The 72,089-nt window shown below is 41.1% G+C and overlaps 1 protein-coding gene across 2 annotated transcripts; it reads left to right on the top strand.

The window, feature by feature from the left end:
- The first annotated feature begins 17,393 nt into the window (after positions 1-17,393).
- Positions 17,394-65,721, top strand: OCRL (OCRL inositol polyphosphate-5-phosphatase). 2 transcript variants are annotated; one of them, XM_040265189.1, is made up of 23 exons: positions 17,394-17,493; positions 21,855-21,934; positions 24,667-24,705; positions 32,849-32,959; positions 33,420-33,509; positions 34,213-34,333; positions 34,422-34,583; positions 35,852-35,953; positions 36,468-36,582; positions 37,665-37,781; positions 37,888-38,075; positions 40,045-40,156; positions 41,684-41,793; positions 43,964-44,099; positions 48,757-48,867; positions 49,477-49,642; positions 49,911-50,146; positions 57,571-57,594; positions 60,354-60,470; positions 61,379-61,463; positions 62,063-62,190; positions 62,954-63,065; positions 63,271-65,721. In XM_040265189.1, the coding sequence occupies exons 1-23, from the start codon at positions 17,426-17,428 to the stop codon at positions 63,393-63,395; spliced, it is 2,655 nt and encodes an 884-aa protein (XP_040121123.1). In that variant the 5' UTR covers positions 17,394-17,425; the 3' UTR covers positions 63,396-65,721. The 2 variants fall into 2 exon arrangements, with proteins under 2 accessions (XP_040121123.1, XP_040121124.1); XM_040265190.1 differs by lacking the exon at positions 57,571-57,594.
- Positions 65,722-72,089: the final 6,368 nt, after the last annotated feature.

The raw sequence follows: 72,089 nt of genomic DNA, 5'->3' as shown, positions 1-72,089 counted from the left end.
CAAATCTGCCTAAAATTCATTATCTGTAGACTTTGTTCTCGAGTCACCTTGTTTCTGATCCTACTCAGCACCTTGTCCTATCTGTTTCTACTTTCTCCTATTATGTCTTTTCATTTGAAATGGTCTTGAATTGTTCTTCCCTGTGGAGGCTGTAGAGCAAGGAAAGTTTTTATAGAGAACCGTGGAGTCATCTTTGAGAACTTCAAAATGAATCCTAGTCCATAGGACAGGACAATATGTCCTTTTTGGCCAACTGTGAACATTGTAGAAGTTATCCAATAGTCATTTTCACATAACCAAAGCGTGTCCAGTGGTGCTTCTAAATATTTTCATAAAGTTCATAAAGGCAAGGTCAAGGGCTTGGTGTTCCTTCTCTATCCTATATCTGAAATTCATCACTGAAACCCCAGTATGCCAAGAACCACATTGTGATCACATTGCTCAGTGTTCTTCAGAAGCTGGAACAAACACTTCTGGTAACAGTATCTTGCTTACCACTCTAGTGATCATTCTGTTCTTATCAGCAAGCTACTTCACGATTCTTATCAAAGACATTTAAGCTAGTGACATTTTTTAAAATATGCAGTTTCTGTGGTAAATTAAGGAAAAGGTAAAATAGTAAAATAGCTAGTATGTCTATTGTATACTCTTGTATCAGGCACTGTGTTAGGCTCTTTATGTGTGATATTGCTAATCCTCCTGGTAATTTATGAAATAAGTATTTTATCCGTTTTACATATCAGAAAACAAAGAGTTAGGCTAAACAACTCCTCTAAGGTCCCCCAGATAGTGAGTGACAGAAACCAGATTCAAAGCCAGACTGTCTGGCTCCAAACCTCATTTTTTCACTTCACCTTTACTAAGGTCTCTGTTTTTCACAAGGCTTCTTCGTTGACAGTAGAAATTATGTTGAGAAATAACTGAAAAATATTTCTGCCAATTGTCTCCATGGTGTGCACTCTCTGTTTATTAGAAGAAACTGTCACTTTTAAGGCTTTGGTATTATATCAACCCAGATAATTTCTTTAGCTACACATAGAAGTTGTTTTAAGATGGAAGTTAAAGAATAATTTCAGATTCTTCTTGTATCCAAATTAAATTCTTGGAACAGTAATGGACTCAGGACAGTTGGAATTCAGAGACAGGGGGACATCTAACAACTTAGATGTCTGAGAAGAAGAGTTTGGCAAAATATCATATAGTATATTCATAAGTGGAATACTAAATGGTTATTTTGAATGATTATGTAAATATATATCTGATGACATGGGAATATGCTTCTAATGTATTGCTGAGTGAAAAAAGGCGAGCAAGAAAACAAAGTGACCCATTTTTGCAAAAAGAGAAAGAAATTATTTACATAAATAGATTTGCACAAAAGAAAGGTCTGAAAGGTACCACGCTAAATGTTAATAGTAGTTACAGCAAGATGGTGGGATTAAGTGTGACTTTTTCTTATTTTTGCTTTTCTAATCTAATTTTCCTCCATGAAGGTATTCATACTTATATAATAAATAACATCATATGTATAAATCGCTTTACTGTACACCTGAAACTAACACAATATTGTAAATCAACTATACTTCAGGAAAAAAATACTGAAAATAAAAAAAACCATTTTTCTCAGGTGAATCAAAAAATATTGCTGAAACCTGGGCAAGTTGAAATTATCCCTAATAGAAGGAGTAGGAAGTAGTAGACAGGGTAAATAAAAAAACAGAACAATTTCACACTGAAGAGACAATGCAGTTATTTCATGTGTAATATAACAAAAGAAATAATTACTATGCCATTTACAGTAATGCTACCTGGTTAAAGAACTAGTTTTTGTTGACAATATTTTAAGTTGCATATAAAAGAATTGTTTTACTTCTAAAATTTATCACACAAAACCTAGCTCAGGAAAAATATAGCCAGATTTTTTAAATAGTGAAAGAATTTTTTTACTTCTAAAAGTTATCACGCAAAACCTAGCTCAGGAAAAAATATAGCCAGATTTTTTAAATACTTCCCAACCTGAAATTCTACACACCCATGTATGCCCTAAAACATGAAACACAGGCTAAGTAATCTGAATTGGGTTTGCTAAAAAACAAATGGTGAATACTAGAGGCAGAATAGCACAGTTATTACCAGCTTGGTCTCTATAGTCGAAAAGACTTGTAGTTCGAATTCTACCAAATAATAATAACCTCTCTAAGCCTCCAATTTGCAGCTGTAAAATGGATTTGATAAAAGTCTACTTGAAATGAAGTGGAGGGAAGGGGGCCCAGGGGCTGGCTCCCCAGTGGTTTCCCCGCTCCGCACATACCCTTCAGGTGTTATGTTGCCCTCTGTGATTTCTCCCACTTTTCCTCTTCTAATTTTGTCCTTAGTGTCTATTTTGGACAGATTTTATATGCATAATAATGTATTTATAGAACACTTTTCAAGGCTCTTTTTACAGCTTACCCACTTTGTGTGGAACAGTATGTCAAGGATTATGATGACTGGCATAGAAAATGGATTATGTCCTTTCCCAGAGCCTAGACCAGTGGTCTCAAAATTTCACATGCCAGCATTACTTGGAGGGCTTGTTGAACACAGATGGCTGGACCCACTCCCAGACTTTCAGAATTGATAAGCTTGGGGTGTGGCTAGGAATTTGCCTTTCTGGCAAGTTCCCAGGTGATACTGATGCTGCTGGTCCAGGGACCACACTTTAGAGCCAGCGACCTAGAACAGAACTCAGCAAACTCTTTCTGTGAAGGACTAGATTACAAATATTTCAGGCTTTCTGGGACAAAAGGTCTTTGTTGTAAGCACTAAACTCTGGGGTATAGCATGAAAGCAGATACAGACAACAGGATAATCGTGAGGGTCCAAAAAATCTTTACTTACGGACACTGAAATTTGAATTTCATGTGATGACATATTATTCCTTTTTATACTTTCTCAACAATTAAAAAACATAAAAACAATTCTTAGGTCAAGTAAGTTAAAGTCGTTCATTTGTGACCCCATGGACTATACAGCCCATGGAATTCTCCAGGCCAGAATACTGGAGTTACAGTCTAGAAGTTACATATTCTATCATATTGTTACAATATGGTATGTTACATATCCCCTTTCCCTTCTCCAGGGGATCTTCCCAACCCAGGGATCGAACCCAAGTCTCCCACATTGCAGGTGGATTCTTTACCAACCAGCCACCAGGGAAGCCCAAGTATACTGGAGTGGGTAGCCTATCTTCTCCAGAGGATCTTCCCAACCCAGGAATCAAACTGGAGTCTCCTGCATTGCAAACGGATTCTTTACCAGGGGAGCTACCTGTCCTTAGGTCGAGGGTCATATAAAATGGGCATCTGGCTGTGTTTTCTGACCCCTACCTGAAAAAGACTCATTGTCTAAGGAAGATAAAGCAAACACAAGCGGACAAGTGGGGAAAAGAGGCATAACAAAGCAATAAACATGTAAGTAGGTGTTTAACCTTGATAGTAACCAGGGAAATGCAGATTAAAACAGCAATGAGATACTACTATACATCCAATAGAATGGCTAAAAATTTTTAAAGATTAACAATACCAAGAGTTGGTGAGAAGCAATGGGAACCCTCATGTAGTATGGGTTGAGTGTGTACTTTGTGCAACCACTTTGGAAACCAGTTTGGCATTATTTACCAGCTCTGAACGTACATGTACCCTTGCATGATAGAGAAAGAGATGTGCCACCCAGATCCTCCTCCAAGGAAGGACATTCTGTGCAGATATTAGGAATGCCATCAACAGATGGCCTCCAGCTGCCAACTCCTTGAACGTCTACTTTAGCTGCAGAGAGTTGCTTTGCCCCAGGGTCATGCTCTTCCTAAGATGGATGAACAAGGTCAGAGTGTCAATGAGCCAGGCCAGATGCAGAGCACACTGATGGGCACTACTTGTTCCACAGCTCCACACCAGGTTGGCTCAAGCTTTGTCAGACTTGTGTCACAGGTCACGTTCCCCCTCGGCCCAATGCTCCTTCCTCTGCCTTCCTTTCACAGGTGCTGGTCCTAATAAACATCTTGCATTCAACACCCCATCTCAGCTTTTCCTTCTGGATAGCCCAACCTATGACACCTTGGACCTAGAAATTCCACTATGATAATATATCCTAGAAAATATCGTTCTTATGTAGTCATCAAAATCTGTGTACAGGAATATTCATAGCAACTTTTGTTTATGAGAGCCAAATATTGGAGACCATGCAATGCCCATCAACAGGGGAATGGATGTGATGTATTCATTGATGGAATATTATACTAATGAAAATGGCAGCTATATACATCTACATGCATGACACAATATTGAGTGAAATAAGCAAGTTATAAAAGCAGGCATACTGTATGATGCCATGCATATAAAGTTCAAAAATAAGTGAAAGTATTTATGGTTACATTCATAATTGACAACTATAAAGAAAAGCAAATAAAATGGTTAGCATGAAAATAAAGATAGTAGTAATATCCAGGAATGATCTTCAAAATTTTTAATGATTGTTATGATTCAAATCCTATTGGATAGATGCTTTTATATCTCATGAGAGTATGCAGGCTCAGTGCTAACACTGGTTTAATTCTAGGTGGAGAAAGAAGGGGTGGTCAGAGAGAGAGGCACTTGGTTTGGAGGTGCCTTCCAAAATGCTAGCAGTGCTTGGTTTCTTGACCTGGCTAGAGGTTACATGGGCATTCACTTGGTAGTAATTTATTAAATTGTATACACACATTAAAAGCAGAAAAAATAGACATACTTTTATAGGAAAGTATGAATGCTTTATAAACGTTTACTTTTAAAAGTATAATATGGATGATTTGCATTGATGTATGGAAGAAACCAACACAATATTATTTAAACAATTTTTTAATAAAAAAATAAAACAAACCCCCTGTAAAGCACTGAGGAGAGGGTGCGGGGAGTTAAGATAAGAATCATGAGAGCTCATGCTTTGTTACTTCATTGTGTGCACAAAGCAGACCTTGAGAAATTCCAATATAGTCAATAAGAGGTACACAGAGAGAAACATTGTTGTTCAGAAGAAGCAATATTCTTTTCCAGCTGAGAAGTAACAGGAGGAAAGCCTCAAAGAAGGACTATTTGAGGTGAGCATTGAAGAGTAGTGACAATTCCAGTAGGTACAGCTGCAAGGGAGGTTGGGGGGAAGGGCAGCTTTCATGAGATGCAAGATGTGATTAAGAAATTAGACTGATGAGAGCAGCATTTCCCAACTTGTTTTGATGTTTAATATTCTTAGATGTTACAAAATGTAAAAAATTCTAAGTTACACATTATTTTTTGCAAGAGATACCTATATTGAATAACTACTGTGCTAGGTGCTAGATATACAGCCAAAGGAAGACAGACACAGTCATGGAGTTTACACTGACTATATCAGGAATTAATTTCTTTCTACAGGCACTATTCTTCCTGAGAGCAGAAAACGATCTAGACTTATCCGTGTAAATTCAGTGTTGTGTGTGTGTGTGTTTCTCTGTGTGTGTGTGTCTCTCCATGTTTGAACTCAGTCAGATTTAAGTGTAGCCTCCCTCCCTCCTTCAGGAACTTCAGGTTGATTTTGAACTCTAGCTTTTATGTAAGACTAAAATAGCAGTGGTGAGGAGGCACGTCCACTTCTTGGGCTCTTGATATATTCTGCACTGGCCTTCCTTGAGATGTACAGTCACCCTGTCATCCATTCCTTCTGCCATCTCTGAAGGTGGCCAACTCCCCATCAGGCTTCTAATGACCCCGATCCCTACAACCACCCAACACTGCTTCCCCTGGTCATAACCACAAGACTCCAGCTTCTGTTTTCTTTTCCTACTCACCTTCTTCTCAGTTCTGGGGCTCTCATCTTAGGATGGAAGGATGGATGGAGTGAGTAACATAACACGTCTTTCCCAGCAAGGATTCTTTCCAAATTTTTATGTCTTATATCCTGGACTAAGACATAAAACAATCTAAAAACCAAGAGTATGTTCTGTCCTTCTTTTGTGACATCTGCCTTGGAATGGAAACCATCCTCATGTGTCACTTCCTGCCTAAAAAGGTCACAGGGTTGGGACTTCCCTGGTGGCCTAGTAGCTAAGACTTTATGCTCCCAATGCAACAGGCCCAGGTTCGATCCCTGATCAGGAAACTAGATCTCATGTGCCACAATGAAGTTTGAAGATCCTGTGTGCTGCAACTAAGACCCAGTGCACCCTAATAAATAAATAGTGTTTTTTAATTTAAAAAAAGGTCACAGGGTTGAGGTTAGGAGAGGGCGTGGGTAATCTTTAGAGATCATCCTATTGGATCCATCATAGTGTAGATTAAATGCCACAAATAGAAAAAAACCACTTTCAAAACCTGATTGGAATCCTTGAATTTTGTGCTTTAAAAAAATATCAGCTTACTTATTGCTTTTAGTAATTTTTGTGTTTAATCTTTAAATGATGACATTGGAAAGATGGTTCTACTTGGCAGATGTAGATATTTTTATTTCTGATAAGCAAAAAACTGAGTTGAATTCAGCCATAACTCTATTTTTTCTTTTAGGGTTTTCAAATTACTAGAGAAATCTTTAGGTGCCATGTAAGAATTTTGATCAGATAAATGGAGCCTATGAGTCTGATGAGTATCACCTTGAGAATTTGTAGAATTTTAATCATTTACACAGTCTGTATTTCAACATCAGCATCCTTTTGATTTGTTGCAGGTATGTGTTAGACAGCTTATAGCCAGTAAAAAAATAATAATAATTTAAGACTCTAAAAAGGTCAAGACCAAGATGGCAAGTTAGAAGTATTCAGCTGGATGATCAAAGGAGCACCTGAAGCATGAACACACCCATCTGACTGCCACTAACCACTGCACTTGTTCAGTTCCTAAGGGAAATACTGGGTAGAGCACAACATTTGTGAAAAGTGGACTTGGGAGGTAACTCTGGAAAGATGTGTTCAGGATAGAATCCTTTCTGATAATTTTTAACTCCAATTTCTGAGAGAAAGGAGGCTGGGCGATGTCAGACCTGGCTATGGGATTTGTGAAGCAGAAAGGAGATTCTAGTCAAGCAAAGTGAAATAGGGGAAGAGGGTGAAGGGAATTAAGAAACTAAGGCATGGGAAATCCCTGGTTGCCTAGTGGTTAGGATTCCAGGCTTTCACTGCCATGGCCTGGGTTAAATCCAATGCACTGAGAACTGCATGCACAGTCCGGGAACTGAGATGCATGATTAAAAAAAAAAGAGAGAGAAAGAAAAAAAAAAGAAGAAACTAAACAGGGCAGGAAGTGAAGTGAAGTGAAGTGAAAGTGGCTCAGTCGTGTCCGACTCTTTGCGACCCCATGGACTATATAGTCCATGGAATTCTCCAGACCAGAATACTGGAGTGGGTAGCCTTTCCAAAATCACTGCAGATGGTGATTGCAGCCATGAAATTAAAAGACACTTACTCCTTGGAAGGAAAGTTATGACCAACCTAGACAGCATATTAAAAAGCAGAGACATTACTTTGCCAACAAAGGTCTGTCTAGTCAAGACTATGGTTTTTCCAGTGGTCATGTATGGATGTGAGAGTTGGATTATAAAGAAAGCTGAGCACCAAAGAATTGATGCTTTTGAACTGTGGTGTTGGAGAAGACTTTTGAGAGTCCCTCGGACTGCAAGAAGATCCAACCAGACCATCCTAAAGGAGATCAGTCCTGAGTGTTCTTTGGAGGGACTGATGCTGAAGCTGAAACTCCAATACTTTGGCTACATGTCACGAAGAACTGACTGATTGGAAAAGACCCTGATGCTGGGAAAGATTGAAAGCGGGAGGCTAAGGGGATGACTGAGGGTGAGATGGTTGGATGGCATCACTGACTCAATGGAGATGAGTTTCAGTAAACTCTGGGAGTTGGTGATGGACAGAGAGGCCTGGCGTGCTGCAGTCCTTGAGGTCGCAAAGATTCAGACACGACTGAGCGACTGAACTGAACTGAGCTGAGCTTTTCCCTTCTCCAGGGGATCTTCCCAACCCAGGGATTGAACCCAGGTCTCCCACATTGCAGGCATATTCTTTACCAGCTGAGCCACAAGGGAAGCCCAAACAGGGCAGGAATAGAGTAGCAAAGGGAAGGTGAGCTGTAGAGAGTTGGAGGAGGCTTTTCAGGGCCTCGTGTATCAAAGGAGACTAGCTGTGCCTATTCCCTTCACATGAGTCTTTCTCACCCCAAATTCTATAAGGAATGGAAAGTGTAAATGGAGATACATAAGTAAAAATGAGCTCTTTGTTATGCTGCTCTGCATGGAGCGCAATATCTATGTTGGATTTGTGTATTTGAAAATCGAGGCTTTTCAAGTAGTGATGATTAAAAAATCAATGAATCATTTATGCCTCTGCTCAGTCTGTCTTCCAGCTTCTGGCTGCTGACTCACCTACGAGAATCTTCTTCCCCAGCCTCATCTATGTTAGGCAGGCTTGTTTTTGCCTTTGCAGGCCCTACACACTCTCTAGTGAAGGCTTCAGCCAGCATCATATTAAACATATTAAAATGCGTCCCCATCCTGCATTAAAAATTTATATTTTTGCTATAAATTTTTGAAAGGGCTTTTGTAATTTTGCTCTTGAAATTATGTGTCTGTGCATAACTAATTTAATTTATAATGGCTGTGATTTCTCCATAATCATTGTGCATACTTGGAAATTCTTGGGAAGTCAGAAGATCTAACCTAAAAATTGTTTTCAAAGACAATACACTTTTTTAATAAATGTAAAATTAAATAATTAATGAACTTGATAGAATGTTATATTTTGTGTCCTTTTAATTGAAATTATTTTTGAGTTTTTTTAAAGTATTTTACAATCTATTTTAAAGATCTCACTTTTTTATTTTGAGAAAGCCCGGAATTCCTAAGCACTTAGTTATAGTTGTTTGATGGATAAAGGCAGGGACTGAACACACATTTATTCATGTGTATGTGTGTTGGGATGGTTATGGTGACGGTGAATGTAAGACTTGAAGCCAGAGTTTCATTTCTTTGAATTTTGTTCAATGACCATTTGATTCTTTGCATTGGATGCCTCTTGTATGTAAATACAAGTATAGGACATAAGACCTTTATTCAGTTAGGCAAAATGCCATCTGATGATAGATGAGAATGATCAGAGCCATACATATTAAGGAATGTACTACAGAATTGACAAAACTTGAATTGTTAGCTATCAGAGATGAAGGAGATGCAGGGTTCAGGGATAAATCTGGTTTCAAACTTGGTGACTAGATAAATAGTAGTATCATTAACAACCATAAGTAAGTCAGAGGGCAGTTATGGATAATATAATGACTTTAGGCATCTTACAGAAACGCTTAACACATACAGAAGCCCATAACTAAGCGGGGTACTTGAAGTTATCCTTAAAAAAAGATGTACAATACTTTGCTGCAGTAGTAGGCCTAGGGAAATGATTAAAAAAAAAAAAAAAGAGTCCAGCTTGCCTTCATCCCCCTCTGCTGGCCCTAGGCTGAGTAGATACAAATTTTTACCCAACTTTGAATACATCCTAAACACCACTTCAGACTCCCTCACCCCATGACCTCTGCCTACTATACTAATCCCCAAGCCTAATGCACCATCTTGGGATATTTTCCCTACTCCTGCTTTCCATCTGCCAAGCATTGTAAGAGACAGTTAAAGACTCAAGCTGCTTTGGACCACTATGGTAGTCCATGCCATCTGCCTCCAACTGGGCTCTTTCTATCGCTCTAAAACCTTCATTAACTTTTCTGGATTCACTATCACTCTCTACCACTAACTGTTCCCTCCTCTACCTTGGTCATATTCCTAAACCCTCTACTCTCAACTTCAATTTCTTCAGAAATTCCATCAGATGAAACGCGATCATTCAGGTAGAGCAGTTATCACAGTGCCTGACACATATAAGTTTCTAAATAAAACGCTTATTGTTATGACTGTGAACATCGAATGAATGCTGTAATGTGTTGGATTAAAAGCTCAGACTTTGGAGTCAGACAAACCTAAGTTTGAATCCTGATTCTGCCATCAGCTAGCTAATGAGCAAGTTGCTAAACCTCTCTGACTTTCAGTTTTCTCATCTTGAAGATGGAAACAATATTTAGTATTAGTATTATCCAAAGTAGTATAATGTAATATTATACTGTAGTATAAAATATTATGCAAAGTAATATAATATTATACTATAGTATAATAAAATACTATACAAAATTGCATAATATATAATATAATATTTTACAAAGTAGCATAATATTACTACTTTAAAGGGATTTCCTGAGAATTAAATGAAAGTATGTATGTGAAGCCATGTAAAGAATGCCTGTCATAGGAATTCAGTGTTAAGCCACCAGGATTATTATTTTGTTATTTCTATGAAAACATCCACTTATTACTTTAAAAAAAATCATCATCTCCCTTGTAAGAAACCACAGTTTTTAGTGTCATCACCTCAGTATATTTCCATTTCTTCACAACCTCTTATTCTTGTTTGTTTGTTTGTTTGTTTGCCACCTCTAGGCTTGTGGGATCCTAGTTACCTTACCGGTGACTGAACTTGTGTCCCCTTCTTCGATGACTCCTCCTTTGCTTTAAGGAGGCTTCACATTTTGGCAAGAATTTTTGTTCAACCCTTCAAACTAATTATACTAAAATTATATTTCATTCCTTTTTATTTCCAAACTCCCTCAATACATAGTCTCTTGCCTCCATTTTCTCTGAAGACAGTCTCTCCTCAATTTCCTATAAACTTGTTGCTACCCTCTCGTGCGTGCTGCATGCTCAGTTGCTTCAGTCATGTCTGACTCTTGGCAACACCATAGACTGTAGCCTGCCGGGCTCCTCTGTCCATGGGATTCTTCAGGCAAGAATACTGGAGTGGTTTGCCATTTCCTTCTCCAGGGGATCTTCCCGACCCAGGGATCAAACCCGAGCGTCCTGTGGCTCCTGCATTGAAGGCAGCTTCTTTATCTCTTAGCCACCAGGGAAGCCTGCTACCCTCTTATTGACCACTTATTGAAACTACTTATTTCATGGTCTCCAGTGAACTCCTTGACATATCCAAAGAGACTCTCAATTCTCATTTTCTTGGTCCTGTTTTCAGTGTTTGACAATGATAACCCTAAACTCCATATTATTTCTTTATTTTTCCTCTTCATTGATTGCATACATTTTCAAATGTAGAAAAGTACATGGAATAACATAACCAATATATGTATCCTCCATTTAGTTCTATGGGCTTCCCTGGTGGCTCAGAGGTTAAAGCGTCTGCCTGCAATGCGGGAGACCTGGGTTCAATCCCTGAGTCGGGAAGATCCCCTGGAGAAGGAAATGGCAACCCACTCCAGTATGGATGGAGGAGCCTGGTGGGCTACAGTCCATGGGTCGCAAAGAGTCGGACATGACTGAGCGACTTCACCTCGCCTCACCTCCATTTAGTTCTATCAAATCTGGCCAGATCAACTTTCAGATTGTGTTTGAAAAAATAAATATTTCAGATTATAGTTGATATTTCTTTTATGCCCTTCCTCAGTCTCAACCCTCTCCCTTTCTTGAATTTAACAATGATCATGCTCTTTCATGTTTATATCTTATTACTATTACATGTATGTAGCCATAAGCAATATATAATCTTTTCAAGCTTTATATAAATGGTATACTGTACATGTTTTGTAATTTTTCTTTATGCTCAACATCATATTTTTGAAATTTAACTCTGTTTATACATGTTGCTTGAGTTATTCATTTTAATTCCAAAATAATATTCAGTTTCATGAATACCAAGGTTCATTTTTTCATTCAACTCCTGATGGACATTTAGTTTATCTCCTTTTTTTTGAGATTACCAATCATGCTGCAATGGGCATTCTTTTACATGTATCCTTATGCCCAAAGGTTAGAATTTTGCCCAGGTCTATAGCTAGAAATAGAATTTCTGGGTTGAAGGATATTATACAATGTCAAATGGCTCTTCATAGCAGTTCTATCAACCTACACTCCTTATAGCAGTGATCAGAGTTCTATCTGTTCTACATTCTCAACAACACTTGGTGTTGTCTGAATTTTTACATTTTTGTCAAACCAATGATTGTGTAATAGTATCTCATAGCTTGAAATTAAAAAAAAAAACTTATTGGGGTATAATTGATTTACAATATTGTGTTACTTTCAGGTGTACAGTGAAGTGAATCTCTTATACAAATACATATATCCACTCTTTTTTAGATTCTTTTCCAATATAAGCCATTACAGAATATTGAGTAGAGTTCCCTGTGCTATACAGTAGGTCCTTATTAGTTATCTGTGTTATCTATAGTAGTGTGTATGTATCAATCCCAATCTTCCGATTTATCCTTACTGGCCCCCCTGTAACAATAAGTTTACTTTCTATATCTGTAACTCTATTTTGGTTTCGTAGGTAACTTCATTTGTAGCTTTCTTCTGGATTCTACATATAAGTGATATCATGCGATACTTGCCTTTCTCTGTCTGACTCACTCACTTGCTATGAGAATCTCTAGGTCCATCCATGTTGCGCTAATGGCTTGAATTTTTAATTTCCCTGAGTAGTAATGAGGTGAATCACCCTTTCATGTCCTTTGGATATCCTTGACTATGAATTGCTTAGTCATTTATTCATTTATTTATTTTAGGCTGTGTCGGGTCTTGGTTGTTGCATGAGCTTTTCTCTAGCTGTGGCAAGTTAGGGCTACACTCCAGTGGCAGTGTGAGGGCTTCTCATTGAGGTGGCCTCTCTTGTCTCAGAGCATGGGTTTTAGGGTACAAGGGCTTCAGTACTTGCAGCCCCTGGGCTCTAGATCCCAGGCTCAGTAAGTGTGGCACACAGACTTAGTTGCTCCACAGCATGTGGAATCTTCTTTGACAGAAGATCGAACCCGAGTCTTTAGCTTGGCAAGTAGATTCTTTACCACTGAACCACCAGGGAAGCCCCTTTATTCATATATTTTGTCAGTTTTTCTTTTTCTTATTTTTCTGGGGGAAGGCATGCGCCATGCAAGGCATGTGTGATCTTAGTTCCCCAGCCAGGGATCAAACCCATGCCCTCTGCACTGAAAGCGTGGAGTCTCAACTATTGGCTCTCCAGGGAAGTCCCTGTCAGTTTTTCTACAAGGTTTCTTTCTTTTTTCATCACTGATTTGTAGAGGTTCTTATACATTCAAGATACAAATTCATTTATTCATTTAATCAATATTTTTCTAGCATCTACTTTCTTCTAGAAATGGTTCTAGGTGCTGGGAATGCAAGAATATAAGAACTCCTGCCCTTCCAGAACTCACATTCTGATAGGGGAAGGTAAACAATAAATGCAATTGATAAGTAAAATAAATTAATGAATAGAGAAAAATCTTCGAGAAAAAAATAAACAGGAAAGAGAGATAGGGGGTACGTGTGTGTGGAAGCGGGAAAGGAAATTATTGAACGGCAATTTTTTAAAAACCCTTATAAAATTTCACACAATGATTTTTATTTTTTTTAAATGTATTTATTTATGTATTTTTGGCTGTGCTGGGCCTTCGTTGCTGCATGGGTTTTTCTCCAGTTGCAATGAGTGGGGGCTACTCTCCTGTTGTAGAGCGTGGGCTCTTGGGCATGCAGGCTTCAGTAGTTGTAGTACAAAGTCTCAGTAGTTGCGGCTTCCAGGTTCTAGAACACAGGCTTGAAAGTTGTGGCACATGAGCTTAGTTGCTTCTCAGCATGTGGAATCTTCCCAGACCAGGGATCGAACCCGTCTCTCCTGCATTGGCAGGCAGACTCTTCATCATTGAGCCACCAGGAAAGCCCTTGAACTGCAGTTTCAAGTAAAGTTGTCTAGGAAGACCTCTCTTAGAAAGTGACTTTTGAGCAAAGACCTGAAGAAGTTAAGAGTGCAGGCAAATCTCTCTGAAAGTGTTAGCTGTTAAGTCGTGTCCGACCCTTTGCAACTCCATGCCGTTAACTGTTGCCCACCAGGCTCCTCTGTCCATGGGATTTCCCAGTTAAAAATACTGGAGTGGGTTGCCATTCCCTTCTCCAGGGGATCTTCCCAACCCAGGGATCAAACCTGGGTCTCCTACATTGCAGGCAAGTGCTTTACCATCTGAGACACCAAAGAAGTCCAAGAGTGCAGGCAAAGTGAACCGCCAGTACAAAGGCCCTGAGGCAAGAGTGTGCCTGGCAAATCCTAGGAATAACATGGAACAGTGTGATTAAGCAGAATGAGTTGGAGTGAGTGGTAGGAGAGTGAGTTAGGTTATGACACCTAGAGTGTAGAACCTCATAGGTTATCCTTTGTCAGTTATAGTTACTGAAAATGTTTTTCCAGCCTGTGGCTTGTCTTTTAACTTGTTCATGTAATCTTTTTTTTTTTTTGCCTGTTCTGTGATTTATTCTATTCACCCAACAATATATACTGGCCAGCCTTCTGAATCAGCTAATATTTAGAGACCTACCACTTTAATTTTTGCAGCTGCATAGTATTTCACACAGTATGAATGGACCATAGGTTCATTTGTATTTCTTTATATTCTTAAAAAAGAAATGCTCAGATGAACATTCTTATACATTCTTCTTTGGGAACAGCTACATGTTAACCATATAGTAAATGTCTAGCAGTGCAATTTGTTTGTAACTGAGTATATGTGTCTTTTATATTCTGATATTGCCACGTTTCATACTTTCATGTTATCTTGAAGTGCATATATTTTGATATCTAATGTAGCTAAACATGTCAATCAATTCCCCTACTTCCTCCTTTTTAGGATCATAAGTAATCATTCTCATTCCCTAGGTCATAATGATATTCTATTTTCTTCTGAAAGTTTTAAAGATTTGCTTTTCACAGTTAGATCTTTAACCCACAGGGAATTGACTTTTTTCCCCTCTATGGTGTGAGATAGGGATCTAATTTTATAATTCTCCATGTGGATTATCAATATTCCCTGCACCATTTAGTAGATAATCCATTTTTCCTACATTAATTTGAAAAGTCAAATATGCCCCATATCAACTTTCCATATATGTGTAGACCTGTTGTGGGGCTCAGTATTTGATTCCATTGGTCTTTCTACCTCCATACCACACTGTGTTAATTAATACAGGTTTAAAGTCAGTCTTGATATATAGTTCATCATAGAGTCTTGTGAAGAAGGCAATGAGCACACCACTCCAGTACTCTTACCTGGAAATTCCATGGATGGAGGAGCCTGGTAGGCTGCAGTCCATGGGGTCGATAAGAGTCAGACACGACTGAGCAACATCACTTTCACTTTTCACTTTCATGCATTGGAGAAGGAAATGGCAACCTACTCCAGTGTTCTTACCTCAAGAATCCCAGGGACGGGGGAGCCTGGTGGGCTGCCGTCTATGGGGTCGCACAGAGTCAGACACGACTGAAGCGACTTAGCAGCAGAAGCGGCAGCAGCAGCAGCAGCAGCAGCAGCAGCAGCAGAGAGTCTTGAACAAAAGAATCAGTTCAGTTCAGTTCAGTCGCTCAGTCGTGTCCGACTCTTTGTGACCCCATGAATCACAGCACGCCAGGCCTCCCTGTCCATCACCAACTCCCAGAGTTCACTCAGACTCATGTCCATCGAGTCAGTGATGCCATCCAGCCATCTCATCCTCTGTCGTCCCCTTCTCCTCCTGCCACTAATCCCTCCCAGCATCAGGGTCTTTTCCAGTGAGTCAACTCTTCGCATGAGGTGGCCAAAGTACTGGAGTTTCAGCTTTAGCATCAGTCCTTCCAATGAACACCCAGGACTGATCTCCTTTAGAATGGACTGGTTGGATCTCCTTGCAGTCCAAGGAATTCTCAAGAGTCTTCTCCAACACCACAGTTCAAAAGCATCAATTCTTCGGTGCTCAACTTTCTTCACAGTCCAGCTCTCACATCCATACAAGACCACTGAACAAAAGAATAACACAACTGAAACATTACTCTAGGAAGAATATTTTTATAACTGTCAACAGAGTAAAATGGTCAAATGAGATATCACAAGGGCTTACACTCCAATGATGGCAATGTGAATGGCAAGAAAACAAAGATTCTAAAAGTAATTCCAAAGAACATATTAATAAGATTTGTTGGCTGATTGGATATGGAGCAATCAGGAGAGAGGAAGCAAGCACATGGGGCTTCCCAGGTGCATGCGTGCTAAGTCGCTTCAGTAGTGTCTGACTCTCTGCAACCCTATGGACTCTAGCTTGCCAGGCTTCTCTGTCCATCGGGATTCTCCAGGCAAGAATACTGGAGTGGGTTGCCATGCCCTTCTCCAGGGGATTTTCTCGACCCTGGGATCAAACCTGCGTCTCTTACATCTTCTGCTTTGGCAGGTGGGTTGGTTACCACTAGCGCCGCCTGGCAATGCAAGAGACACAAGCAAGCACATGGCTTTGAAATGTCAAACCTGCATCGCTGTGTGAAATAACCGTGGGTCTTTGTCATCCAATGCTTTGCTAACAATGTTACATTAGGCAAGGGATGTGGGCCAGGGAAATACATTTGGTGTTTGCCTGCTTACAAGTGAGCTTAAAGGGGGACAGAGAAAGCAAAGGTATGATCTCTGGGGATTTTTCCGATTTAGGGGGTGGAAGGATGGAGTGAGGTGGGAGGACATCTGAGCGGTAGGTCCAGCACGGTCCATTCTGTTAACCATTATAAGGATATTTTGAATGGAGAACGTGGGTCCTAGTGGACCCAACACCTTTGAGTTATTTGATGGGTATGACTGTACTTTGTTTCTGTGGCAACCTTCGAAGTCCCCAAAACAAGTCTGGCGTCACAGACAGCCTTGAAAGCTTATCCCTTGCTGGACGTGGGGGAGACGTCCCCAGTCCGTCGGGTTGGCCTGCAGTTCCGCAGGTTGGCCGCAGGGGGCGGAATCTGCGGCGGCCTGGAAAACTGGCGGGGGTGGGAGGCGCCGCTCTCTCTCGGGTCAGGCTCCCGGCTCCCGGCTCTGGGCTCCAGGCTGCGGGCTGCCCGCGCCCAGCACGGAGCTGTTTCTCTAAGGACGCGCAGCCGAGGCTAAGGGGTGTGAGGACGCGGGAGGCAGTATCGTCGGATCAGCCCGCAGTCCGCAGCCCCGCTGAGCCTGGAAGCCGCCGGGATGGAGCCGCCGCTCCCGATTGGAGCCCAGCCCCTTACCGTATCCGCCTGAGAGAAGGGGGAGGGGAGGCCGCGCAGGGCGGGGGTGGGGGTCCGCGGGACTGCGGATCGCGGCGGAGGGGCGGCTAGGGGGCAATCGGGCCCCAAAGCCGAGCCGAGCGGGAGAGGGGGGGCCAGCGCGGGAGGCGCTGCCTCGGACGCTGGGGAGGAAGGGTGGGCAGAGGGGCAGGAGCCTCTCGCCACCCTGCAGAGCGGGTTCCCTCCTGGGCATCGCTTGTAGAGAAGACCCTTGACTAGCGCCCGCATACTATCGAGGGTATGGAGATGAAGGGTCCTCTCCGGGAGCCCTGCGCGCTGACCCTAGTCCAGAGGAACGGGCAGTATGAGTAAGTAACCACCTGATACCCACAAAAGAGGGGAGCCTGCCATTACCTCCCAACCCCAAACCGCGACAAGCCACGCACCCTCCTCCCACTGAGGCCACGTGGGCAACAGGTTCGGCCCGGGTGTGAAGTGCCAGTGCTCTAACCACCTGGCTTTCTCCCCAAGTTTGCTCTGGCCTGTGGCTCAGGAAAGGGCTCAATGGGCAGGCAAGCAGGAAGCCTGGGTTCTTAGTTCCTGCCCCTGCAACTGACATGGGTTGTGTAATCCTGGGCTGGTCAATAAAGCTTTCTGGGTCTTAGTGTCCTCATCAGTTTAATAAAAACATGAACTGCCTTACCTTATATATAGCCTTTGGAGTTATAACTGGGAGAATAATAAATATGAAAGTGGTTTACAAAGAAGTAAAAGTGCTGTAAAAACGCTTCATTGTTAACCTTCTCTTAATCTCATTCAACTGGTTCCTCCAGTCTCCCCACCCCTTTATTCCATTTGCTTGAAGGCATATTCATTAATTCAGTCATGATTTTGTGTAGACCAGCAACTGCTTCACTTACTGACTTGACTGTTAGAAAAAGTAATGACATGTATAGAAATGTAAACGACTTTTGGCCTTTCATCAGGGTGTGTTACCTTCCACTCTGCCTTGGACATAAGAGCTCAGTAAAGACTGTTGACTGATTGATCAAAAGATTTTGATAAGCCATCACTATAGCTGCTGATCTCACTTCCTTGCCACTAATGTTTCATCTAAAGTATCTCTGATGACTATCCTATATAGGTAGGTCCCTATCCCTTTATGCCCCAGCCACCGCCCCTGGTTGTTGGCTGGTTTCTTGACATCAGTGAAGAATTGTCAATCACTTAAATCCTGCCATCCCCCAACAATGAATTCTGCTTAAAAACAATTTTTTTCAGCCCCTGCCTTTAGATTGTCCAGATTCAATCTTTGTCTATGCTGTCTAGTTTACAGAGAAGAAATTTCCATTAGCCTAGCCTGCCCTATTCTGAAACTCTTGGTGCCATTCAAACTGGATGTCAGCTGATTCTATGGAAGTAGCTCTTCCCTAGATTCTGGTTAGTCAGTTCTGTTGATGTGATAAGTTCATTTTATTTTTCCCAGATTTCATCAAACTGGAAGACCAGTTTAATGAAAGTAAATTCAACAGAAAAGTGAATTGAAAAGTGAAACACCAGTACCACTTCCAAAGGCAAGAATAGAATGGGAAGATGTGAACCTTGGGCAAACCATTAAATTTTTGTGCCTCGGTTTCCTCTTCTTTAAATTATGAGGATTAAATAAAAATAGCTACAGTGTTGAGATAACCACATCCCAGGATCTGGTCCCTTGGTTCTGTAGGTTTGGAACTGTTTGGCTGATAAGGGAACAAGCGGCTGGCCTTGAGAGAAAAACCTCTTTCTATCTGGTCTCATATACTGGAAGCACTTTTAAACTTGCAGTGGTAGCTCTCCTGATTATTTTTATCTTCCCCCCTAGAGAAATCAAATTCTATGTTACAGTTCTGTATAAGTTATGAGTATAACACAAGTCACACTCAATGGCTTGATGTGTGTCAGGTACTCTTCTAAGCACTTGCATGAATTAGTTCATTTAACTCTCATGTGAGGATTGCTGTGAAATTGTAATATCATCGTCATCCCCTTTTTCTTGGTGTAGAAATGGAGGTTTAGAGAGGTTAAGTCATTTGTTCAGTCAGGAAGTAGCATAGCTGAGATTTAAAGCCATATAACATCTTAAAATTACATCATATCTGAGAAGTTTCTTTTGAAATCATTTATTGGAGACATTACATTATTGGAGACACCTAATACTGTCAAATCATCTATATAATCCTTGTCTCTTGGGTGCCTTCTTTAGTTTTGTAGTTCCTGCTGTTAACCATAGGGGAAATTTACTTGAGAGACTAAAATTACAATTGAAAATGACTTTATTGCACACAAGGAATCAAACACTGACATTCTTTTTTTTCAAGGTAAATAGATTATGATGCAACCTGTTGTTTCATCTTTAACCTTCCTTAAACAAATCAGAGTATTTCCTAGGGAAATATTTGTGGACTTGACTTGAATTCCCAGCTTATGTTTTTTTTATTTTGGGGGGGGGGAGGGGTCGCATTTCTTTTTTAAATTGATGTTTATAACATTATGTTAGTTTCAGGTGTACAATATAATGACTTGATATTTGTATATACTATAAAATGATCACTACCATAAGTCTTTTTCTGTCTTTGTGCCACATGGTATGTGGGATCTTGTTTCCGGGGCTAGGGATTGAACCTGCACCCCCTGTATTGGAGGCACAGAGTCTTAACCACTGAATTGCCAGAGAAGTTCCTTCAACATTTTTTTTCTTTTGATGAGAACTTTTAAGACATATTCTCTTAACAACTTTCAAATATACAGTACATTATTATTAACTATAGTCATCATGCAATACATTACAGCCCCAGGACTTAACTATTTTCTAGCTGGACGTTTGTACCTATTGACCCCCTTCACCCATTTCACCCACCCACCCCCATCCTCTGCCTCTAACAGCTACCAATCTGTTCTCTGTATCTTTGAGTTCAGTATTTTGGGGTTTTGTTTTTCTGTTTCACGCATGAGATCATATGGTATTTGTCTTTGTCTGACTTCTTTCATTTAGCATAATGCTCTCAAGGTCCATCCGTGTTGTCTGTTTTGTGTTGGTTTTTAACAAGACAATCCAGTTGAAACTTTACTGTTAATGTTCAACATCATTTCTGTATTACTTTACTTGGGAATTATATTGGTTTGTGTTCACTTTCCTTAAAGTAAGCTCTTTCTCGTTGACCATTATTTTGTCAGTCTTATCTAGTTTCTGGTCTACATCTGGGTTTATAGGACTCTACTCAACTTATGAACTTTGCAGTTTGAGAAGGACCTGCCCCCATATTCTTCTTTCTAATCACCTTAAACTATAAATCCCTGAAAGTTAGGCAAGTAGAATCAGAGCAGAAAAACGGCATTAGTACTTTTATTTCTCTTACTTCTATCTAAGCATTTCTTTCCCTCAAGTTACCCCTTCAAAGTTAACCAATTTGAAAAAAAAGTCAAAAAGCGAGATGACAAGCCCCCAAAAGAAAACAAAATAGAAATCAAGCCCTTCTAAAGAATGACTTCTAAGGTCAAAAGCTGACCAAGTATGTTTAGAAATTAACCTCTCTTTGTAGCTTAATTAAATGTTTATTCAACCAAAGTTATTGATCATCTATTAGGGAAGAGACAAAACTGAACATAATAGGGTCTTTGCTTTCATGGAGTTCAAATCTGAGGGATTCATATGTAGTTTTTTGTATGTATGTGTATAGTTATATATGTAACTATAATGGAGTCTGTTAAGTGCTATATTTAAGGGACAAGCAAAGGCATGAGGCCACTAGTTCTGCCTGGGGTTACTTTGGAGGAGTTTCACAGGGGAATTGATAGTTTGAGCTAGGTCTCGGAAGAAAAGAATAGTGCTCCTGGCTCAAAGAACCACCTGAAGAGTGATTTGGGGGAAGTTAGGAGATGTTCAGGATGACCTTTTACCAGTCGGTTACACCTTGATTCTGGACCACTAAGATTAAGTAGTAAGTGAAAATTAATATTTCAGGAATACATAGGAATTTGGAAATCTTGTGTTTCATACTGAAGGGCCAGGTTCAGTCATACTTACCAGAAATACTAGCATTAAATTGTAAACCATGATAAAAACACAGGGATATAAAAGCAATCTGGTTGTGATATCTGCTACCTCATTGGTCACTGGATTATTTTGACTGGTGCAGCTGGCTGGGCACCTCCTCTTACTTCTCCATGAGCCTGTATACTTATTTGAAAAGATAGAATCATTCTTTGATAAAAGCCATGGGAATAAAATCAGAAAGCTAATTGATGAAATTTATAATCCATTTATTCAACAAACATGAGGGACTGCTACCTGCCAGGTGTTGTACTAGGTGCTAGAAATACTGTGGTGAAAAGACAGCCATAGTCCCTTCTCTCATGGTCTTCACACCTAACTGTTAGTTCTTCACTCTGGTATGCGTAATCTGAAGGTGTGTGCACTATAACTCATGCTCTTAAAATTGTAAACTGTTTTTAGGACATAGACTATGTTCTCCATGGCACTGAACTGTGGGTATTCAGGTACTGATCATCACTAATATCCTTTTAGACCTAAAGCAATATCTACCATGATTCTCAGATCCAGGGAACAAGATCCAACAAGTCTAATAAATACAGACTAGATTTGTATAACAATACAGCAATGTATTTTGTTGTTAAATTTTTTCTTTAGTTTTCCAGTATCTATTCGTTGATTCATTCTTCTGTTTCCTAGGCTAATAATCCGGTTGCACAAGAAGGAACAGCGTGTTCAAGATATCATTCCTATAAATAGCCACTTTAGATGTGTTCAAGGTACTAGCTTTAATTGCTTAGTTAGTTTTATAATGTTTTTTCCTTCGGTCATTATCTCATTGTATAATATCATACATATTTAAATTTGTCACTGCACATAAAATTAAATGCATTACCCTCTGTAAATAATCTACCATTGAGAAGATGATAAATTCTTTGTCTAAGAGTACTGAAGGATTATATTGAAATATATATATTCTCACCTGCCACCCTGGCTGGGGTTAGAGATAGATGTGGTCTGTTACCTATGTAGGTAGTCTTTTATGCTGATGAACCTATATGTAGATTTTAATCACATTCTTGGGCTTAACTGATAAACTGCTCATTGTAAACTATCAAGGTCACTTCGATTCACATGCGTTCAGCACTTTCTCCCCACACTATTTTAAATTAAAACATTTGGCAACACGCCTTGCCAGATTGTAGTACCTTACACTCAATTGTGCTGATTCTCAAACCTTGACATTGGTGAATCATAAGAAAATCGACTCTTGGGAGGAAATACTTGGCTTCCTGCCTTCAAATTTGGGGAAAGGGAACAGAAAATCTGTTGTTTCATCTGCTAAATGAGACTCAAAAATTGGGAGGTTTGTGTAGGAGGTGTTGCTTCTGTCATTTCACATTGCCCTAGAAAGGAAATTGATTATTAGAGAACAAATGCATTATGTTTCCGGTGGCTCCATTGGCTTATCAGACAGGCATTCTGTGTCGGCTACAGCTTCTTGGAAAACTTGAATCTTGCCTTGCATAAATTCTTTTTTAAACTACATGCAACTTTTTTGATCACAAAAGTAATATATGTACTGTAAAAAGTTGGGAAAGAGCAGAAAATTATAAAGGAAATAAGTAAACTCAACATCCTTCAGAGATAAATACCTAACAGTTTCCTTTTTTCTACACATGTAACTTTTAGGGTCGGTGGAGCTCATATGTATGTGTTTTTTGTCCATTCCATTTGCTATCATGTTTTGAGTGCTTTTACATGCTATTAATAGTTGTATACTATTCAATTTTATGAGTGACCTCTACTGTAGTTATTCCCTGTGTTTGACATTTGAGTTATTTTTTGTTAGTATAAATAATGAATCTTCCTGCATGTCTCTTACTTCCTTAGAATTTATTCCTATAAGTGGAAATACTAAGTGGGCATGACTTTTTAAGAGAGCATGTATTAAGAATTAAAAATACCCACTGTGAATAGAATCCATATTGTGTAGTAGAATGAAGTCTTTTATTTAGCCTGTCCTGTGTAAGAGAGACATTGAAGGAGGCACCTGCATGCTGAAATAAGTTACTGTGGTCACCTCACTTCTGATAGCATAGTGCTTTTTGTTACATACTCAGCCCTTTAAGGAGGAGAAAAGCCAAAGACAATGATGTTAGTATCCTATTAACTCTATACCTTCTTTGTGCTACTTCTAGAATCTCTTTTACCCTGTTTCTCTTGGTATTGTCTTTAATAAGAAATAGATGGCAGATTGCTAGGTTGGAATCTAGGAAAATTTGTGTGCATGCACACAGTAATCCTCATGACAAAAGGAACAGATACCTCCTTGAGTTTTCACATCCTTTCTGTTTCCCAACCTGTACATCTATTTTGAAAAATCTATGAGTACTTGGGTTTTAAAGAATTAAAGTTACCAAAGAGCAGTTGTGAACTAATACCTCTGTCTTGAAGCACTGTTGTCCCTTGCTTCATTCATCATGCTAGTAAAAGTATTGAGACTATTCTCTAATATTAGACAACATGGGGCATTATCAGTTCTTCTGTTGCACCTGAATAATGGAGCCAAATTACAATCCAGGCAAGTGAGGGAGCTAGAAAAGGCTGAGACTACTCCTGACCAAGGTGGATCCAGACTCATCCCAAGGAGTCAGTGCCTGCGTGCTCAGTTGCTCTTTACGACCCCAGACTGCAACCTGCCAGGCTCTGTCCATGGAATTTTCCAGGCAAGAATACTGGAGTGGGTTGCCATTTCCTCCTCCAGGAAGGAGTCAGTACCCAGAGGGAGTACCCAGAGATTAACCAGCCAGGAGGGTCTGACAGGTGCCAGTGGCCAAATCCAGGAAAGTCCAAGAGGAAGTGATGAGTTGGATCTAGACACTAGAGGTAAGGGAGGAAGTCTAGGTGAGCCATGGAGAGAAAATAGAACTTTGAACTTGACCCGTTTTATACTTGATGGGTGTGGTAAGCCTTGGACCCACAAGTGTTAATGGTAGCCTGAAGATAACTTCAAGTATTCTCTGTTCCTGTATGCAGCAGGGGTGGAGGTAATGAGGTCATTGGAAAATTTTCAGAGACTAGATTTGAGTTAAGAAAGTAATTTACCTCTAGGCTTTTGGGGTCACTTTCTTGGCTTTTTATAAGAATTATCTAAATGATACAGTTAGATTATATTAAGTTAGTGTGTTATAGTTGAGGGGAATTAAACTCACCTTCACTTGAATTAACATGTTATATTCCCTACTATTGTCATTGCTTGATTTGCTTTGAGGAATTCCATGTAATTACTTGTTCAATGCATTTTTGTTTTAGTTGAATTGCTTATAATCTTTAGGACACAGTGCTATTAAAATCCCCCTTTAAAAGTGCTAAACAAAAAAGCAAAGGATTGTTTTTAATGTGTTCTAAAACCTAGGAGTGGTGATTGAAAGAAGTAGTTAGCTTTGTACTTCTTTGGGTTATAATGAATGGTTTTCTCTTCCCTGATCCTATTCTTCTTTTCCTTTAGAAGCAGAAGAAACTCTTTTAATTGACATAGCTTCAAACAGTAAGTATCTTTCTGAATGGAGTTGATTTTCATTCAACAAATATGTACTTGAAGACCCACTATATGTAAGATACCTTTTTTGTACAACTTTTATCTTACCATTTTATCCTGTATTCTCTATTTTCATAAGGCAGCCATACAAATTAGTATTGCCTCCCCAAAACACTTAGCCTAAGCTTAAGAAAAAGCAGGTGGCTGGCAAGAGTCTTTAAAAAGTTGAAAATGTGATCTGCTTTTCTGATGCTGAACTTCTTTGAGATACCAGTTTTTTGTAGCTATCAGTTAAGTCATTCCTGTAGAGTAGGAAATTGTAGGAAGGGCCGTAGAGTGTTTAAGGCACAACAGGTTTATGAGGTTTTTTTAACTGCTGTTATGTTTTAAGCTTTTTCCCCCTACCTACTTTTGATTTTTACATGTTAAATCATAATGTTTTCCTTAATTTATTATATTATTTGGGAGCCTACAGAGTCCCTTTTGTACCAGGGAAATCTTTTGTTTTTTTTTTGTTTTTTTTTGTTTTTTTTTCTTAAAATAATTTTGGTCTTTTATTTAAGACCATCTTCTCAAGGCATTTCTTTATCAGAGAGAACATGGTCTTCCTTCTCACTGTTTCCATTCTCGCATTTTTTATCTGTTTGAAACAAATCATCTTAGACTTTCTGTGCAAGCTGTTTTCCATTTATCATCTAAAATTGTGCTTTGTTAACATGGGGAGGAAAAATTGGGCACTTGAATGCTACTGTATCTACTCTGTGGTTGCCATGGGAAAGAGTACATGACGACATGAATCCAAATCAAATGGGGTGCTTTATCTCTTGGTTGAGTCCTTGGATGCCTGGGACTTGGCTCTTAGCTTGGGGCTATCAGTTCACACATAATTTTGCTTAGATATAGTCCCTGTCCTTGGCACTATTGTTTTGTATTACACAGTTTAGGTACTTCTTCTCATTTGGATTTTATTATTCTTTCCTTTGGTCATAAATTTTGGAAGTCTTAAGGGCTGATCCTAAAAGGCTAAGCACATCCAACTTCTAGCTTCTACTGCAGATATCCAGGAGAGCAAGTAACCTAATATCTATGCCTTATTGTACTTAAAAAAGAGAAGGTAAGAGCAATACTAATAAAGCAAAATGTGAGCAAAGTTTGTTCAGCAATGACTCACATTGGTGCTGAAATCTTCTGAAATTAGATACCTAAATGTCCTGTTCTTAGTATGGAAATAGGTATTTCCATAGCTGAAAAGTTAAACTGAGCTGTGCCTTTTCTCTTACAAACACCTAATTTATGACGTTGGTTTAGTTGGCCTCTCCTACATGGAAATTAACCATGTGTTGCTGTGTCCAGAGTTCAAGTTACTAGATTATATGAGAAGGAGTTAAGCAACTACTTGAATAAAATCCTTCATTTCTGCCTATTTATTAATATTTGTACTGGAACTAGATTTTGTCTTGATCCTTAGGCTTCACATATAAACCTTTAGAGCACACAATATGTTGCTGGAGAAGACCTTGGGTTTGTTAAGCAAGGCTGATTTTACTGAAACTTTGTGTTTTCCCACTGTCTGGATGTTGGTATTAAACATTTTAAAATGTTTTTTTCTGATTATAGAGACAATACATCCTTCATTATGTACAATTTGTAAAGTTCAGGAAAATTTAAAGTATTAAATTAAAATTACACTCCTGTGACCTAGAGATCACCACTGTAATTAACATTTTTATGTATCCCCTTATATAATTGGAATCCTAATATATAGTTTTTATCCTACATTTTCATTTAACAAATATTGTGACCTTTCCCATATCATTTAAAATAGTTTAAAAACATGATTTTTAATGGCTAACATTTCACCATAGATATGTACCAAATTTTGTTAATTTAACTCCTTTGTAAAATTAAGTCACTGTCAAGGAACATGGTATATCTCTTTCTGCCTACTGAGGTTCTCTTTATATCTCTCAGTAACATATTGTGGTTTCTTCATAGATAGCAAATATTTGTAGGTTAAGTATTTTTTGATGGATTTTTTTTGCTGCTATTGTCAGTGGAACTTTTTTTTGGAAGCTTTTTTCTCTTCTGTTGCTTACTACTAGTATACAGAGCAGCTGTTGACTTTTAGATATTTATCTTTTATCCAGCCACTTTACAGAATTTTATTTTGGGGGAGCCTTTTATTTTCTTTTTTGGTTTTGATAGCCCTAGTCATCTGCAAATAATAGTTCTGTGTCTTTCTAGTAGCTATACCTGGAGAAGGCAATGGCAACCCACTCCAGTACTCTTGCCTGGGAAATCCCATGGACAGCGGAGCCTGGTAGGCTAGTCCATGGGGTCGCAAAGAGTCAGACCTGACTAAGTGAATTCACTTTCACTTTTCACTTTCCTGCACTGGAGAAGGAAATGGCAACCCACTCCAGTATTCTTGCCTGGAGAATCCCAGGGACGGGGGAACCTGGTGGGCTGCCATGTATGGGTCGCACAGAGTCGGACGTGACTCAAGTGACTCAGCAGCAGCAGCAGCAGCAGCAGTAGCTATTAGTTTTGATTCCTATCTCATTACACCAACAAGAATTTGGAGGTCAACGTTAAATGATGATGATGATGACATTTTATGTTTAGCTCCTGATTCCAGTAAGAATGCCTCAAGTGGTGCTTCACTGTTGAGGACATTATTGCTTATTGATTTGATAGTTTTATTTTTAAAAAATGTTAAGAAACTACATATATTTCAAATTTGTATGAGTTTATTTAATTTTTTTGGCCATGCCATATGGGCATGTGGGATCCTAGATCCCCAACCAGGGATTGAACCCACGCCCCCTGCAGTGGAAGCATGGAGTCTCAACAACTGGACCACCAGGGAAGTCCTTTGTGTTTTTAAAATGATGAATATATATTAAATTTTATCAAATGTCTTTTTAGTATGTATAGAGATATTCTATTGTTCTTCCTTATTTGACCTATTGATGGACAGTATGATACTAATTCCCTAATACTGAGCCCTCTTTTATTCATTCTTCAACAAATATTTGTAGAGTGCCTTCTATTTGCCAGGCACTATTCTAAGTGCTGCACAATCGGTAGAAAATAACATAGATAAAGTTGCTGCTCCTGCTTTGGTTCTTGCTTCTCTGCTATTTGGTACTAGTGTCACATTGATGGCTATAATCCGTTAATCCTTTCCATAAGCTTATGAATACCTCTTATGTGCCAGGCACTATGCTCTAGGGATACAGGGAAAAGCAGCATAGGCATGGTACTTCATAAAACTTAGTGCAAGAAACAGCTTTTAAACTGGTAATGTATGGTTACATAGTTACAGGGTCGTTGTTGTTTTTTTTTTTTTTTTTTTTTCTTGGCTTCCTCACCCACAGCTTGTGAGATCTTAGTTCCCCAACTCGGGATTGAACCCAGGCCCTCTGCAGCAGAACCCTGGAGTCCTAACCACTGGACTGCCAGGGAAGTCCTCATAGCTGCAGTTTTGATAAATACTATCAGGGAGAAATACAGAGAGTTGATAAGACTAAATTAGTCAAGGTCCTCAGGGAAGGCCTCTTTGAAGAAGTGACTTTTAAATTGAGACCAGAGGGGATAAGTTAAGAGGTGAAAATGGGGAAGAGAAGATTCCAGGAACGTCATGTGTATAGGTCCCAAACTGGGAAGTAGCTTGATACTTTTTTTGAAATGAAAGAAGGCCAGGATGCCTGAAATAAGTCTCAGGCACTAAGGTAGGCCAGGCTAGGACCAGATCCAGTAGAATCTTGTAAGCCATGATGAGGAATCTGGATTTTTAGAGTTTAAAAACTGAAAGAATATGAAGGATTTTATGTCCGTGTTGGGTTGCCAGGAGGCTCTTTCAGTGGTTTAAGCTAGAGTGCTAGAGAGTATGGTGGCAGTAAGAATGGAGAAAAGTAGACAGATATGATAAATGATTTTGAAGAGTAAATCAACAGAGGCTGGTGTGGGGGTAGAGGGTAAGCTGAAGAGAAGTTGTCAAGGATGAATCCTAGGTTTCTGGCATGAATGTGGTTGGTGGTACCATTTGCAGAAATAAGAACATTGCAAGAGGAATGAGTTTTCCTGGAGTTTTCGCTATGTTTACTTTGAAATTTCTTTGAGATACTTCAGTGTAGATGATAAATTGGCAGTTGAATGTATGCATCTGAAGCTCAGAAGTAAGGTCTGGGTCACTAGCACAAAGAGGGTATTTGAAACCGTAGGAGATGATGTGATTGTATTGTATAGCTGTGCTATCAGTTATAGTAGCCACTAGTCATATGTGCCTATTTAAATTAATTAGAACAAAATTAGAAAATCAATTCCTCAGTTGCACTAGTCACATTTCAAGTACTCATTAGCCACATGGGGTCATTGTTTACCATATTGCACAGTGTAGTTATACAACATGTCCATCATCACAGAAAGTCCTATTGGACAGTGCTGATACAGAGTGAAGAAAAAGGTTTAGGATTGAACTCACTCTACTTTTTAAAGTTTGGGTAGAGGAGAAGATACTTCAAAGGGCACTAAAAATTAGTGACCAAAGAGAGAGAGAAATTAGATGAGTATGGTGTCATAGAAGCCTTTTAAAGAGACTATTTCAAGGAGGGATCAACTGTTGATTTCTGCTGATAGATCTGATAATATGACTGAAGAATATCCACTGAATTTAGCAATATGGAGATTATTGGTGACCTTAACAAAGCAATTTCAGAGGGGTAGTGGGAGCCAAAGTTACATTGGAGTGGATTAAAGAGCAAAACGGAAGGTGAGCAAGTAGTAACTTAACTATGTGTCTTTCAAAGCTTGACTGCAGAGGGGAATGTAGAGATGAACTGGAGTTGGAGGGGGATATGGGGTCCAGGAAGGTTTTTTGTTTTAAATGAGAATTTAGAACACGATTTATTTAAATGCTGATAAGAAGGAGACTATGAGGGAGAGGTTGAAGATACTGAGGGGAGGTATCTAGAGAATGATAGAGAGGGTACGATTCCTGAGAGAACCCAAGGGGTTGTAATTCCTCTGATCTTCTTCCTTGTACCAGAAGGGAAAGAAGATGAATAGAGACACAGGTAGGTTTTATATGATGGCTTCCATTTCCTCTGAAGTATGAGAAAAAGCAGTCTGCTTGGAAGAAAAGAGCTTGAGAAGAGTGGGATTCAAAGACTGATGATAAATGTGAAGTTGTGAATTGTTTTTCCAGATAGTAGTGGGAGACAAGTTGACTATGGAAACAGACTGATTCCTATCATACAGGGCCCTGTTGAGGTTAGCAGTCAATTTATAATGGGGGGTGTGTGTGCTTGTGTATCTGGTTTTACTCCCTCAGATATAAGTACAGAGAACGCAGTTAGTTGGATTTCTGAGTGTTGAAAGTTAGCCAGGTAGGCATTAGCCAGAACACAGTGAGTAGTAAGGCAGTTCTGGGTTTTTGCAACTGAGTGAAATGATGGCTTCTGTTTGACAAAAAGGAAAGCGAAGGGCTTCCTGGCGGCTCAGTAGTAAAGAGTCTGCCTGCCAGTACAGGAGCTTCAGGAGACATGAATTCAATCCTGGGGTCGGGAAAATCCCCTGGAAGAGGAAATGGCAACCTACTCCAGTATTCTTGCTGAGAAAATTTCTTAAGCACAGTTGCAGGGTTAGTGCCCTCACAAAGAAAGGTGGGAGAGGGTAGTGAAAGCAAGAGAGAGTGAATGAATACTGAGAAAGTGAAGGGATCAGTGTGTCAGAGGTTCCCCTAAGAGCAGGTAAGCGGCAAAGAGTTCAGAGTAGGTATTTGAATTAAAGATTTATGAGGTGATGGTGTTTCTGTGACAAAAGATCCAGGGTATAACTGAGTAGTCCCAGTAAGACTGAGGGAGTAGGTGGCTGAGGTGGAGGGGCAAGGTCGTTGGATGAGGAAGTTGAAGGTGTTGACTGAGTTTTTGGTGCTAATTTTGAAGGATGCAAAATTAAAGCAAAAGTGTGAGTTGAGAGGAAGTCTTATGAATCAGACCTGGATTCAGAAGTTTCTGGGAGGTTGGTACATGATCTCATGGAGGAGGGAAGGGAAAGCGCTGGCATAGTCCAGTGGGTGAGCCTCAAAGGAGAAGGGATTTTTCCTGAGGGAGGAGAGGGAATGGTCTGGAGATGGCATTAGGACAAATAAGGACACCAGTCTTAAATTACATAGTGTGTGAGAGACTATAAATAGCCTCTACTTCAGTGGGCCACAGGGGGAGCTACTCTCAGGGACCAGCCAGTTTGCAGGTGACTGGTTTTCTGGATGCACTAGATCACCTGGGGGAGTGTTTTTAGAAACTGCCAGTGTCTGGGCTTCACCCCCAGAAATTGTTTTCTTGGCCTGGGGTGGGACCCAAGTGTCAGTATTTCCTGAAAGTGCCTCTGGTAATTCTGATGCTCCCTGAGTTGAGAACTACTGAGAGATTCAGGGAGTATTCAGAGAAGTTGAGGAAAGAGGAGTGTTAGCTGATTTCAGAGGCCAGAAGGGCTGGCAGGGAAGAGTAGACAGTTGGGTGGAGGAGGTAATTTGTTCTCTTTCCCATGCAACATGGTGAGAGAGCATCTAGTGTTTTTTGTTTTGTAAGCAGTTTCTGGAATCTTCTGTTAAATGGGTCAGTTTATTTTTTTAAATTTGCTAAAATGTATCTTTCAAGATCCTGGAACAGAGAGAACACATGTTCCTGTTCTAAGTTTCTATCCGATACAAGCTGCTCTTTTTAAGTTTTTTTTCTACTTTTAATATAAATTATCAGAGAAAGAGAGGACTATTTGTGTCCTGAAGGAGGTTTTCCCTGTATCTTGAAGGCAGTTCTAATTGACAGTCCTTATTCATGCCCTTTTTTTCTCCTTACAGTGGCAGCCTCATTAATTTCTTATTGCTGGTCCTCTTGCATGCTTTTTTCCCTCATTTTAATCCTCTATGTTTATCTCTTTCTTCTGATCACTAAATCTATGTAGATAGAAACGTAAAGAAATGCAAAGAAAGAGAGAGTCAAAGATTCAGAAGTGGATTTCTACCATAAGATACTACGATTTTCATTTCATTTTCTCATCTCTCTGTTATTTACAAGTGTGAAAGAGTCCAGTTCTATAGTCATTAAATGCCTTTTGTCTGTGAAGTCTGATGTCATTATTATCAATAAAGTAACTGATGAGCCCAGTTTGCCTGGGGCTTTCCTGGTCTTAGCTTTAGAAGTCTTGAGTCCTAAGAAGCCCTTCTGTCCCAGACAACCCCGGGAGACCACTGAGAGTGTTGTGTTGGGTAAACCTTATGTGAAACCTGTCTTTTGCCCTCAAAGAGCTGAAGTTTCTAAGGCCATGAGAAAGCAGTATGTGTAATAAATCAGTTAAAATAAGAATATAAACAAGGACCTGGGTTTCCTGGATCACCATAGCCAGACAGTTGATACAGATGGTAAATGTAAGGCTTTAGCAAAGGGGAGACAGTATGTTATATACATAAGAAACTGAAGTCCTAGGTAACTTTGCTTCTAATTACACTGTTTTCCAATTGGCTATACTTGAACCAGAACACTCATGGACATAGGTCATTATATTATTTTTGTGAGTTTTTTCAAGACATAGATTTTTTACTGGAGGTAAATGAGGTATGGATGCTTCTTTTCAGAATAATTCAAGCCGATCCCATTATGCTTTTCTTTTTTACTTAGCTTATAAATTCAGTTGCCTGAGTACAGTCTGTACCTAAGGAACAAACCATCCTATTTCCGTTTTTCCCTTCACACTTCAGAGATTCATATTATGTGATCTGGATTTGAAGTGGTAGGAATTTCCAGCTAGGAGCTGTGAGGGGGGGTGGTTGGGGAATTGATCTTTTGCTAGAATTTGAAGGTTCCTACAGTGACATACGAGCAACATATCAGAATGTAGGAAACTATGATTTTATTATGCATCATGTCACTATATTGGGCTGCTCATTTATACAGTTCATTAGCCTACATTAAATTTTTCTCTGCATCACCCCCAATACCACCACCACAACGAATCCCTTGATCTTATAGGTATGCTTCATACATTAGAGGTCTGGAATGTTTGCTCTCTGGATCTTCTTCTATTAAATTGGTAAGTTGAAAATATGATCCCAAGAAAACATTATATGTATATGGATTTCTGTTCTTTTTAGGTGGCTGCAAAATTCGGATTCAAGGGGACTGGACCAGAGAGCGATGCTTTGAAATCCCTGATGAGGATCACTGTGTGAAGTTCGTCTCAGAAGTCCTTGCTGCTCAGGAAGGTAACTCAAACCTCAACAGTTTTCTTTCTATTTGTATGGGACATGCATACAGAGACAGGTGGCTGTTAGCAGAGTACCTTGCCCATGGAGCCTTGATAGGTGATTTTTGTTGTTGTTCAGGAATGACCCCAGGGATAGGTTAGGGTAAGTCTATTCAGCTTTAAGGACCCTGAATCAATTTCCAGAATCTGTTTCTTGCCATGGCCAGCTTACTGCAGACAGTAATCCTCCTCCAGCCCCAGATGGTCCCAGAACTGCTCTCATTTTCTTAGTCTCTTCCTTTGTGTTCAGGAATGGTGCTAAGTGAATGGCCTTTGGTGGTGGTGGTGGTGGTTTAGTTGCTAAGTCGTGCCCGACTGTTGCAACCCCATGGACTGTAGCCTGCCAGGCTCCTCTTTTGGTTATGGTAAGTTCCATTCAGTGGAATGGTTGTTTCACTCTATGACCCCTCTCTCTCCAGCTCAGTCACAGCTTCTTGTTCCAGACCAAAAGGAGTCATCCAGCTGGTACCAGAAATTAGACACTAAGGACAACTCTTCTGTTTTTTCAGGTACTGAAAAGATTCTTTTTTTTACCCCTGGTTGCTATAATGATTGCAGAGTCAGTAGATTTTATCTGGGCAGATAAGATAGTGTGGAGTAATGTCAATGTCAGATACCTTCTTCTATGGAGTGGTTTTGGAGTCTGTACTCATCACCTCATGTTCAGTCCTGTTACTTTCTGTGGCACATTAGCTCTTTTGGAGCCAGCTTAGCAGAGGGGTAAAAAATGCAGACTCCAGGGGCAGACTGCCTGGGTTTAAATCACAGCTCTCTGACTTCCTAGTTATATGACCTTGGTCAAGTTACTTTGACATCTCTGAGCTTCTGTTTCTTTTTCTGTAACTTAGGAAGATTTTTTAATAGCACCTATCTCATGGGGGTCTTTGTGACAATTAAATGAGATAGTGATATAATCCCTAATTATCAACCAGGCATCGTGCTAAAAGTCTATAAATACTCGCTCTTTTAGTCATGTTCCAAGTTAATGTAACTAGTTATGTTTATCATTCTAGTTAATATGTCAGTGGTTCAGGGACAGATGTGCTTCTTCCCCTAGCTATGTTATCACTGTTCGTATACCTTTCTATTTGGTAACGCCGCTGAGCAAATAGGGGTCAGACCAAAACCGCTGACCAAAGCAAAGTCCTATCTATCCTGAACAAGTTGGATGTTATCTTCCCCCGCTTTGACTCTGGGTTCTGCATCCTTCAGGGCTTCTTGGATTTGAGGATAATTTTTCATCTATGAATTTGGACAAGAAAATCAATTTGCAGAATCAGCCTGTAGGGGTTCACCGGGAACCTCCACCCCCACCCCCTTCAGTGAATAGAATGTAAGTCCTGTGTTGAAACAGATTTCCCATGTGTGAGACTTCCCTGGTGAAGGCAGTTTCACTTCTGAATTGCTCATTTATTTGCTAGGCTTCCACGTGAAAAAGAAGCTTCTAACAAGGAACCCCCCAAAGTGACCAACACCATGCGGAAGCTCTTTGTACCAAACACCCAGTCTGGACAGCGGGAGGGTCTCATCAAACACATCCTGGCAAAGCGAGAAAAAGAATATGTCAACATTCAGAATTTCAGGTTAGTCTCTCTCCTACTTACGGAGATGAAACATTAGTTACATTAGTTGGTATAGAAAAAAATATTCTTTTGGTATTTAAGGTATTGGTATAATTAACTTATTTCAGAATAAAAGCATAATAAAAAAGAATAGTGAGCTGATTTAAGCGCTTGTCTTTATGTGGTCAGTAACCTACATATCCGCAATAATGCAAATGCTACAATTTCCCTTGGATTTTCTAATTACTAATGATACCACATCTACTAATACTATCCACTCTTAGAGAACGAAGTCAAGCTCACATGTACTAGAGAATTGTCTCCTAGCACATTCCATAAGCAGGTGTGTTTATCTATCTGACCTGCTGAATTTCTTCTTGCCAGTATTGGCAAATTAAGTCCACTGTTACCGCTAGACTTTAATTTTTATTTTCCTACTTTGGTAAGTTAACTAAAGGAAGTTTCACCCAATCCTCTTGATTGGGAGGCCTATCTTGAATTCTTTCCTCTATTATATTTTTCATTTCATTTTTACTTGTTGATATCCTCTTTCTTGGATTCACTGTGTGTGGCATGTAGAGTGGAGTAGTGTGCCGTGTATCTCGATGTGCAGAGCAGCAACGCTTTTCTTTGTTATTTGCGAACAGCATGTACCCTTTTAGTCCAAGATTCCAGTCCCATCTGCTATCCCATTATGCCTCATTTATTCTAATTCAGTCATGACTATATCCCTGTGCTGAAGCCTCCAGTTCTTCAGATTCCCCAGGATGCTTATATTTGTATGTAAACAGTTAAGACAGTCATGAGTTTTCCCTTCTGCTTTCCCCCTTAATACTATATCTGTCTCAACAGAATTTCCTCCACAGATGTCCTTGTAATCCTTCAAGAAGTGAGTTTTTGGATTTAACTATGGTTCCTTATGGAACAGTTATCCATATTATACATCCTTACAGAGTGAAGATACCTCTTTCCCATCCAGAAGCTCTCCCTTCAAATATGTTTGGATGGAATGTAAGAGGAAGGAAATGTGGTAGAGCCATTAAATTTGTGTTTTTTAAATAGAAACTTGATTCCTTTCTGTAGGTTTACCTGATGTGAAATTTAGAGGGAATAAGCCCACTGCCTTTGCATTCTACAGGCAAGAAGGGTTTTTGGTATGTGTGGCAAAGCAGCTTGAGAAATTGCACTGGCTTATTGTGAATATACACTTGTATAGAAGTAATGAGAGAACTTTCTTTAGTTCATACTTTAGCTTTGTTTCTAAATTATTTTTTGGTATTATGTATTAGATTTTTTGTTGGAACGTGGAACGTGAATGGCCAGTCTCCAGATAGTGGGTTAGAACCTTGGCTGAACTGTGATCTGAATCCTCCTGATATCTACTGCATTGGGTAAAATACATGTCTGGAATTTTATTTTGGCTATATGTTTGGTGTTACTTTATGTGACATTTTGCCCTTTTTTCCCCACTGTTTGTAAAAACCTACTATAGACTATATATGAGAGCTAACTTGTGGGTCAAATTTGTGAGATCATAAAGGAACAGATATATAAAATGGTGTGAGGAAGCATCTAGTCCTCTCAAAACCCATAGAAAACTATATTCTTCATAGAAACTGAGATCTGAGGTTAATTCTAATAGTGACTATCCCTAGGATATATAAGCAAAGCTCTGTTATCCCTTATGAAAGTTTTTTTGTGTTTTGCTTGGCCTATGCATATACTTGTGGGGGAGTCTTTTGAAAAGAAAACTACTTGTCCTTACTGATCACTTGAATCAGTAGAGCAGTTCTCTAAAATTCCTCTCTCCCACATTCCTTTTTCACCTAATGTCTCGAAAAATGGGACAGGAGGTAGTCAGAGATAATTATGGGATGTAGATCTCACATCCTCTTGTTTTCTCAGATTCCAAGAGCTGGACTTGAGCACAGAAGCCTTTTTCTACTTTGAATCTGTGAAAGAACAAGAGTGGTCCTTGGCGGTAGAGAGGAGTTTGCATTCCAAAGCCAAGTATAAGAAAGTAAGCTGCATTTAATTATCTTTTTTAGTATATGACTAAATAGCACTCACTGGAAGTTACTCTGTTTATAGCTTGTTCCAAAAGAATGGATTAATTGAATTCTCCCCCATGTGTAATACCGGATAGGGCAGACTAATGCTTTTCATTCCTATTTCCTAGAAAAAAAATTCTCTAAGCTTCTCGATTCTATAGTTTTATTGCTTGGCTAAGTTTTAAGAGAAAGGAAGAATTTTACTGTACTGATAGCAATAATTAACTCAAATGACATATAAGTGATTTTTTGCAACAAGAATTTAAGATTGAAATTGTTTGCTTACACGGTCAGAACTGGATGCTTTACAGAAAAGCAGTTTGAAGCATGTGGGTGCATTGGGTAAGCTTTGGAATTGGAGCAAGAACAGGAGTGTTGTGGAATTTAAATGAGTTTAAAACTTGGTTGTAAGTCAAGAGTAGAGTTGACTTTAGCAAGGTGACCCAATTTGTTGGTCTTTAGAAGGCACATAGTAGAGGCTACCAAAAGAGTTATTTTAATTATGCAGCTACCATACTAAGCCCTTCAAAAGGAGTCATCTGTCTGAGTAATTTTCATCTGCACCTTCTTACACCTGATGTAGGTGATAAGACTGCTGAAGATGTTATTCCTCTCATATAGACTAATATATATTTCAGACATATTTTTAGTTCACAAAGAAGTCAATAGGATTGTTATACATTTTATCAGGAAATTGTAAATCAGAAACTAGGAAGAAGAGGCAAAAGGAACAAGCTGGGATAGAGGCTTTGTCTTTATTATTCAACTTTTAAATACTGCTTACTCATGGTAGGCTAAAACGTGATTAAAATAATGAATCTAGAGCTGAGGGTACTTGTTGTCCCTGAAGACTTTTACTGGTCAGAGCCAGATTAGCGCTTTCCTGGAAAAATTTTGTTTCCTCTTTATGAGGTCCATTGGGAAATTAGAGGATTTAGATTCAAATTGAGGCATGATTATATCTTCTTGGTGGAAAATTACTTGTGGGAAGTTAGAGATGTGCAAAGAGTGGTATTAACACAAACCTCTTCTAATTCCCTGGAACTTAAAGGTTCAACTAGTCCGCCTTGTTGGGATGATGCTCCTGATATTTGCCAGAAAGGATCAGTTGCGATATATCCGTGATATTGCTACAGAAACTGTTGGAACTGGAATCATGGGAAAGATGGTGAGTTTCTTTGGAGTTGAGCTTGATTATGATTTCATGTCCATATGAAGTTCAGGTGCTCATTGTGTCTTTTGTACTAACTGTGAATAATTACTCTTGCTAACAGGGAAACAAAGGTGGGGTAGCTGTGAGGTTTGTATTTCACAACACTACCTTTTGTATTGTCAATTCCCACCTGGCTGCCCACGTGGAAGAGTTTGAGAGAAGGAATCAAGATTATAAGGACATCTGCGCACGAATGAGTTTTGTGGTCCCAAATCAGACCCTCCCACAGCTGAACATCATGAAACATGAGTGAGTGGTTAAGTCTTCTTTAGCCTTTGAGTAGCAGAGCTGAGAAGAGACTAACCATGATGAGAAACTATAGAAATGTGCAGAGTGAGAGATTACTGTTTTGGGATTGGTTTCACAAAGAAGAGGAAGGTTTTGAGAACTAGCAGATGCAATGAGTCAGAGAAATTAGATTTGCTATCAGAGGCAAGGTTAGTTCTATCAGCGGACATCTGAGTATTGGTGGAGGGGGTCTGTCAGTTGTAATCAGTTTTCATTATTTTTTATTATAAAATAGAAATATTTATTATAAATATAATAAAGGGTGAAAGGAAAAAAATCCATCATTTCTTATCTCTGCTTTCCCCAGCCAGTCCCTCCCTCCAGAGAAAACCATTGTGGACAATTCAGTGTGTATCCTTCTAGATCTCTGCTGTCCAGTATGGCAGTCCAGTAGCCATAGGTGACTGTTGGGCACTTGAAAGTAACTAGTCCAAACTGAGATGTGTAGTGAGCATAGACTATGCACTAAAATTATGGGGGAAAATGTAAACTATCTCAATTTTTAAAATATTGATTACATATGGAAATGACAAAAGTTTGGATATATTGAGTTGAATGAAATTTGTTGTTAAAGTTATTTTCACTTGTTTCTTTTATTTCTTATATTCAGCTACTAAAAAATTTTAAATTACATTTGTAATGTGCATCCTATTTCTTCTGAATAGTGTTGTTCTAGACTTTTATCTATGTACATGCACACACATACTCATTATATAGGACTGTATTATCCTATTTTTTGTGAATTATTTTCCAAGCCAGTAAACATAGGTCTACATTATTCTTTTCACTGACTGTGAATCATTCAGAAAAGGGGCCATGGTGATTTAAAAACACCAGTGGTTAATATGAAAGGTTAGTGAATAATGGAATTTAATAAGAACAGAAACAAAAATCAGTTGAGGAATGGATTGTTAGTAGAAAATAGCTGTAAGGAAATTAACACTAGTAATTGAAACTCTGAGAGGGTGATGAGACTTGGAATAAGCGGTTTGAGATAGGAATTAGCAGGAAAACAAAAGATAATTTGAGGGTTTTAGAATCAATAGAGAGTGAGGTAATTGAGGAAAGAGTAGGGCAAGATAGTGATGTTGGCCTGTTCCATATTGTCTCAACATTTAGGATCATATGGAATTCTGCTTCACAGTGGTAAAGCAAGGCCTTGACATCAGTGGTCATAAAATTGACCTGAAATTCCATAAATTTATTTACCTGGGATTCCTTAAATTTCATGTTGCATCAAAGATTGGCAAGGAGACCCATTTAGAATTTGAAATAGCCCGTTTTGGTGCAGTCATTTCAGGGTCTCCCCTGTGGGGCTCTTAAGCTCACCTGGGGGTCTGTTGCTGTGATTGGGAGCCTGTGGCCCCTGTGGGCTGCCAGTCTCCTTTCTTCCTGGGACTTGGACTGTGGTTCCCTGGCAGGGGTAAACAGACCGGCAGCAGCGGAAGCCCTGGACCTCTGTTCACTAGTGGGCCCCGCCTGAGAGAGGTGTCATTCAGACTGTGCAGACCCTCGTGGAGAGCCTGTAGAACATCAGAGCTTGGAGAGGCAGAAAATGTTCAGATTCTCTTCCCCTAGAGACCTGGCAAGCAGCCAGGTGAAATTTTGAAGCTAGTCCAGCAAATAAACTACATGCTTCTCTGAGGCAGTTAACTCCTTGGCTCCCGAGTCCCACACACACCCCATATGTCTCCATCTTTGTTCCTCATGCATGCAGTGTCCGTCCTCCCACCTCTTTTCTCATCCCCTTGTCCCTCTCAGGCGTTGATAGTACTCACCCCCAAAGGATAGTTAGCACTCAAACCCCTTGTCAGATGGTGATAAATGAATGCTTATCAGTAATCTACCCATTTTCCTTCTCTGCATTCTCCTCTCATTGACTTTTATGCTAATTACTGCTACTCTTACTCATATATTACTTGATCCTCAGTGTCGTCATCTGGTTGGGAGATTTGAACTACAGGCTTTGCATGCCTGATGCCAGTGAAGTAAAGAGTCTTATTAACAAGAATGACCTTCAGAGACTCTTGAAATTTGACCAGGTAAGTAAAATTTTATCTTATAGGTACTTTCTTACATAGCAGATAAAATTGTTAAGCTCTATGGGAAGTGTGTCTTAATCTAAAAGTAGATGGAAAGGTCTCATTGTCTTGGGAAAACATTGTGACTAGTGAAGCAGCAAATACACACAAGGTTTTTACAAAGTACTTGGATGGGAAAAGGGGAGATAATATTAATGATAAATAGTCAATGTAACATTTATTCATTAAGTCTTTATCAAGAAGAAATTTCAGAGATTTGTATAAATGAGTTGGAGAATGGGTGGGGTTAATTGGAAAACACTTCCTGGAGGAAACAGGCCTTCAGCTATGTTGATGTGGTTTGGCAGATGGAACAGGGAAAGCTGCTCTATGATTACTTGGCAGGCTCAGCAACAGCTTGGAGGTAAAAGAGGGAGGCCCTATGAGGGGATTGGGGAGCATAGCAGAGAAGTTCGTCTGGGACAAATAGCACAAACTGCGGTCTAATGGGAACTGATGGAGAAGTTGAGACTAGCTGCTTTATAGATGTTAAAACTTGTCAGGGAAGCATTGATATGGTAGCATTTATATAAAACAATATTGAGGAACCTAGTTTTCTGGCAATTTGCCTCAGAACCTGGCACAGGACTTGAATTTTTTAGTTCAGCATATGGATACTGCTGTTGAAAGTGAATGCTTCTTATTGAGGGGAGAAAATGTTTCAAGTTGACTTGAATGTCTATTTTTTTAATGTCTTTAAATCCTAATATGAGGCTTTTAACCTTCAGATATGGTCAGAATTCTGGTGTTTTGCAGTAGAATGGTGTTTATAGTGAGCCTGTCTTCACCCTGTCTACCTTCACATTGAAGTTGGCTAGCTAACTTCTTTGCATTTTTTCCTCTGTCCTGCCTCCAAAGGGGGTACAATTGGAATCTTATGTAATTCTGGTAAAATACTTGAGTGAGGATAATTTTCAAAATGATCTCTAACTCTTACTGAATTTGGCTTTTGGAATTATCCAGTCAACCTTTGTGTGCTTTTTAAAAAAAAGCTGTACTCAAACTATTATATATAGGATAAATAAGATCCTAGTGTATAACACAGGAAACTATGTTCAATATTCTGTTATCAACCATAATGGAAAAGAATATGAAAAAGAATATACATATAATTGAGTCATTTTGCTATACAGCAGAAATTAAGAAAACATTGTAAATCAGCTATGCTTCAATAAATTAAAAAAAAAAAACATGCTAACTTCAGGGAACTTATGATTATTCAGGTTTCATCTTTCCATTGTACCCTGACCACCATTAGCAATAAAAAATTAGTGACATGCTTATATGAGCATCCTGTCTGTGGGTGAGTTTAGATGCTGTGGGAATGTCAAAATTTAATTCATAAGGCACAGAAATATTATCTATGTACTCTGACAATTGCAAAAGATACAGAAACTAGATGCATAGAAAAATAGCTGGTCAACCTGATTATCACTTCTATTAAGATGGTGTTACCTTGGCTTATATGATACATTTTTCTATCTCTAGCTAAATATTCAACGCACACAGAAAAAAGCTTTTGCTGACTTCATGGAAGGGGAAATCAAGTTTATCCCCACATATAAGTATGATTCTAAAACAGACCGATGGGATTCCAGGTAAAATAACAAGAACCTCGTTATGGAGTAGGCTAAAACCTGATCTTACTTCTGTCCCTCTGAATTGCTGAGGGACTGGGAAGTTTTGGGGTCTTGCCAGAAGCAGAGATAAAAACGTAATGGCTCAATGCTCTTAAAGAAGAGTTTTTAATTCCTGTGTACTCACAGGTGAGCTCACCTTGCTTGCTTGTGCTTTTGCTCAGTTGTGGCTGATTCTTTGCAACTCCACCAGGCTCCTCTGTCCATGGGGTTTCTCAGGAAAGAATACTGGAGTAGGTTGCCATTTCCTCCTCTAGGGAGCTCACCTTAAGAGGGTGTGAACTGCTCTGAAGTTTTATGAGCTGCCTGCAGCGCCTTATTCTCTCACCTCAGCAGACTGCTTATTTGATTTTTGCCTTCCTGATCTTGCCCCTATTTCCTTACCTAGTGCCCTATTCTGCTGCTTTGCCCAAACTCTTTTTCAGCTCTTTAACTCACGATACCAGATGTGAAAACAAAGCAGCATGAAAGGTTCTTCCAGCACAGTGATTCTTGATCCTGAGTGTACATTAGATTCTCGTGTGTGTGTGTGTGTGTGTGTGTGTGCACGCGCGCACGGCTGTGTCTGACTCTTTGCAACCCCACGGACTGTAGCCTGCCAGGCTCTTCTGTCCATGGGATTTTCCAGGTAAGAATACTGGAGTGGGTTGCCATTCCCTTCTCCAGGGGATCTTCCTGACCCAGGGATCAAACCTGTGTCTCCTGCATCCCCTCCATTATAGGTGGATTCTTTACCACTGAGCCACCAGGGAAACCCTAGAATCTCTTGGGAGACTTTTAAAAATACCAGTGCCTGAGCCTGGCCTGCATGACCGCCAGAGGAGGCTGAGAATCCTGTCTAGTGAGGGGCTATTGATTTCCTGATCACCCCTAGTAAAGTGCCCCTGTCAGTGTGTGCCTGGTGGCTGTGTGTCTTCTTACTGTTTCTTCATTCACTATGGTTTCCTAGTTGTTTGAACCCAGAAGTTTGAAAGAAAAAGAGAATTCCCAGGCATCATCAGCTTCTTTAGACTTGGAGTAGGGGGAGGGAGGAGCCTGTCTCCCTGTCCTCTGAGGGAGGGAGCTGCTCAGCAAGTGAAAAGTGACTCTGAAAGATCTTGTGCACGTTGCTTTGTTTCTTGCACTCGCCTGACTTGAGAGTCAACTGAAGAGCTACTGATATGAACTTTATTTGCGTCCCCATCTGGTTCAGGTGTACCGCTTATTTTAATAGAATGATGAATAGGCTTTTTCCCTTCCTTTGGTATTCTTATAGGCTGTTATGTGTTGAAACTTGCATGCTTAGGTTTTTTAGTTCATCTTTATTAGAAGCTTGACTTGTCCATAAAAGTCTAGGTTTAAAGAAACCTCTGCTATTACCCATCTCCATTGATTCAACCCACTCTAGAAGTATAGGATTGGATTTTTAGAGTTCATTTGTTGTCTATCTGTTGTGAAGTGTCATTGCAGTTGATAGAGCAAACAAAGAGGAAGTATTCTGAATATAATCCTACCCTTCTGAGGTTATTTTAAGAAGGTGCTATTCTACTTTCCCTGGGGCAACATTATTGAAAATGTAAATCCTGACCTTAGGAGCACTGTTTATTCATTCCCTGATAGCTCAGTTGATAAAGAATCCACCTGCAATGCAAGAGACTCTGGTTCAATTCCTGGGTCAGGAAGATCCCCTGGAGAAGGGATAGGCTACCCACTCCAGTATTCTTGGGCTTCCCTTGTGGCTCAGCTGGTAAAGAATCTGCCTGCAATGCGGGAGACTTGGGTTCAATCCCTGGGTTGGGAAGATCCCCTGGAGAAGGGAAAGGCTACCCACTCCAATATTCTGGCCTGGAGAATTCCATGGACTGTATAGTCCATGGGGTTGCAAAGAGTCGGACACAACTAAGTGACTGTCACTTCACTTCACTTCACTGAGCACCTACTTTCATCAGATCTTGTGCTAGGGGCTGAGAATTCAGTGGCAAACAAGACAGTCCCTTGACAAAGCTTGCAATAGAGTAGGGAATAGTTGAAGTCGTTAGGAAAGGAGAGGCAGATAACAAGAGGGCCGAACTCAGGTCTGAACCAGTGTGGTAGATATTCCACTCTTGTGTGGTATGTTCTCCTTCTAATCCCTTGCTGGTTGTTTTTGCAGTGGGAAATGTCGGGTGCCAGCCTGGTGTGACCGGATTCTCTGGAGAGGCATTAATGTTAATCAGCTTCATTACCGGAGTCACATGGAACTGAAAACCAGTGACCACAAGCCTGTTAGCGCCCTCTTCCATATTGGGGTAAACACTTGTTTGTTCACACAGTTGTTTGTTTGTGTGTTAAGTATCTATTCTTAGGGCATTATTTAGACTCAGAATGGATCAGTGATTCGGTGAACCATAAACGTTTTCAATTCATAACCGAATAATTGTTTGCAACATTGAGAAGTTAGAGCCTTTGACCCTCCTAAATGCTGTCCATATGGCCTTTTAATGACACAGATGTTTCTCATGCTGCATAATGTCTGGGTAGCACCCTTCACCTCCTAAAGTTATTATACATAAAGAAGAGCTTGAAGCCAGGTTTTAAAGGATGATGAATAGCTTTGCATCAGAAAGATAGTGAAAAGTGGAAGCACTGGGAGAAAGGTTCCTGGTGGACGGCTGGGGACAGCAGAAGCAAAGAGGCACAGACTGGTCAGAATACATCATCTGTATGTAACTCTAAGAGGCATACTGTCAGTCCTGCTAACTAAGATACTGAAGTCTTCCCATCCAGGAGCATGGGGGTTTTTTTATTGTTGTTTTTAAAATTTATTTTTTTATTGAAGGATAATTGCTTTACAGAATTTTGTTGTTTTTTGTCAAACCTCAACATGAATCACCATAGGTATACATATATCCCCTCTCTTTTGAACCGCCCTTCCATCTCCCTCCCCATCCCACCCCTCTAGGTTGATACAGAGCCCGTTTGAGTTTCCTGAGCCATATAGTAAATTCCCGTTGGCTATCCATTTTACATATGGTAACGTAAGTTTCCATGTTACTCTCTCCATACATCTCACCCTCTCCTCCCCTCTCAGGAGCACAGGTTTTAAGTTTCTCTTTAACTCTGTTGCATCCTGGGCTGGAATAATGGCCAATATTTGAATTGTTTGTCTCCGTTGTGAGTAAAGTTTTTGTTTTCCTGTTGTATTTTCTAGGTGTGTATTATTAGTACACAGGTTATATTCTGGGATCTTATTGACTTAATTTAGTACAACTAGTACATTTAGATTATTCCATGTAGATTTTCCAGACCTGAGGTCGTATAATCTGACGGAATCTGTATAGGCCAGTGCTTGATAGAATGGACCTTATAGCTAGGCTGCTTAAACTCTCATCCCAGCTCAAACTCTTTCTAAATGTAACCATGGAAAATCTATGCAACATCCCTGTAGTTCAGCTTCTTCCTCTATAAAATGGGGATAATGGTATCTCCTCAAGAGGATTAATGAGTTCAGGCATGCCAAGAGCACAGTGGGGTGGATTTCTTTCCTCTGTGCATATGTAAATTTTTTTGACTTCTGAGATTGGTTCTCAGCAATATGTCTTATCCAGCTCCTGTCTTAGAGGGGAATGACTTTGGAGCATTTCCTTTATGTAGAAATTTAATTCTTGGTCTTAGAATAGATTCTAAATTTTATTGAGTCAATCATGACTTGACTTTCATCTATTTTGATATTTTAAAATAATAATGAATAATAATAGTATGTGTTCCTCAAGTAGTAGCTAGTATGTAGCAGACACCATGCTAGGCAATCTATACACATCTCATTTGCTCCTCACAACAATGCTTTGAATTAAATATTTCTTGTTTAACAGATGTGCAAGTGAAAAACCAGTGAGTTTAAATAAACTTCCTTAAAAAGCATTTAGCTAGAAGAAGAGCTGAGATTCAAATCTTAAGCCTGTCTAATTCCCAAACTTACAGATGATCTTTCCACTACCCCTGCAAGGCCTCCAGAGGTCCAAAGAACTTACTGAGTACATATATCTTCAGATACTACTTTTTGCCCACTTAATTTCTAGCTTAGACTTGTAGACTGCCATGTTTTCTTCATTTGAGTTCTCTTAATTCATTTTTAAAAGGATATCTTCCTCCCAAACACTAACCTTTTTAGTTTCATCAGCTATGCTTAGCTTTTCTGTGTATATTTTTTTCAGAACCTCAGAATATTTCTAATACTCCATACATATTAATTCAAAGCTCCCAGAAGGATATTTACAATTTTTCCATGCTTTCTGTGTATTTTTGTGTATCTTTAATGTGGCTCAGATGGTAAAGAATCCGCCTGCAAGGTAGGAGACCTGGGTTGGATCCCTGAGTTGGGAAGATCCCCTGGAGAAGGGAATGGCTACTCACTCCAGTATTCTTGCCTGGAGAATCCCATGGACAGAGGAGCCTGACGGGCTATGGTCATTGTGGTCACAAAGAGTCAGACACAACTAAGCGACTAACACATACATATTAATGGAGAGCTCCCAGCAGGATATTTACAGTTTTTCCATGCTTTCTGTGTATATTTGTGTAAAATATATTATATCTGTAATAAAGGTCTACCTTTCTGGTTTTTAATACTTTTTCAATTACACAGAGATGCAAACATGTTTTCTCTTTAAAATAAAAATAAGCAAAATTCATAGATAAAGCTGAGATCTTCAGCACCCGTTCTAGCCTCTACCCCCACTTTTGCCCAAACCCCCACTCCCTAGCAAGGCCAACTACCCTTATAATTTCTTTTCTTTCTAGACTAGCGCTCTCCAATAGATTTTCTGTGATGATGGAAATGTTCTAAATCTATCCCATCCAGTCCAGTAGCTACCAGTTGCAGGTGGCTACTGACCGCTTGAAGTGTGACTGAAAGAACTGAATTTTTGATTTTATGTAATTTGAAATTATTTAAATGTAAATTTCCTCATGTGGCTACTGGCTGTTATATTGGTTGGCACAGTTCTCAGTGTTTGCATTTGCTTTTCTGTTTACCCATACCCAATATGGTATTATTTGTGTGTTGCTGTGTATATATCATAAATGGTCTTATACTATATGTGTCGGTATACAACTTACTATTTTTTAATTCAGTGGTATATTCTAGAATGCTATCCATGTCTTTCTATAAAGATCTAGCTCATTGTACTTATTTCTTAATTCTAATTTTGTTGGTAATTTCTTTTTCTAAAATGGGTGTGTTAAGTGATGACATTCTGGGTGACATTTTTCCCTTCATTACCCTTCATATGCATTAACGGTTTTGATCATGATAATGCACTGAGAAGAGCTTTGATTTTATTGGGTAACCACCCCATATTTTGGACTCTTAGGCATGCTATGATTAGAGGCTTTAAGAACCACATTATGTTTCTTACCACCATTCGCATCAGTGACTATTAACAAAGGGACCAAGTGCTCAGGGGCCAATTAACTTAAGACTTGCTGTGGGCTGGCTGAGATTAAGCTGAGATGGGGTTCCAACCCCTGCAATTGGTAATGGGATCTGTTGCATTAGTTCTCAGACTTTGGTGGATTTCAGAATTGCCTGAGAGCTTCAAAATGCATGGACCCTGTCCTCTGGAGATTTTGACCTGTGGGCTGAGGCATCTGTGTTTTTAAGACCTACCCAAGTCACATACCTGGTATGTTGGAAAGGGTCTTATGCTAGAGGTTCAGATAACACCTCTGCTGTTAACTGGCAGTGAGCAAATTAGTTGATTTTTTTGTACCTCGAGATTCTCAACGGTGAGAACAGTAATCCTTGCTTTGGTCACCTCACAGGTTGTTGTGAAAATAAGATGATACATGTAGAATTCTTTTTGAAATAAAACTTGGAAAATGTTGAAGAAGAATTTAAGAAGTATTAAATTCCTCTTACCCTAATGATGGGTTACCCCTCAGTTCTCAAAGTATGGTTCTTATATGTAAAAACCTTTGAGATATTTGAGATACTTGGCTCAGCTTTGATTATTTTTCATGCTTTCCTTACAGCCTCTACTGTATGCATCAATCTGTTTTTTTTAATTGAATTTGTAAAGTTTTCTATTCTGAAAAAGAAATCAGGATCTTAATAAGTGAAAAGGCTATGTTAATTTTGTTCATTTGAAGCATCGACTTGTATAAAGTTTTAACAGTAAAAAAAGGCACAGCTGTGTCAGGAAGCCGAAAGTGCTGTGTCAGATGGGAGTTTTTTGATCTGTTAGTCAGAATGATTTGTTTGTCTGTTGTCATGCTTTTACTCTGGGACATTTTGTATCGGCTGTTTTCTAAAATGGCTGTAGGGTCTATTTACTAACATACCTTTATCATCATATAATCTGAGTATCGATATTATGATTCTTGGCATTGTGCATAACAGCTAATAGAGTTAAATGCTTTAGTAATTATTTTCTGCTGTTTCAATGCTTCATGATCATTGTTGGAAACAGGTATGTTTTGACACTGTCAATTTGTATAGTGCTGGAAATAATATTTAAGCACAGTCATCACATTTTCTCCACTACTAAATTACTTAACAGTGGAGCAAAGAATATTCTTCCTAAATATTTATTGCCAAGTTTCTTAGCACAGAGGTGTAACTTTTCCAAGAAGTTAACCAATTAACCTTACCTCTACCTTGCAGTGTATGATTCTGTAATGCTTATTTAGTTTCTGTTTGTTTTACTGACCTTTGAAAAATAGTTAGATTCTTCGAGATATATCAGTTGAGAGCACAGAAAACTAAATAAGGATCTATCTTTTTTTTTTTTTCAGATAAAAGGTGTGAATGAAATGAGATTTCAGAAAGTGTTTGAGGAAGTTGTTTGCACCACAGTTTATTTGAAATGATTGCTTTAATGACTGGTTTTAAGCTGTTAGGTAATCTCAAAGGAAGATGAGCTGCGAGCATATAAGACTGAAAAAAGAGGGTTCGTTTTCTTTCAGGTGAAGGTTGTGGATGAACGGAGGTACCGGAAAGTGTTTGAAGATATTGTACGCATCATGGACAGAATGGAAAATGATTTCCTTCCTTCCTTAGAACTCAGCCGGAGGGAGGTGAGCATACCCAGCCACCCATCTCCTGCCCATAGTGGTCAGCACAGGGGAAATCGTGTAACTAGCAGAGTTGTGAAGACTGTGTGAGCTGAAGGCAGACTGCCTCTGTTCCTGTCCCTGCGCTGCAACCTAGTAGACATATGACCATAGGCACCTGTCCTACCCTCTCTGAGCCACAGTTTCCTTTTCTGGATAAAGGGACAGTTGTGAGGATTACTTGAGTTAATACATGTGAAGCCCTTAAAACAGCACTGGGCACAAAGTAAGCCCTCAGATGTTAGCTGCTCTTATTTAATATTTCAGATTTGCTGGTTAATTAATATCTTAGGAACCAGAAGTTGATCACGGGATACATGCCCTGATCTGAGGTCAGGTTATCCTCTCAGGATCCCAGGAACAATCAGTAACCTAGAGAAGTAGTGAGACCTGCCTCACTCTGCTGCCATTGTGAGAGGGGACGGTGGACAGCTGACTCGCTTGGCGAGTACATCAGCAGTTAATAATGGTTAATAATGACCTTATTCTTTATTCATATTCTCTATGGAATAATCCAACTGACTTTCTTCCCCTACTAGTGATGCATGTTTGTGTCTGTCTGTTATTCCCCAGTTTGTGTTTGAGAATGTGAAGTTTCGGCAACTACAAAAGGAGAAGTTCCAGATCAGCAACAATGGACAGGTTCCCTGCCATTTTTCTTTCATCCCTAAGCTTAATGACAGCCAGTACTGCAAGCCATGGCTTCGGGCTGAACCTTGTGAGGGCTACTTGGAGCCAAGTGAGTTTCCCCTTTACCATTGTCTCTGCTCGCGATGCACTGTCCCCTCGTGACTCCCATCCCCTCCCTTTGTTTAACTTCTTGTTTTCTAACCACACGTCTCTCACCTTCACTGTCATTATATTGGGGTTCCTCCCTTTTTTGTGTGTCCCATCTCTCCTTCATCACTGATGATTTTTTTAGAGGACAGTTCTTCTGTTGGTTCTCATCCCCTTTCTGCTTTTCCACTGGAAGTTTCTGTTACTGTTTATCATCTCTTACATTTCAGATGAGACTGTGGATATCTCCCTTGATGTGTATGTCAGCAAGGACTCTGTGACCATCCTGAACTCAGGGGAAGATAAAATTGAAGATATTCTCGTCCTCCACCTGGATCGAGGCAAAGATTACTTCTTGACCATCAGTGGAAATTACCTCCCAAGTTGTTTTGGTACATCCTTAGAGGCTTTGTGCCGAATGAAAAGACCAATCCGAGAAGTTCCTGTTACCAAACTCATAGACTTGGTAAGAGGCATCGTAAAGCATGAATCTCCCTAAGATGGAAATTTAACAGTGCTTCAGTGATGTCCTCCTTGTCTCTGTGCTTTCTCTTTGGTCAGGGCTGATGGGAGGAGGTGGGCGGTGGACCACAAGCGATGAATAAGAATGTCACTTTACTCTAGGACACCTTTCATTGGATTAAGCCTAAAAGGAAAGAGAAGAGAGTAATCTGTAGCTGACTCTTGTCGTGGCTATAATAGATAATACGAAGTTCACTGAGTGAGATTAAAGCCTCCCTTTTCAGAGATACAATGCTTAATTGTTACATTCTTCATATTTTTAAGTCATTTTTGTATAAATTAACATGTATGTGAGGTCCAGTGAGGGGTAGGGCGATATTATCTTCATCAAACTTATGAGAAAATTGAGGCACAGAAACAATAACCTGCCCAAAGAGGATATAAGTTAGTGATGAATCTGTCACCCAGATTTTCTCACTCGCAGTCCAGAGCTTCTCACTGTCTCATCATATCTGATCCAAGTCAAACTTGGCTGTTTGTTGGAGCCAAGACCATAATGAAGCTCAGGGTACCTGCCTCAGAGCCCCTGGGGGTCCTTACCTAGGTGCAGGCCCATCCCCCTCCTCACCTGCAGCAGTGGAATCAGAATCTCAGGGTGCAGTCTGGGGATTTGTGTTTTTGTCTGCATCCCAGATGGTTATAATGTGCACTGAAGTTTGATACAAGTTTAATGTGACTCAACTGGAGAAAAGATAAGAAGAGGATTTCCATTTCCCAACACCAAGCTATGTCCTTATGGAGGAAATGCTTATTATCTTCAGGAACATAAATTATTTAGTAACAACTGTTAGGAGAAGGAAATAGCAACCCACTCCAGTATTCTCGCCTGGAAAAGTCTATGGCCAGAGGAGCCTGGCAGGCTGTAGTCCATGACGTTACATGACTGAGCATGCATGCAAGAGGAAGGTGGAGGGAGATGGGTTGGTAGCAATAAACTGGTAGAACGAAAAAAAAAAAAGAGAACCTTTCTTCTAAATGAAAATATTATATTTGTGTGCAGACCTGTCTGGGAAGTACACTCGGTCTTTTACCAAAGAAAATTAAATGATGTGACAGCCATATGTCATCATTACCACCAGTGTTCACATTGATCCTTTTGGCTTAGCTGGAGCAGTGATTGTATCATCTGGCAGGGAGAACTAGACCGGCGGGCAGGCTGCTGGCTTGTCAGAGTGTGATCCGTTCTGTTGCCATGGAATTGTTGTAGCGATGACTCAGATGGCAGATTAAAACCCTTGAGCTCATTCACAGCGTTCTTTCTTGGAATTATGCTTGTTTCCCTAGAGCCCTCATGACTGAGTGTATTATTTTTCATGATACTTATTTTTTTTCTTCTACAGTCATATTTCTGAGTTTTAGATTTATTATTTCACCTTTTAGAATATAATCTAAATGAAGTTGTTTCCCTTTCTTTTTCCTACCACCTTGCATCCATCCCAAACGCCATTTCCCAGCTTTCTTGTTCCCAACTTTTATTATGAAACTGGCACATGTGCAGAAGAATTGAAAGAATGGTACAGTACACCCACATGCTTTCCACACATATACCGACATATACCTTTTTTTTTTTGCTATGTTGTTGAAAACTAAGTGGTGATGTGTCACTTCCCAGTGTACACTTTGACCTGCTTCTCGAGAAAAAGGACACTTTCTATATCAGCACAATGCCATTATGACACCTAAGAAAACTAGCCAGTCAATATTCAGATTTCTCCACTTGTCCCAATAATTCCTCTCATAGCTTTGTAAAGCCAAGATCCAATTCAGATTCATGCAGTGCATTTGGTGAGGCCTCTGCAGTCTCTTCTAGAGAATAGTTCTTCCCTTTTTTTCTTTTGATGACGTTGGCTTTTTAAGAATCCAGGACAATTGTCCAGTCAAGGGCCTGCCATTTTAAAAATTTGTCTGATTGTTTCCTCTTAATGATTTTATAAACTTATACTTTTGTACTCCCTCTAACTGGAACCTTTTGCTCAAAGTTGGCTCAGGTACTATATACTACCCTTTACTGTAATTGTCCCATCTTAATTAAAGGGATGGGAAGGAGACTTAACCAGCATTAAGGAAGGTTTCTTTAAGATATTATCAGGTAATTCAGCCACATTTGACCATGAATAGGAAGTAGCCAAAATCTTTAGTGGAGTTAATGACTCTGTAGGAAGCCTTTTTCCTTCTTTTTGTGCACGCATGATTCAGAGTTTGTTTTTTAAATAGAACCCTGATCATTTTTTTCTTACAAAACTGTTGAGTTCTTCTTAAATTGTATGTGTGTGGTCACAATTTATTCTGTTTAAAGCTTTAATTTTGTAGGATTTAGAGTCCCAATTCTTTTCACAGCCTGTTACATTTAATTATTATTAAATTCCTGGATCTCATTGATGAGGAAATTATCCATATTAGTGTGGGGCAACAAACAAGAAATCTAAGATTGTCTGTACCCCATTTGTAGTACCTTCCCGTGCTGTTTTGGCTTGATTTTGACCATCTGAAATGCTTCAGTTTGTTCTTGCTTGTTGCAAGACTCAAGATGATAGTTCAAATCCCATGAGATGGTACCTATTGTCCTTTTTTGTATTATTTACTCTAAAATTTGAGTGAAACTAGAAATGAGTTCAGTGCCTGTGTTGACTCTCCTGTGCTGTTTTCACCAAGATTCTTCTGCTACATGCTCTTCCCTGCAAGTGCAGAATAAAGTAACTGGTATAAATCCTTTTCATTCTCCCTGATAGTGACTGTGCCACCACTAGAACTGTTAGGATTAGCACAGGCAACAAACAGGATAATCTCTTTGTAATTATCTTTATTCTTTTCCAGAATTAAGGTAGATTTTTCTGGTTTATTAAGTAGCATATACTCATCAATATGTATTCATTGTATATTTAATACAAAGTATTAGAGAGTTTATTGGGTTCCGATAATTCAGTGGTGATGAAATTTTACTTGTATTTACAATATGGCTAAATTCTAAACCAAGGTTAATAGGAAGTTTGGTTAGAGATCATCTAAACATTAACTTCCTTTACTGGGGCCCATGTCCAATGTGTTTGGTAAGTCAATATTTTGGAAAGTTATTTAAAATGAGTCATTTAGAATGTGGAACTTGTAATTTATATTAACAAATAGATTCCTTTCCTGTGCTCCTTACTCAAGCCCTTATATGCTGTAAAAGCTTATTGAATGATGAGCTAATTTCTGTGCAAATCAGTCTCAGAATCAGCCTATTTTGGTGTGTGAAGCTGGCTAAGTAGGGTGGGAATGGAGGATGGAGAGTCTTGAAGTCAACAGATGAGTTTATACTGGAGCCAGAGGGCATCTAGACCCATGGAAGTCTTTGATGAGTAGTATGTGGTTGTAAATGGTCACATTAGTAGGTGGTTATAAATAGACACATTTGGAGGGACATTCTAGTTTACATGTAGATTGGACTAGTGGGAAAGGAGACTAGGCTTGAACCCATCAGATTTAGCTAAAGGTTTGGCTTGTAAATACAGAGATGGAAAAAGTTGAGGGATGAGGGAACCAGCTGTATTTGCTTGGGGACCTGTCTATTAAGGGCTTTTCTGGCCACTCAGATGGTAAAAAATCCACCTGCAATGCAGGAGACCTGGGTTCGACTCCTGGGTTGGGAAGATCCGCTGGAGGAGGGCATGGCAACCCACTCCAGTATTCTTGCCTGGGGAATCCCAATGAACAGAGGAGCCTGACAGGCTACAGTCCATGAGGTCGCAAAGAGTCGGACACGGCTGAGCGACTAAGCACAGCACATGTCTATTAACAGAACGATATCAAAAATCTGAAATAGCATGAATAGCAACTTGGTGATTAATTTGTTCCCAGTGATCTCTTTAGTAGACATTTATTTTGTCTTTCTGACCTAATGACCCATTTCTTATCCTATGAAGTCTAAGGTTTGTGTTTCTTTTTAGATTTCACATGAATGAATCCTTTCTAGAACTTCAGTATCTGTTCAGTTTTCTGCTTTTTATTTTTAAATTTGAATCTGCCTCTAAGTGACTTTTTTACATGATTTTCATTTCATTTATTACTGGGAAATTTCCTCTAAGGCTGAATGCTGGGGTGAAGAATGATTTGCAGTGTATTTGTTATAAGCCAGTATTCCCGCTGGGGACTCCTGGGCTCTCCCCGCCCCTTTTTTTTTCTGAACTTTTCATTTTGTATGGGGTATAGCCCATTGACAGTGTTGTGATAGTTTCAGCTGAACAGGGAAGGGACTCAACTGTACATATACATGTATCCATTCTCCCTCAAACTCCCCTCCCATCCAGGCTTGGCTGCCACATAACATTGATCATAATATGATCAACATGTAACCTTTTGCAGCCAGTAATCAAGTCAGTTGAACTAAGTGATTATCAGCAATGGTAGGCCTGCCTTAGGAGAATGCTCTTTTTTAGTGGGGGCTAAGTGATGTTTCTATTTTCAGAATTGAACCTAGAGTTGATATAAGTATGAGTTACAACCACTTTCTGCCTGTAGCCAGAGGAATAAACTATCAATGTAAGTCTGCTGCACCTCCACCAGTACCAGAGACCTTTTGATTTCTGAGTTTTCTCTTGTATCCATTCATTTAAAAAAAAATATTATGTTCCCGTTATTAAGTGAGGTGCATAGCTTGATCTACCTCCTTAGCCTTTTAATGATTCCCTCTGCCCCTCTTTCCCTAACCTTGCATTTGCCCTCTTCAGGGCTGTCGGACTGATCTTTTTGTAATACAGCTATGGGGCCTATGGTTTCCTTGCTAAAGGCAGACCTTTGGCTCCCCTACACCTGCTGAATACAATCCAAATTGCTTTACCTGTCATTTAAGGCCCTGCAGAGTCTGACTTCAATATACCTTTTTAGATTTATTTCTTGATAGTTTTTTCATTCCCCCTTTATCCTCCCCCTGGAACCATATGACCAACTTTTCCCTAATCTCACCACCTTTGTTTCTTTCTGCCCCCCACCACTTGTAATGTCCCCACCTCGTCTCTACCCTTTAAAATCCTGTGACTCTTTTAAGGGCTAGTTGGACTTCTTCCTTTGTACAAACCCTGATTTTTTGTTTATGTATTTTTACCATTTATTGAGAACTCAGATTGGTGAATCACAATAATGCCAGGCCATAAATTCTGGGCCTCTTTACCCCAACTCAGTTGCTAACCCAAGTCAAAGACCATGTCTTTCCCCTCTGTGTAGCCTCACTTTTCACACCTGCCCCCCACCACCACCCCTCAAAGACATTTAACTCAGTGTCTTGCACTGGTAGATGGTGCTCGAAGAAGACCTTTCTGACGGTTTGGCAGGTTAGTATATAAAAACTCTGCCTGGTTTTATTCATCATATCATATGGCACATATTCACGGGAGGGAAGATAGAGAAGTCTGTCAGACAGGAAGATTCTCTGTTTGTTAACAAGTAGTTCTAAATTTTAAAAAGACTGTACTCCAAAATTGAGTTAACTTAGATGTTTGGCCCTCAGAATTAACTTCCAAAGTATTATAATTACAATACTATAAATTTTGTATCCTTTATAAAGCACTATTATTCTGATTACTTTTATTTCATTCTATATATGATATTTCATTGTATATATGCTACAAAAGCATGTTTAACTCATAATGTAGCTAATAGTACTAAAAACTCTACCCGTCATATGGAACAGTCATGTGGGACAAATGCACTCAGCACCACTAGCTGGAGTGTCAGGGAACGCATACTTCCCCACCTCCAACCTCCTGCACATTTCTGATGGTGAGAGCAGGATTTCTCCTTTCACTCTCAGACCGAGACATGGGATTTCTGTTCAGGTTCTTGGTGGCCCCTGACAGGGTTGGGAACTGTTGGGGAGGTGCAGGGAGCTTTGAGAGACCTGGCCTGCTGCTGGCCTTTTGCAAAACCACTGCACGCCCTCCACCCAACTCCCCTACTCCGAGTTTTAGGCCACTTCCACATGCCTGTGAGGTAAATGTTGTTGTCTCTGGTTAGAGATAGAGAAACCGAGGCTCTGTGAAGTTCAGTAGCTTGCCTGCAGTCCGTACAAAATGAATAAGAGGTAGAAAAAGATTCATACCCAGGACTGCCTGACACCCATGCCTGTACTCTTTCTACTAACCCTGCTGCTTTTTAACTGTCTTTAGCCTGCCGAGTGACTTCATTTTCACTTTTCACTTTCATGCATTGGAGAAGGAAATGGCAACCCACTCCAGTGTTCTTGTCTGGAGAATCCCAGAGACGGCGGAGCCTGGTGGGCTGCCGTCTGTGGGGTCGCACAGAGTCAGACACGACGGGAGCAATTTAGCAGCAGCAGCAGCCTGCCGGAGAATAGAATACATTCTCAAAGAATGTATTCTTCCGCCTCTCTGTCTAGGAAGCAATCAGTTTATCCTTTTCTGAGTTACCTAAGGGAGCATAGTGGTCATGACTGTGGAGTCAGTCAGACTTGGGTTGTAATCCAGATTCTGCCACTTAATACCTAAGAGTGTGGCCGTGGGCAAATAACTTAATCTCCCAGAGCCTCAGTTTCCTCATCTGTAAAATGGGAATAGTATCTACTTTGCTTTTGTGCGGAGACTAAATGACACTGTATATGAGCCCGTTGCAATTACCGCTACATGGCAGATACCCTTTAAGTGGTGGCAGTAGTTATTGTTGCTGTTGTCTTTGTTAGATGGTAATAATGGTGAAACACAAAGATGATTAAAAAGATACCTTCTTCCCTCTTCCTTGCTTCTCTTTTTTTCTGTTATGCCCTGTAGGAAAACACACTAGGGGATAATGATGGATCTTATGGTCCACAAAGGTCTGGAATGAAATGAATTTGTATTTCAGAGAGACTTCATATTTGGGGACTCTAACGGCCCTTGAGGAGGGGAGAGGGTACCAGGCAGGGGAAAGGAGTGAGAGAGACTGCTAGCTAGGCTGAGAGGCATGGCAGTGGAGCGGAGAGATGCTCACCATCTCCTTCTGCACGGCTGCTCTCGGGCTCACAACCACATTCTTCCATTGAAGTGGCACTAGGGTGAGCGAGATGCCGCCCAGCAGCGCAGGAAGAGGAAACCCCAGTGGGCGTTTGGCTGATCAGCTGACATCTGCAAATGGACACCAAAGTCTAGGACTGCACACGTATGTTTCTTGAGCGATAGTCTCAATAAACTGCCCAAAATTGAATATGTATAATCGAGAAATTTGTATGTGAGAATGTGTTCCATTTTCAACAGAATTTATTTGCAGAATTTAAAGCTGTTTAAAATATGTGTATCTAGTAAGCTAGTGCATTCTAATAATACTGATCTGTTTCTAATTCTGTAAGTTAATTCTAATCATTTTCTATCTGTCAATGACTTTCTTTTCCTGCTCTGCTCTCAGGAAGAAGACAGCTTCCTAGAAAAGGTAATGCAATCCGTTGGTGATTATGCATTTCCCTGTGCTTGGTTAACATTTAACCATGGTCCTTGGAATTTATCCCTCAGCTTTCCCATATCAGAGACCTCTGATTCCATGAGAATCCCCCCAAATTTTGCCAGCTGTGTTTAAGTGTGTCTAAAGTACAGGAAAGATACTTAATACACCTGCCAAGTCATTGAGACCCAGAACATAAAAGCAATAGGACCCAAAGTTCCAGATTACTGTTTTTTGAAATGAGAAGTAACTGAAGAGCTGTCTCGACGTATATGAAAGCTCATAAGATGGAGGAGGGTACCGCTTAGCCATTCTCCATTTTCAATGATAATAAAAGCACAAGTGAATTTCTGTTCTTTAAGAGTGATTTGGGGGAAGTGATAAGAGTAATTACCGAAAGAATACACAGATATGGTCAAGAATAGAGCATAGAATAGAATCCTAGACCTGAATGAGATCATAGGGATCATGTGGTAGAGTTCCCTGCCTTCAGACAGGGTAAGATGTCGTCTCCATTCTAATAGACAACCCAGGAAGGTTGAGAACCTCACTGAAGTCATCCTGCTCCTGACATCAAGGGTGTGGAGCACAGGGGACTAGACCCTGGGTTTCCTGCATACCCAGTGCAGGAACCAAGTGAGCACTCCTTCTGTGGTGCTTTGCCACCTCTCCATCCTCAAGCTGGAAGGTGCCCAGCTCTACACAGGGTCATCTAATAGAGAAATATGGGCTTGAAAACCATTCTTAAAATACTTTCACACAGTATCTAATGTGACCTCCCCATTTGGTGGAGTTTAATGTGTTTTGATGATAGGCATGGCATACTGTTTTTGTGCTTCACTTAATAGCACGAAGGTTACAGAGTGTGAACTTATCAAGCACTGAATGTGTCCCATTGAAAGAAGACACAGCGTGCCTGGTTTCTCTTTGAAAAATAAGAGTTCAGGATCATTTGTGGACTTTTTTTAAAGTTTGTTTCTTGGGCGTAATCTTTCTCTAGACTTCAGAGACAGCAAGCATGACATTTCATATTAGCACACGTGAATTTGAAAATGGATAGTGGATGGTGTATGTAACCTGGTGGCATTTTATTAACCTTTTTAAACCACTAAGGATTGAGACGGCTCTGCTTCCCAACCCTTTCCTGTTAATAGCAGGCCATGTGTCTTTTCATCTTGAACAGTGCCTTGTGTTGCCTTAATGCCTTAGTACAGGAAAAGTGCTAATTGGATGTCAGATTTTTAAAAAAGTACATGAATTGGTGCTGAATAATTTATTCTGCTGAAGAATCTGTACATGTGTTGCATTTGGTCTAGAAAGTGAGCAGAGTGCATTATGGACAGTGTTTTGGCTCAGGTGTCATGTGGATGCCTGGATTTAATACTTGCAAGTGGAAAGAAGTTAATGGATGAGCCATGACTGAAGGTCTGGCAGCTCTAGGAGACGTGAATATAAAGTGATGGATTCCCAGGGAAAGAAAGGAAACAAAATGAATGTGAAGAAGATAGATTTTAAATGCTAACCAACTGTCATGCTTCCTTCTCTTCCTGATGCCCATAGAAAGGCACAGCAGCTTTAAAAGGTCACCCATGCATGTTGAAGAACAGAATACTCTTCTTAGCCCTCTCTCTGTTCTAGTTTATGCGCTCTCTGAAAGTAGTGAAATACTTCTCTTCTTTCCCTTCAAGTGACACAGCTAAGGGTTGTGGATCAAATTTACAGCACTTCTAAGTTTGAGTATACATAATATGTGACCTTAAACCAGAGGTGTAGGAGGTGGAAGATGCCAAAAACTGGTCACCATTTTCTACACTAGATTTTGTATGAAGGCTACCATCAGATGCCTTTTAACCTATTTCAGAAATCTTTGTGATATATTTTATATTTGACTATATAAACATGAAATAATTGAGTTTATTCCCCATTTTCCAGTTCAGGTTTAGTTACTGATCTAACTTATGTCACTTCTGGGTTTTCCTCTGAGATTCCTTCAGGAGAATCTAAGAGAGAGTAGAAAGTTAGGTGAATGGAGTCAAAAGCCTGAGAACTCTTTGCTGAGCTATTACTATAAAGAATAACTTCTGGACTCAGAGCCTAGACTTTTCATGGTATTTCTGACTCTTGGTATGCTGTGTTCAGTTTACTATTTTTGGATCTTAGGACTTTGAGTTTTAGTGCCTTAAGATTAGATCTTCTATCAAGCCTGAAATATTCATGCATGTAGGTCTAATGTGAATTGTCTTTCATTCTTGAGGACCAGAGAACGCCATTTAAATCAACAATGCAAGCTCTGATATTTGTGGTAAGACCTAAAAGAAGAATAAATTAAAAGTCAACAACTCAGTAGCTGCTGCTCTTTCCAAGTGCTCTGTTGACAATTGTAACTTAATGGTCCGTGAGTCTCCGGTAGTGTGTGGACTCTACCGTGACTGTATTGCTGGTTCTCAGTGTCACCCTTGAAAGGATTTACAGCGCACAGTGCATCGATGTGAGAAACATAATAAACCCAGATGGAATGCTTAACGGTCAAATGAAACGTCTTGTTAGAAAAGGAGATCATTTAACTGTGGAAATCCATATTGAGTGCCTTCTAACCAGGAGTGTCCCAGTGAGAAAAAAAAAAAAAAACAGTCTTAAGAGCTGAAGATCAGATAATACCCATATAAGCAGATCTGGGGTGGGGGGAAGATGGTTTCACACAGGAATTTTTACTGAGACCCTTTTGACTCTCACTGTTTTTCATCTATTAGGAGAAATCCCTTCTGCAGATGGTTCCCTTGGATGAAGGTGCCAGTGAGAAACCTCTTAAAGTGCCCAAGGAGATCTGGCTCCTGGTAGACCATTTATTCAGATATGCCTGTCACCAGGTGAGTGAGAGCAGGCCTCTGGGCACCTTTGGAAGGCACCCAAGTCTACTGGGAAATGATAATACCTCGTGCCAGTATAGATAGTGCTTTTAATTTTCCCAAGCCACTTCTGCAGAACAGCACTGTCACATGAGAGCACCTGGGCAAGTGGAAGTATTCCCATGTATAGCTGTGAGAGCTGAAGCAGGCAGGCTAGGGGATTTACCTAAGACTATGGCATAAGGGTAGTGGCAGAGCAGAGCCCAACTGAGCTCCCCTGTCCCCTGGTCACACACGCTTTCCCCTGGACCACTCAGCACCTGAGTCCGGAGCACCTGCTTCAGCTGTCACCTTGGCATCACAGATTTCAAAGTCCAAAGCAAACTTCCATCCCATTTTAAAAAAATTTGTCCTTACTTTTCAGTCCCATCTAAAATACCTACCATCCTCAACCCATTCTTCCGAAAAAGAAAATTTTCTTGGGACTACATTGAAAGATAATGTTGTCTTACCTACTGAAAAGTAACAGAACTTGAAAACAAGGTTTGGTGTGGACATACCCTTGACTCCTGCCCTAGCAGCCTGTGTGTCAATATTTGGATACGATGCGCTGTTTGGACTCCACCGTCTGTACCTGTCAGGAGCCTGGAGGTGGGAATGCCTGAGGTCCCTGTCAAGTCATCCAGCCCCTGCCCCGTCAGGTGCAGGCTGAAACCTTTGATGATAATCTCCTAGTTTGAAAGAAAATTTCACATGGATTACAGAGATGATAGAGGGAAAAGGTGCCATTGTCACACCTCTGTTCCTCATCATGAATGATGCCTCTTCCTTCCCCTCGCTTCCTGGTACTCTCCTGATTGCTGGGTAATCAGCAGAACCTTAGGGCTGGTCATTTTGCGTTGTTCCATTCATTGTAACCTCTTTGGTAGGAGGATCTGTTCCAAACCCCTGGAATGCAGGAGGAGTTACAGCAGATCATTGATTGTCTGGACACCAGCATTCCCAAGACAATCCGTATCCTTTTCGACAAAGGCTTAGGAAGCTGGATGTGCACTCGCCCAAACTCTTCTTCCCACCTGCATGTGATTTTTGTGTTTTCCATATTTATTTTATTCGTAACTGTCTTTTGACTATACAGTTCTCAATTCCCTTTAGGAACTTTCACGCTTTAGGAACTTTCACGCTTTCTCTGTATGAGATACTTACTAAAAGGAATCAAAGGGTAGATAACCATGAATTGTAATTTGCATGGGACGTATGACCAACAGCCGTGGTGCTGCTCTGCTTTAGGCCAGTGATCACTCCTGCCACCACACGACAGGGAGGAGGATGGGAAATCTTGATGATGAGTTTCCAGTGTGAACTGTCATTCTGCAGGCCACGTTCCCTTGACTCTCGAGTCAGGCCAAACCTCCCGAGAGTGTTCAATCAATTCTCTAACAACTCAGCTGCAGCACACCTGAACCACTAAAATATCAAACTCCAATTAGGATCAGGGTGCCCTGAATAAGAGGAAGAAAACCTCCCCTGAGGGAGCTTGAGGGAGGGAGCACATTGCGTCTAAGTATGGCCTTTTTCCTAGATCCTCTTTCCCTTGACAGAAGGCCATCCAGCTGGCAGTAACCACTCAGTGGCTGAGGCACTGCTCATTTTCCTAGAAGCCCTGCCAGAACCTGTCATCTGTTATGAGCTCTATCAGCGATGCCTTGACTCTGCTCAGGATCCCCGGATCTGCCGACAGGTGAGTCTTGTTGCTCTGAGAATGTGTTTGAGGCAAGCTCCCCCACAGAGAAATCACTCATTTTAACAAAGCCAGCTGGACAACCAGCTGTATGCTAGGACGGGTCTTGATCTGTTCAGAGCAGGACACCAGCATTGAGAGTTGGGACCCTTCAACTGTAGGCTGTGTTATTCCTATTATATTTGCCACCCTTTTCCAGTTAGCCCATTGAGTAGGGTGCACACTCTTCTCCAGGGTAAGATTGGTAAAACTGATCACATGTGGCATTCTAGCCAACATGACCAGGAAGGGTGGGTGACACTCGTGAGCCTTTCTTTTTATCTTCTCAGTATTTGTTTTTAATCTTGAAATGCTTTTGAGGCACAATAATTGAGAATACCTCTGAATCATACTAGTGAGTATCAGGAGGTGCTCCCACCCATGCCAAATGGCATTGCACAGAAAGCCATTCAGCTTGGCAGATGCCACCACCACCTGCCTAGGGAGGTTGGGAGAGACCAGGCTGACACCCATCTGCTCCTGAGGCAGGGCGTGCATATGACTATTTGTTAACGTGGCCTGCTCATTGAGTGGACAGGGGCCAAACAGGATGACCATTCTGCCGTGTGAGTTACCATTCAGCAGGTAGTATTGGTCATGAGTCAATAAGGGAGGGGTCCTGTAAGGGCTGAATTATAAACTACTTTCATGGCAGCTGTGAGCTCTTCTTACTCCCTTCCTCCATGTTATCCTCACTGCCCATCCCCTTTTTTTAAAAAAACAGGTGATTTCCCAGCTTCCAGGATGCCATAGAAATGTTTTTCGTTATTTGATGGCATTCCTTCGAGAACTCTTAAAATTCTCCGAGTACAACAATGTCAACGCCAACATGATCGGTAAGAACACTTCCTAGGAATGGCCACGTGGGAGCATTGGTCAGGACTGTCCGTGGATGGTGAACACATGTATTCCCTTCTTCGTGTCCAGGCTTGTAACAGTCACTTCCTCCCACTGCCCTCATCCCCTGGCCCCCATCCCTGAGGTTTTGCTTAGGTTGTGTCTGACGGAGTGTTTTCCCCTTTTCTTTCTCTCTCCCTCTAGCTACTCTGTTCACTAGTCTCCTCCTAAGGCCTCCACCCAACCTTATGGCAAGACAGACTCCAAGTGACCGCCAGCGTGCTACCCAGTTCCTTCTGACTTTTCTACTTGGGAGTGATGAAGACTAATGATAAGCCTTTTCCTCTTACTACTCTCCGAGGTTCTAGAGGCAGAAGATCTTGGGCCTCGAGTATTTCAGAATGATTTCAAAAGTCATGCCACAGGAAGGGTCCGTTGCAGAATTTCAAGGCTGTTGGCATGAAAAAGTTCTGTTTCTAGTGTGAAAGGAAAAGAGTCTCCTAACCCCTCCCTTGCCATATTCTACGCAGCAAGATACTTTTAGACTTATATTGCCAAGCCAAAGTTAACCATATTTTGGTGTTTTTGTGTTCTCTCTTCATAAGGCAAAGAGACCTGTATTTACACTCCTTTACCTGGGGATGTGTGTGTTGCCCTCCAGCCCAGCCATCATGATTGTCCTTAGCACCTGAGACCTAGATTCTGAGGTGTACCTATTCTAGGCCCACAAGCACTACTTGCCGTAGCTCAGACTTGTCCGTAGTCCTTGGTCTAAAGCACTTTGGCCCTACCGCCTCCCCATATCACCCCTTTGTGCTCTACTCCACTAATACTACCATGACGAAGAAAGTCGGTGAGGCTAGTGACTCCTTGGGTGTCTCCAACAGTGAGTTAACCATCTCCATGTGGTTTTTACATGCATTTGTGCATTCCTACCACAATGGTATCTGTCCCCCTCCCTGACATCGGCCTTTCATGGATCTGTGATGAGTGGAAGCACATTCTCTTGTGTCAGACCACACTTAGTAGCAGAACATTAGGGACTATTAGAGATGACATCTCATTGATGTGAGAGAATCACAGAATGGAAGCACTCTTGAGTGTTTCAGGAGTGAGAATATTCATGTTCGACAGGTCCTGCTTCCTACTACCCCTTTTGGTTCTTATGCAAATTGTACACGAGAACCAACCCTGGGTGTCTGTGGGGCCCATACCCCACTTAGAAATCCACCTCCAGAGCAACGCTTGTACCACAGTCAAAAAGGGAGGCTGCACCCCCAAGTGGGCCTCTCTACAGAAACTGTTCCTTCCCCCAGCAGGGGAATTGAGGATAACCCCAAGAATCCCCTCTCTGCTCTCCTGACGTACCGTCACCCGCTCCAGCATCAGGACTGACTGGGGCTCTGCAGCCAGCTGCCCTCAGCTCCCAGTCACCTGTCCAGTGCTGCATAAAAGAGACTGTGCAGTGGGACAAAGCAAGCACCTTCTCTCCCTCCCAAGACAACCCTCTGAGCTTGTCATTTACTCAAGCTCCTGTGGGGCAGCCCTTTTTAAAAAAATTAATCTATGTTGGTTGGCAAACCAGCCACTGACTGCAAAACTGCCTGATGTAATTGACTTCCTCCTGGTTTTCTTTCATTAAAACCACCCTGAGTTGACTCATTGTCACATGTTCACATGGAAACCCCAGAGCCGTGTGTATAGGCTGTGTGCAAGGTTTTAGGCATTGACTCCTGACTCTTCTAGAGCATCGAAGCAGAGAGCCAGGAAAGCACTGCCACTGAGTGGTTCTTCAACTCCCCTGTCTCCCATGCATTGAGTTCTTTGGGGGAAGAAAAGGTATGTATCCTGTGATATTCTGCCTAAAGCCTTTCCTGATTGAGAATTATGGAAGTAGGAATCAAGTTATTGGTACCAAATAGCTGCAGACCTAATAAGTCAGGGGCTGGGTGCTGAACTTAGTTACTAGCCGACTGAGCACAACCCTTTTGTCATGTCCAGTAGGTCAGAAAAGGATCTGAGGAGAGGCAAGTGATAGATAGATGCTGGGGCAAGGTGGTCACACAGAGACAGGGAAGTGCCTGTCCTAGACACATTTCCCGGTCGGCTACCACCTGGGGCCTTCATGTGGTCAGGGCTGTGGTTGGTGGGGGCCGTGGGCAGCATCCAGCTTGCTCTCCAAAAGGCAGGTGCACTCAGTTGCTTCACTGCCTCCACCTTCTGTCCAGCTCTGGTCCTGGGATGTACACAGGGTCAAGGGTTTTAGACAATCTCTCGGGATGGAAGATCAGAAACAGAGCAGACATAAGAGATCTGTTTCCCTGCATACTCCAGCACCCCACTCTCTAACCCCTGGGTGCTTCTAATGCACTACTTCCTAGCGCCTCTGAAGTAAGGAGTTTAGATCCAGCTGGTAGGAAGGACTCTGCAGCTATCGTTTTAGGGAAGAAATGGTTTAACCCCTCGTGATGATGTCACATTAGTCTCCCTTTCACTGTTTCCTAATTTTTACCCTGTAATGAATGGTTTGTTATATTTCCCAAAAATGTCTTGGTCACTAAGCAAAGCTGCTAGTGGGATTCTGTATTTCGTGTCATCTTTTTTATTATAATTTATTGCAAATTTTTTCTGAATAAATATATGTTGTGTGAAAAACCAAAGTGTGATCTTAGGAAGAACTGAGGGGGAGGCTTATGTCGCCAGGTCCCACATGACTGCTGCCATCCCCCCAGCTATGCCTGGAGTGGCATTTCCTATCTTGAAAGGAAATAGCATCAGAATTCTCAGTGTACTTGCCCTTGGAGAGGAGAAGAAACCACGTATTATCAAAAATAAACAAAGCAGTCACAGTGCTTTCAGAAGTCAGCCAAGGATCCTTATTTTGACCCTGGGGATTCAGGCAACAAAATAACACTGTTAGAAGAAAAGATGTTGATTCTTGATGGCCACAAATGTCACACTGAGTCAGACCCATGATTGTGCCAGCCCCAGGAATCTGACAGGCTCTGTCATACGCATTTTTGGAGAACCGCTTTGGCCTTGGCACCATAGCCTCAATAGTTTACACTTGCCTCCCAAAGAGCCTGTTTTCATATTGTTCATTTGCAACTTTTAAAAAAATCTGTTTTGAACTTGTAGTACCTCTTGGGGGTGACAAAGTCCATAAAGTTAGTTGTGCTTTTTTGAACTTGAATCTGAGCTCCATCACTTGGAAGAGAAAGCCCCTCATTTGAACATAGTGCCTTTATTCCCCTGCCTCCTATCTCTGGTATGGATTTGGGCATTCTGATTCCTTTCCCTTCAGGACTCAAGAGGCCTCAGCTGGAGGCTTCTTTTCAATCAGGGCTCTCTTCCAGTCTGCTCTGTGAACTTGACCCAAATGTGTGTGCTGATTCAGTGTTGTCATGAACGGTTTTTGTAGCCCCACCCAAAGCCTTGGCAGAAGAAGGTGTTTCCTTTTGCAAGTGATTCCCCACAGTGGATGGAGCAGCAGGCAGTGCGACAGGGCAGCCTCAGTGACTACCCTCCCGGAGGTTAGAAACTGCCTGCCAGCTGCTGTTACAGGAGACCCATGGCAGCCTTCCTGAGTGCAGGGCAGGTGGAAGCTCTGTCTCTTAGTGTAGCCTAGCAACCTAAAGGAGAAGGCAATGGCACCCCACTCCAGTACTCTTGCCTGGAAAATCCCATGGACGGAGGAGCCTGGAAGGCTGCAGTGCATGGGGTTGCTGAGGGTCAGACACGACTGAGCGACTTCACTTTCCCTTTTCCCTTTCATGCATTGGAGAAGGAAATGGCAACTCACTCCAGTGTTCTTGCCTGGAGAATCCCAGGGACGGGGGAGCCTGGTGGGCTGCCATCTATGGGGTCGCACAGAATCGGACATGACTGAAGCGACTTAGCAGCAACAGCAGCAGCAACATAAAGCTACATGTTGCCCTGGCAAGATTCCTGCTAAGTGTTAGAGAACCTTGGTGGTGATCTAATCCAATCCTGTTTTTTCTCATGGTCTAAGTCAGGCTCAGAGGGGACAGTAAGTGACTTAATGTCACTTAGGTTAGTGACAGGGCATGGCATACTGGGGGAAAAAAGAGCTCCAGCTTTGGAGTTAGACCTAGTTCTTTTTTTCTAATTTTTTTTTTTACAAAACTTTTCAAACATATAGAAAAGCTGAAAGAAGAGAACATGAACACCCTAGACCCCTAACCTGTGCTCACCAACTGTTAACATTCTGCCCTAACTGCTTTATCTCAGAGGGGCCTGGTTTCAATCTGGGTTTGGCCACCACCTCCTTGTGCATGGTCCTGGACTAACTAACCTCTAGTTTCCTGGCCTATCAAATAGAATGGGCAAAGTACCAGTGTTGTATGACTTAACTACATCACTCTCATCACTTCTCTCTTGAAAATCCTTCAGTTACTTCCCAGTGCATTTAAGAAAAAAGGCCAAACTTTCCTATGGCCCACCAGGCCTTGCGTTATTAAGTGAGAAAGAAACAAAGTGGTAAACGTGGTGCCTGGCACATAGTGGGTGCTGTGTGGATGCTACCCATCCCCCCTCCCCCAGCTCTGCACCAGACAGTATGATGCTGGCTCTGCTGCCCTACCCAGGGCTTTCTCACTCCTGCTCTCATGTGATGTTAACAACCTTGGCTCAGTAAAATCTGACACCTGCTCAGCCTGCTCTGCTGCCCTCCTCCCCCCACCACAGACACACCATCCAGTCCCCTTCCATACTTCCATATTTCAGTTTCACCACACATCTTTTTGGGAGTGGGACTGAAGTGTCAGTTAAAAGATGAATAATGAGGTGCCATCACCAGCATGTCACACCTGATTGCGGTGAGCCCTGAACCTTGGAACCCCACCCATGGCTCTGCCTGTGCCCACCGCCAGCTTCCTTTTGCTCCTTCCTGCGCTGCCCACCCCCAGTGCCTGGCTCCTAGCCCCACTTCCTCTGCCTGTGCCTGGGATAAAGTGCCCCCCTCGCCCAGTTACCACCTTTGCTGCTCACCTAAGTTGATCCTTTCCCAACCGATGCTGCCTTCTTCCTCACCTCGGTCCTGGTTCCCTGGGAGGAGATGAGGTCACACTTTGAAGCCATGGCTCTGTGCTGGTCAATGACCCCATCTTGGCTACTAGAATCATCTAGACCATGTTTCTCAAAGTGTGGGCCCCAAACCTCCATGCTGAGCACTGAAATGAATTCAATAAATATAATCCCTGCCATCTACAATCAGGCCCCCAACCACTAACACCTAGAAACAGGTCTAAATCAGTGGTTCTCAACACTGACTGCATAACCTGGGGTACTTTAAAAAATACTAATGCCTGGGCTCCATTTTGGACTGTTTGCATGCCAACCAGTCACCATCCCCCATCCCTGCCACTACACTGAGACTCTGTCCTTTCACTCCTCCCAATAAGCTAAGCTCTTTCCCACCCCAGGGCCTTTGAAGATGCTGTTTTCTCTGCCCAGAAACCCCCTCCCTCATGCACTTCAGAAAGCTTCAGCCTCCATCTTTGCCATGCTTAACCCTGAGTCACCACCTGCCCCGCCCCGGGGTCCCCTTCACTCTGTGCTCCCATTCCTACGTTCCTGGCACAGCATACTGGCTGGCTGGCTGCCTCGGCCTGCCGTGTGCCACTCCGGCCACAGTCCTGTTCATATCCTCCTGATCCTTCGTATACCCATGCCTTGGGGACCAGGGAGGCAGGGAACTGCAGAGGTTCTTCACACAGGCTCCAACAGCCAGACTGCCATGTCCTAAATGTCTGACCTTGGGAAAAAGTGAATTGACCTCTGGACCTCACTTTCCACATCTTAAAATAGAAGTAATGATAATGCCTTTCCTCATAGGATTGTCATGAGATGAAATCAACTAGTCTGAGGGGCTTGGAACAGTGCCTGGTACATAAGTGCTAAATAAATGCAACTAGTACAATTATTCCAAAACCCTCCGCTAGCCTCAGAGCCTAGACCCCTCTTTTGCTGCCCTTCCGCTCTCAGCAGGTGACTGCACCCTTTCCTTTGTGAAAATGTCAAAGCGGTCAGCCAAAGCAGTGCACTTGAAGCCCTGTACTGCATATCAAAATGTCTCCAGGGTCCCCTCATCCCTCCCCCTTCCCTCCTGTCTTGGAAGTAAGTGATCTCCCGTGCCCAGGTTCCCTCCTCCACCCTCACTGACCTTGTTCCTGTCACCATCACCCCTCCTTTCTCATCTTCTACACCAGCCATTCATTCAAGTATTTGCTGAGTCTCTCCCTTGCACCAGGTGCTGTTCAAGGTGCTGAGGATATAGAAGTAAACACAGTAAAGTGGCTGCTCTTGTACTTTCTCCAGGAGGGTGAGGCAGAGCAGAGTAGATGGACACAGAAATAAACTGTATGCAAGGTAACTGGAGATCATGGTGAGAGCTCTAGAGAGAATAAAGCAGGATGATGTGCCAGAGGGCATGGCAAGGGGACTTGCTCAGGGACATTTGCTTTGAAGTCATGATGTCTGAGCTGAGATCTAAATCTCAGGAAGCCAAAAGATCCCGTATCTCGATTTGAATGAGGATTACAGAGCATACATACTCCCTTGTCCCAGAAAAAAGCTAGCTGCACAAGATCTGGCAAAGAACCTTCCAAGCAAGGAAGGAGCAAATGCAAAGGTCCTAAGGCAGCAGAGAGCTTGCTGAGTTCAGGGGGCAGGCAGGCAGAACACAGCTGAGGGCTTGGACAAGAGGCAGGCAGGGACCTGACCAAGTGCAGAGCCCAGGAAGGAGGCTGTCTTATTCGCCGTGCAGTGGGAAGCCGTGATGGTGTTACTCAGGAGTCATGTGATTTATATTCCCTCTCCAAACCTTAATAATAACTCATAACTATAGCTATTCTTTGCCCCACGTGCTGTATGAATACGTTTAACCTCACCTTAGCGTTGACAACCACCTTATAGGATACCACTTTATCCCACTTTCACAGGTGAAAAAAAACCTGAGGCTCAGAAAGTGAAAAGTGAAAGTGAAGTCGCTCAGTCATGTCCGACTCTGCGACCTCATGGACTGTAGCCTACCAGGTTCTTCCGTCCATGGGATTTTCCAGGCAAGAGTACTAGAGTGGGTTCCCATTTCCTTCTCCAGGAGATCTTCCTGACCCAGGGATTGAACCCGGGTCTCCTGCACTGTAGGCAGACGCTTTACCATCTGAGCCACCAGAGGCTCAGAAAGACTACCTAATTTGGTACTCGGATAGTGGCAGACCAAAATATGACCCCAGACCAAAATTTGTGCTCTAAAACACAGACACTATCACCTCAGCTGGAGTGGGGGTGAAGGCAGGGATGTTCCTTAAAATCTCTCTCTTTTCTAGCTTCTTGTTGTTGTTCAGTCTGACTCGGCACACCAGGCTTCCCTGTCTGTCACTATCTCTTTGTTCAAACTCATGTCCATTGAGTCAGTGATGCCATCCAACCATCTCATCCTCTGCCACCCCTTTTTCCCTTTTGCCTTCAATCTTTCCCAGCACAGCACAAGATTTCAAGTCAGCTGCATAACCTGCCAGTAGCTCAGATTCAACCTGACATTGACCCTGAGCAGCTTCCCCTGGCATCCTGCTCTCTCCCACCACTCAGACTTGACTCCATGCCTTGGCACCTGCCCCACTTCTAATCAGTAAACAACGGCAATCCAACAAGTATTAAGTTTCTGGTAAGCGTAGGCCACTATGCAAAGTTCAGAAGGAAATGTAAATAAGGAATACTGATTATCATAAGGTAAGATATATGCGATACTTTTCTAAAGGAAGGAGAGAGGGAGAAAGGAAAGAGGGAAGGAGGAGAGGAGAGCAGAGAGGAAGGAAGAAAAGGTGGGATGGGACATCCACAGAAAAGAAGCTAAGGCCAAGTCAGTCACAGTCTCCATCCGGCCCCTCCTTGTCACTCCCCGCCTCCTGTGTCATACCACCAAACTCAAACCCGCATTACCTAATCCCTTTCTAACTAATTTCTCAGCTGCCCGTAGCTCTCCCTTTCAGTCTACTCTACACACATCACTGCACAGCTTGATGTCATTCCCCTAAACCCCTCTGGGCCCCTCACCCCCACTTACCACAGAAGTGCCAATTCTTCAGCCTGGCATTAAAGCTCTGGGTCTCTTCCGCCCATCTCACCCACAGAATCCCCCCCCCCATTGATCTTCTCATGCCTGTGTCAGCCACCTAGAACCCTCCAGCCCCTACCCCTCCACCTGCCCAAACCCCACCACAGCCACTGTCACCTCCCCCTGGAAGCCTTTCCCCATGACTCCTGCCTCCCTTGAACTCTTAGAACCTTCCCTTTGTACCTCTATTTCTATCACACCACATAACAAAGGGTGGTGTTGCCACCTTTGTGAGAGTGGGGTTTCCCAGAAACCCAAGGTAGGCATATTTTGGGTTTCCTCATGATGCCTCAAATGTTGTTGACCGAGAGCTCAACAACATTTGGTTAACAAATATTGTCCCTCAAAGCACTTAAAGACACAAGTCTGTACAATAGGTGTTCCTGAAATGTGTAAACATTTAATTATTCATATTGAGCTCTTTTAACTTTGGAGACACTCATGTGTGTGTATAGTTAGTAAAGTATAGTAATGTAATACAAGAAGATGATAGCTTTCAGCAATATCCAGTACTATTTTCTATTGTTTTGTAGACAAGAGAATTAGCCTTGCTGAATTTGCTTCCTGAGAGTTCTCAAAGTTCCTCAAAAATTTAAAAATAGAGCTACCATAGGAGGAATTTCCCTGGCAGTCATATGATCTAGCAATCCCACTTCTGGGAATAGATCCAAAAGAATTGAAAACAGAACTTAAACACATATTTGCACACCCATTATTCACAATAGCCAGAACACAGAAGCAACCCAAGTGTGCACTGACAGATGAACAGAGAAACAAAATGTGATATATGCATGCAATGGAATATTATTCAGCCTTTAAAAGGAAAGAAATTCTGATACATGGTACAATATAAATGACCCTTGAGGACATTGTGCCAAGTGAAGTA

This window comes from Oryx dammah, unplaced genomic scaffold (assembly GCF_014754425.2).
Source record: "Oryx dammah isolate SB20612 unplaced genomic scaffold, SCBI_Odam_1.1 HiC_scaffold_23, whole genome shotgun sequence".
In the NCBI taxonomy this organism is placed as follows: domain Eukaryota; kingdom Metazoa; phylum Chordata; class Mammalia; order Artiodactyla; family Bovidae; genus Oryx; species Oryx dammah.
This window is presented reverse-complemented; position numbering and strand designations above follow the sequence as displayed.

Excerpts from the sequence above, each read along its gene's own strand:
- OCRL (XM_040265189.1), top strand. The coding sequence starts at position 17,426 with ATGGAGATGAAGGGTCCTCTCCGGGAGCCCTGCGCGCTGACCCTAGTC. Across the intron at positions 37,782-37,887 it reads CTGGAATCATGGGAAAGATG|GGAAACAAAGGTGGGGTAGC; the intron begins GTGAGTTTCTTT and ends TCTTGCTAACAG. Across the intron at positions 60,471-61,378 it reads TCAGATATGCCTGTCACCAG|GAGGATCTGTTCCAAACCCC; the intron begins GTGAGTGAGAGC and ends CCTCTTTGGTAG.